This window comes from Pyrus communis, chromosome 6, assembly GCF_041283825.1.
Source record: "Pyrus communis isolate YQ-2024b chromosome 6, ASM4128382v1, whole genome shotgun sequence".
NCBI classification, from domain to species: Eukaryota; Viridiplantae; Streptophyta; class Magnoliopsida; order Rosales; family Rosaceae; genus Pyrus; species Pyrus communis.
In genome coordinates this window covers 8518915-8579862 of record NC_142570.1, presented here as the reverse complement: position 1 = coordinate 8579862, position 60948 = coordinate 8518915, and the positions used below count along the sequence as shown (strand labels likewise).

Below are 60948 nucleotides of genomic sequence, written 5' to 3'. Positions count from 1 at the left end.
GGGGTGTGCTATCCACACACCCCTTTTTACTTCTTATACACTCCTTGTTAATTTATGTCTGTTGATCTTCTTCATTTCATCCAATCCGACGATTGAAAATTAGAAGGGTGTGTGAGAAGTAAAAATGGGTGTGTGGATATCACACCTTTATAGAAATGGTTAAAGTACGTCCAGACTTTTGTTTTTTAAAGGGTTTTTTTAACTTTAATTTTTCAAGAAGATTGAAATTTAAAATAAATATTGTGTTAGATTACATATTAATTATAATCCCTTGATATGTCCTTAATTCAAAATAATTAAAGTGCATTTTATTTAATGTCTCCCATTAAATATTTAAATTTATTAATATATAAAATTTTATTTATTTTTTGACCAAAAAAGGGTTTTTTAATTTATTAATTGTATTTAACATTCTTCAAACTTGAAAGACTCAATTAATGTACCTAAATGTGTGTACTGAAATGTATTATATTGAACTAATGTATTTAAATGTTAGTACCCGAAATGTATGTGACGTCCCACATCGCCCAAGGGAGTGGATCCTGTAAGCCTTATATGCATATTCCCATCTCTTCCTAGCACGAGGCCTTTTGGGAGCTCACTGGCTTCGGAACTCCGAAGTTAAGCGAGTAGTGCACAAGAGAACTCCCATGATGGGTGACCCACTAAGAAGTTCTCGTGTGAGTTCCCAGAAACAAAACCGTGAGGGTGTTGTCGGGGCCTAAAGCGGACAATATCGTGCTACGGTGGTGGAGCGGGCCTGGGATGTGGTGGACCCCGAGCCGGGATGTGACATGTATGTACCGAAATATATGAACCGAAATGTATTATATTAAATTAATGTACCTAAATGTGTATACCAAAATGTATGCACCGAAATGTATTATATGGAATTAATGTACCTAAATGTATGCACCTAAATCTATTATAATGAATTTAATGTACCTAAATGAAGAAGACAAAATACATCGAAATATATTGTATAACAAAAATTAGTTTATTTAAATGTTTACAACAAAATATTTTACGATAAATGAAATAAAATTAATACATTAAAAATCAGGAAGAAAAAGAGAAATAATTAAAAAAAAACAAAATATAATTAATAAATGAGGTTATTAATGTATCAAGGGACTAAAATTTGATTTTGATCTTACTTATGGGTTTAATCTAAAAATCATCTTCGTCAAGAATTAAAATGAAATTTTCTATTTTTTTTTATAAATATATCGACGTGACTTAAGACTCGAAAACACATTACATAATTTTACTCGATAACAATTTTAAGTAGTCTAGCACAAGATGGCGGTCATAAAAAACCATTTTGCCCCCCGACCTCAAGTTAGTGTCAATGACTCTTATTAGGGTTTGACATCACGATAGCGACATCTAAGATATGGAGTCACCTTTATTTTTGAACAAACAATAGTATATACATTAAGGAGGGTGGAGAAGTGGGTTTAACCATACAATGAGCTTTCCATAATAATATGATTCAATTTCGCCTTTGACGAGAATCAAGTTAGGTAACTAATTAAGAAATGTGGTATGGTAAAAAATGGTTCTTTAGTGTTTAATTAACCAATGTTTTTAATCACTTGGTCCGCTAGTAAAGTATATTTCTCATTTAATATACAATTTTTAGTAGATGAGCGACAATCATACTCTATTTATAAATGAACGTGAATAAGTAAATACTTCATCATCAGAAGAGATTTAGAAGCTTAATTGTACATATGGGATGAGATTTGGATGGAGGACATTCACTAAATATTAATTAGAATACATCACGACACAAAGGTAGAGTAGATCAATCAATAGAATTTGAAAAGCAAGCAAATAATCAATCATATTTAGTTAGATAAAGCAGACATGCATGCATTATGCCATCGAGAGCGCCAATGATTTACAAAGAAAGTATTGGAGGGCTCATCGGCCCCCAAAATAATGGTTTTCAAAGCTGGTCCAGATTATTTGAAATACAAATCATGTAAAAGTCCTATAAAACTCATCTGTCAAGTATTGTGGGGGTAGAGGGACAGGTCAAAAACCCTAGCTCCGTGATTAGCTCGCTGCTCGCAATAACCTTCCCTCGCTATGGCAGACATGAATACGCCTTGATTTGCGCTGCTTACTGCCTGTACTCCTATACAACTATCATACAATAATTTAATTAATCATACTTCTTTTAGTTTAATTTGTCTACCCCTAATTGAGCATATTTGGTCGTTTTCTTTGGTCAACAGCATACTGGTTTCAACTTTAATTGGAGAGGTTGGTGGTTCTCTTTGTAAAAAGAAATAATATTTGACTATTCAAAAGATAAATATGAGCTATTACTTAAAATTCTTTGTTTCTAATTCGTAGAACTTTGTGTTTATATTTAGAAATTTTTATCTTATAAATCACGCTATAAAGATTGTCTTTGCAAAAAAAAAAAAAAAAACAATTAAAACTAAGGTCGTCTACATCAAATAAAAAATGCCAGGTGTTTCTTGCCCATGAAAAATTATTAGCATGTCCATTTTTCTTTTTGAACAAACGATATTATCCAAACTAAGGGGGTACGGGAGTGGGTTAAGCCTCACACTAGGCTGGCCATAATAATGTGGTTTAACTTTGCTTTTGGCGAGAATCAAACTTAAGACTTCTCACTTACAAGTGAAGAAGAATACCACTAAACCGTAGTACTAAGTGACAACATGTCCGTTATTATTTTAAACACTAAAACATGTGTTAAAATATCATTGGACAAAATCAAAAGGTGACTACTCACTTGTGAGTACCCAAGTATTATCTATATGGTGTACTATCAGTTGACGGTTTTTTTTTTATATATTTTTTTATTATTTATTTTTGGAAAATTAGTTTCCATTCCCTAGTTTCTAATGTTCATTGACTAAGACCTTATCAGCTTTTAGATTTTAATCAAAGTCCCTAGCATTAATATATTAATGAATTACATATGTAAGATACATAATTTTTATAAAAAAAAATTAGTAATGGATTTAGAGTTTTAATACTCACACCCTTATTAAACTCCTAATTAATTTTCAATTCAAATATAAAAAATAAAATTAGAATAAGTTTGTACCCATTAAATTTTTATAAATATTTCAAGTTTTAATCTTATATGTATCCATTCTTAAATATACCAATTTGTTAAAAATGTACTTGTGACAGCCCGTTCCGAAATAATTTACTGTTAGCGCGAGAATGACGTTTTTGCCCTTACTTGTTAGTGGTTGCGTGTGTGTAAATGGGCTACGTTTGGGTTGGCTTTTGGGATTATTTTAAACCTACACACACACACATCCTCACATGCACACGTGCACCATTCTTCTTTCTTTTCTGGTTCTCTCTATCCTTCTCGACGTTTCTTCCATTTTCACCATTTGTACGGACATCTTCATACCTCACAATTTTGACATGGATTGAGGTTCCAAATACCTTCTTCATGTTCCTTGTGGCCTAACCAACACACTCATACCCTTGGTTTGGCTTGGAACCCTTGAAAACCCGTTGAACCTGTGGACTCCATCGATGGTATTGTTCACATGCTCGTGATTGTGGAGGTTTTGTCGAGTTTTAAGATCACAGGGAGTCTTAAAACTTTCTCATAGAGCTCGAAGAGCAAGTTTGAAGGATTTTGGACGTCGGGATAGCGAGTTCTAGGGTTGGCCGATTTTGTGAGATTTATCCGGCGAGATTCCAACATTTTTGGTGCTTCAAAGTGGTATAAACTTCTTTTCCTTGTCCTAAGCTTCATTTTGACTTAAATTTTATGAAGTTTGGTTAAGAATTGAGTGAGAAAAGCTAGTTTAAAGTTTTTCTAGAATCTGGCGACGCAGCGGCGGCAGGCGTCGGATTCCGGCGACTTGAGGTAGGAGACGATGGAAAAGTTGACGGAATATTCCTAACGAAGACTAACGGCGTCAGGTTAAAGTTAACGAAATATTCTGGTAAATTGACGGAATATTCCTAAACGGTGTTAGGGATTTTGTCTGTGCGCCAGGCACGTGCCTGCGCGTGGGGGCGCGTGAGGCTTCAAAAAAAATTTCTAAAAATATAGGGGTGTTCGTGGGATTGAGTAGAGCATGTTGGTATATTCAATCACCCTAATTGAGTAATGTATGAGAAGTTATTACCTAAGGTTGGTTATGTGCGTTAAATTGACGGTTTTATAGTTGTTTCACATATAGGTAAGGGCTATCCGGAGGATGAGCGTAGCCACGCGAGGCTCGGGGCTTACGACCTTTCTACGTATCAGTGAGTGGGCTTTGTTTTCAGTATATATATTATGATTGGTATCTTTCCAAAAATTACGTTTTAATGATTTTATAATCGAAATAGGTTATAATTGAAATGCCATGTCGAATATCGTCGATATTATTATTGTGTTTGTGTTGGTTATGCTTTGGTACCGTGGACGCTCAGGTAAGTCAAGTGAGTATGTTTGTTAGTGATAGATGTGGTGATGATGAGATTGAGTTATAGCTTATATTCTTGCACCTCGGTGATTGTGCTCCGCCAATGTAGGGCCTAGCCTTCACGTGATCGTTCACCTCCCACACCGTATGCTCACTTTAGATCAAAGGCAGGTGCCAACCTGTCATACAGACCACTATAAGTGGTTCCGACTCGTAGGTGACTCGTGATACATCGCACAACTTTCACGTGATCGTAACACTGAGCGTATTTATATACACCAGCCTGTCGTACAGACCACTTTAGGTGGTTCCGACTCGTGTGCAGGATAGTGGTTGAGGAGCTATAGATTCAACCGTACATGTCACTTTAGATGACTCCGGCTGACGTACTGATATTATCGTCATAGTATGATTTGTTTTATCTCACCTGCTTGATGCTTATACTGTTTGATTGGATATTCTGATACGACATATTTCTGGCATGGCATATTTGAACTTTATTGTTTTTAGCATGATTTGATATACGAGTACGTATAATATTTTCTGGAAAGTATATGGGTTTTACAGAGAGGGGTTAGTACTTGAAATGGTTTAGAAAACTTTGTTTTTGCCCACTTACGTTTTCTGTTTTGCATCCCTCCAGGTTTTAGGTAGCGAGGACGTGGGTGACGAATGAGGCATCGAGGCAGTTCTGACAGAGCACCCTCCATGTAGGATTTTCTAGTTATCGCTTGTGTAGTATTGTTTATTCTGGACTGCACCTAGGATACTTGAACTTTTACTTTGCATTTCTCTTTCCATGTTTGTCACTATCACTCACTGATCTTTTTATTGTAAATTATCTCATTGACTTTATTTTTCTCATTTTTTTTTTCACTCTATTACTTCCGCATTGTGCACTTGGCTACGTCACCTCACGTGATGGCCAGCACGCCCCAATTTTTGGATCAGGGTGTGTCAGTACCTTTTTTAATTTAAAATGTACCCATTTTTTTTTATAGAAAATTTCATTCAGTCTTTTCTCTAATTCATTTTTTAAACTTATATGGGTACATTCTATTTTGTTGATTTCAGAATGCATGTCAAGTTTAATAGAAGAAATTTAATAATGTTATTAAGCCTAAAATCTTTTTTTTTTTTTTTGTGCTTTTGAAAAATGTACCCATGCTTTGGTACAATAATTTTTTGGTTAGTTTTGATGAACGTATACACACACACATATACAAAATATATTGGAGAGTAGAATTCATCTTTAATATTTTTAATCCCATAAATTATGGGTTTTATTTAAAATCTCATTAGTATAAATAACTACAAATTTTCATTTTTAATTTAAAAATATAATAACCTATATAGAAATACATTATTACATTAATATCAGGAACTTCGATTAAAAACTGAAAATTACCAATCTTTCAATTAAGAACGTTGATAATTAGGAACCACATCCAAAATGTCCCTCTATGTTTTTTTTATTTATCAAATGGTCAGTTGTGAGTCTTGTGACTATGCAAATACAACCCGACTGCGCTAGGGTTTATAGGAACCGAATATTTTGTAGCCACCCCTTGAGTTCCCGAACTTTGAAGGGATAAGGGTCGCCCCACGCCATTAAAGCTTTTCATCTTCTATCCTTCTCAGTGTTTGGAAAATGCTGCATGCACATACATGATACATTTATCATATATATATAAGATCTACATGGGACCATGTGTCCCAAACAAGGGCAATGACTCCAATTCCCACGTGTGATGCGGGACCAAATTCACACTCTTTTCTCAAATATCGTTAATTTGATTTTCTTTATTTTTGCATTTGGGTCTCAAAACTCAAAAGTGTGCAAAATTGTTATGATAAATTACAAATGAAGGCCAAGCCCTATTTATGCATGCACTTTTTTCCCCTTGTTTTGAAGCTTACAATATGTTCTCACATATTGCACGCGTTGAAGGGCAAAGCTTCTGCATCCTCTTGCATGCGGATTAGATGCTAGGGTTAAGGTAGGGACACACCTAGTTGAATTTTTATTCTCTCTATATCCATACTTATAGGGTCTTTTCGACCCTTCTTGCATCAAAATCAAGGTATTGGTGTATGGGTATAAAGTGCATTCGCATTTGTAGATTGAAACTTCAATTATTTTCATGTTGGATTCTTGAGTAACGTTGCATGTATTTATACTTATCATGACTGTATCATTGATCGTTGTCCAAAAAAAGAGAAACAATCGTATCATTTTGTAAATTTACAGACTCATGCTCAATGACTTGTATATCAAACACCGTATTTGAGTGAGATCATCGTGATGAGGTCAACAATATGGTTGTAAATATAATATAAGCCTTGTGATTTATTTTGTTCCTCGTTTTAATTATTATCTTATATGATTTATTTTTCTTGTGTAACTAATATGGTTTTGTGTTTTAACAAGCCTTATGAAATAATCTAATTATTTCTGTGGCATTCTTAAGGTTAAGGACCTATTTTTTCCCACTTCATTTGTGCTATTTGGTATATTGGAGAGTAGTGTTAATCCAAACAGGTTCACAGTAATACAGCTTGTGAAACTAAGCTTCTACTTAATTAATGTACAAATACCAAAATCTAATGCAATTATTCTCTTTAATCAATCAAGTGGGAGTTTAGTTAGATATCAGTTTCTTTCTCTAGAATTTTCTCAACTCCCAAACATTATCTTCTCTAGATTTCTTTTAAGTAGAACAACGCTACCCCACAACCAAAACAAAAGGAAAACAAAACTTTTAATCAGGAATCGTTTTGGGCTAAATACAAATTAGAGAGTCTATGTACTTTGTATGTTCATGATGATTTCTTAATAAATTCTTATCTATATGTAAAGCTAATGGAAAAGGCGAATAGTGATTTTAGTGTCACCAAACTTCAACAAAAAAAATTTGGACAAAAATACCCCAAGACAAAAAACTTCAAAGGCATTCCAAAATAATGCATCAAATAAGGCAAGGGCATTTTCATCATTTTAATAGTATTTTTTAATAATTAATTTTTTTGTGGTTTTTTTTTTTAATTAGTATCTCATGATAGGCTTGCAATAATGTGATTCAATTTCTCTATTTTAAACACGTTCTGTGACATCCCACATCGCCCAAGGAAGTGATCCTTATATGTATATTCTCATCCCTACCTAGCACGAGGCCTTTTGGGAGCTCACTGGCTTCGGGTTCCATGGGAACTTCGAAGTTAAGCGAGTAGTGCGCGAGAGCAATCCCATGATGGGTGACCCACTGGGAAGTTGCTCGTGAGTTCCCAAAAACAAAACCGTGAGGGAATGGTAAGCTCAAAGCGGACAATATCGTGCTACGGTGGTGGAGTGGGCCCGGAAAGTGATCCGCCCCGGGCCGGGATGTGACACATTCAAAACATCGTAAGAGGCATATAATACCGGTTATAAAAAAGGCTTCACACGCAGATAATAATGTGATTAGAATAATTGTCAAATAATTGGTTTTTTTTTTTTAACAAACAATATTATCTACACTAAGGGGGAGGGGTGGGATTAGTGTGACATCCCACATCACCCAGGGATGTGATCCTTAAATGTATATTCCCATCCTTCCCTAGCACGAGGCCTTTTGGGAGCTCACTGGCTTCGGGTTCCGTAGGAACTCCGAAGTTAAGCGAGAAGGGGGCTAGAGCAATCCCATGATGGGTGATCCACGGGGAAGTTGCTCGTGAGTTCCCAAAAACAAAACCGTGAGGGAATGGTAAGCCCAAAGCGGACAATATCGTGCTACGGTGGTGGAGCGGGCCCGGGAAGTGATCCGTCCCGGGCCAAGATGTGACAATTAGCCTCATAATGGGCTAGTAATAATGTGATTTAATCAGTTGTATATTAAATATTATTTTCTCTATTTTAAACACGTTCAAAACATCTTAAGAGGCGTGTAATGCTGGTTATAAAAAAAGTCTTTTGCACGCGGATAATAATACGATTAAATTAGTTGTCAAATGGTTTTTTTTTTTTTAATTTTTTTTAACAAACAATATTATGTACACTAAGGGGAAAGTGGTGGGCTTAACCTCACAATGGGTTAGCAATAATGTGATTCAATCAGTTTTTTATTAAATATGATTTTCTCTATTTTTAAACACGTTCAAAACATCTTAAGAGGCATGTAATGCCGGTTATAAAAAAAGGTTTTTCGCACATGGATAATAATGTGATTAAATTATTAAGTTGTTTAATGACGGTTATAAAAAAAAGATCTTTCGCACATGGATAGTAATGCCGGTTATAAAAAACATCTTAAGAGACATACATCATTAAGTTGTTTAATGAAATTTAAATGACAAAAAAGCAGTACTCAAAATATTAGTGGAGCACCTTACCTAATAAAGTACGTGCATTATATAATGGATGGAGGTGGATATAAAGCTTGTGCATCCCTTCGAATTTATATGGAGGAGGATACAGATACAAGAACAAGCAACAAAAGATATGAATAAAACATAAATAGGAGTTAAATTCTCACGGAGCATTTACCAGATATAAACACAAGCCAAACCACCCGTGCCTTTTGATGTAATGAGAGATCGAGGGAGGAGGCCCTTTTATCATTTCGTGATGTAGGGTTTTGCAAATCTGTGATTCTCAATCCAAACAAACCATGCAAGTAGATGAAATTCAGTGCCAACAACCAAATAATTATAAACAAAGCTCTTTGTGAGTATGGTGGCCCATGGCATATCTATATAACTTGAGAGTATCAATGGAAAATCTCAACGAACTTTTATAATTTAGTACGTCAGAAAATAATTAACTTCGTGACATTCGTATAGCTTATTGATAGAGTATATACCTTGCGCTGAATTTGATTCTTGAACACACGTGTAAGCTCGGCGACCACACGTGCTCAACGTTATCATTCAATTTGTATTGTCAAGGTAGGCTAGAAATGCACCATAAAGATGCATATATACGAGAATGTGAAAGAGATATCACACATCGAAGGTACCAAACATTACATGTCCTCAAATCCCTCCCACTTATGCCCCAAAGAAAGGATTAATTAGAATCCATGCAGAACTTTTTTGCAGGATTGTAATTATGAACTGTGCTATATTTAGCCATTTCGGTTAGAGATGACCTTAGTTGAAGTTGAATAATTTTTTGTTTCAAGGGTTTCATAGCTATATATACCCTATGATGATATGAAGTGGCTATCTCTAGTAAGAGAAATTCATAGTTCCAATGAGCCATTGCTTTGTTCCTTTCACATTTTATGGTCTTTCTCTTGGTGTGAAAGTCTGGAATATTGCTTTTAGAGAGTCTCAATGCCAAACAGGGTGTTGGCCCTCTTAGGTCTGCAAGGAATCAAAGATATCAAACATTATTGTCTACGTGCACATGTTATCCTCACAAAATTCCCTAAGCTATTCCTCAGATAATTCACTTAAGGTTTGTTTACTTTTTCAAATTATGATTTCAATATACCATATAACAAAAGTAAGTAATCCACTAAGCTACATCACTAGTGCTACAATCTAATGATATTCTTCTTCTCTTGTAATTATACGTTCTCATCAGATTTAACTTGACTTTATTGATAATGAGTTTGATACCTAATTGCAGTTGATCTCTTTTTAATACTCTAAACCCTAATTCATTGTGGCACTTAGCTCAAATCTATCGTCATGTCAATACCGTTGCATAATCACTGAGTTAATGGTTCAATTAATATAAACTGTTTGGCAGCACTCCATAAACTTGGTTGGTTATTGAGCAATACATTTATTTGAATTTGAATTCAGGCTCCAAACCACTCAACTTACTCAATGTGAACTGTTAAGTGAAGTGCCTAGAATTTGAAGGGATTTGGATCCTCTCCTGAGCCAATGGAGAGGATCCTCTTGACCAAGCATTGTGAGTCGTTGGATAAAAATTCAACGGCTACAAACAGGGGGTCCCTTTAAAGTTATGATAATTATAGTCGTTGGATGAAAATCTAACGGCTCACAATGCTTGTTCTAAAGGATCCTCTCCATTGGCTCAGGAGAGGATCCAAATCCAATTTGAAGTGCACAACTTGTACTTTTAAAAAAGAGAGCACCTAACCCACTTAAAATTCATAAGCTAACTAGGGACAGTCTTACTTTTTAGAGTACTGTTGCCCAAAGTTTCATGACATCAAGGAAGCTTCCCCTTGGAATTTACAGGGCATCTACCTCCTTTATTGGACACTACCCTTGAAAAAATAGCAAAAAAGATGGTGCTATTCACACAAATCTTTTTACCTCTCACACATTCATATTAATTTTTATCTATTTATCTTTTTTAATTTATTTGATCTAATAACCAGAAATTGAGAAAATCTGTGAAAAGTAAAAATGAATGTGGATAGTACCATCCAACCAAAAATATATGCCCAGTGTGTAATGAAATACCAACTTTATGGCTCTCGGAAAAACATAAAAAAAAAAAAAAAAAAAATTGAAATGTATAGAAAACAAGTTCACTTTTCAGGCTAAAGATATGACGGTCAAAATCCTGATATATACAAGAGAAGGTGAATCTGCAACTTGCAAGACATAATATACTGAATTGTTGTTCAGCTTAATTTCAATCTAACTATTTGTAAGTTCATCAAACAACAACTATAACGATAAAAATATTGGTCGAATTTAGTTAAAGTAGTCCTAGTTCGAGCCGAATCAAGTGATTATGATTCACAGTCCAAACTTTTATAATGGTCAGTACCAAATATTTGTATGCTGCTGCATTAAGTTGTGAGGTTTACTGCGGCGAGGTGTTTTAGGTGGAGGTCTTGATTTCCGGGGAACTTAAAAAAATCACCGTTAGGTTGCCGTGTCCGTTACAAAACCGGCGCCAGCCGGTCATTGCGGAGGGTCTGCCTCTTTGTCCCATTGGACGGGTCTCGTTTCTTCCTTTATTTTTCTCAATTTTTAAAATTACTTTTAAAAAAGTAAAAGGAAAACATGCAAAAAAATAAATAAATAAACCCTTTTTCGGCTGAGACCGTTGATTGCGGTTGGGAATAAAGCGCGCCCTGACATTGGATAATGTGACCTTCCTTTTTTGACCACTTCTTTTTTGTCTTTTCCATTTTTCTAATAAATTTATTCATTTTTATTTTGTAAGTGTGAAAATATATAGAAAAATGCAACGACCAACGTGGCCATCGTTTGGAGGACAAATTACAGGAAATGCCAAGTCGTTTTGACGCGTGTAAACGTAAGAAGAATTTTACCGGGTCCTGTCGGTGGGTGTAAACAAAATGATTTTTTTTTCTTTGGGTAAATAAATAAATAAAATGAAATTTCCAGATGGGAGGAAATAAATAATTAAATGGTTGTGAGTGTTGTTTGTCGGGTTGTCGGGCATTCGAATCCTGGTTACAGGTCAATCTTCTTGGGTATCATATTACACGTACCAGGTGGAACCATGCTGCCACCTTCCCTCTCCTTGATATATTTGGCATTTTACATTTCTACCCTTCACATGACTAGATAGAGATTGGAGAGGTCATTTGGTTCTCTAATTTTACAAATAGATTCGTAGTTAAAAAGGCTTGAGCTGATGTGGATGCAGGTCTTTCTCTACTTGATAACTTTACATTTGGAATTGTTTTAGTATCTATCACACAAAAACGCATAACTAAATATCAACCATGCATATGTGCATTACTAATTTTGGAGTATGTTGGGGCTATTTGGTTTAACCTAGTGAAAAATGATCCCTTTATTGCGTTATTGAAACCAGAAGTTAGGTAACTAGATTATAAATAAGAGTTGAGTTTTATGTGTTGGCATATAACATTGATTTAAGAGATGTATTAGCATCAGTCGCACATAAAAACGTAACTGAATGATGATCAAGGATTTGTGTGGGACTTGCCGTGGAGCTTGCGTGACTCCATTGAATTGTAGGTGGTTTACCATGAATTGTACATAGATCAATATCTGACATTTCGTGCAGAAACGCATCTCTCTTACTAATGGTAGCAAGCCTACCATTTATCTTGACTATGTAGTAATTGGTGATTTGCCTTAATGGTTTAGTTTTTTGTTTTACAATTGGCATCCCTTCTTTTTTAAATAAGGAGGTTGTTTTGCTAAAGGGTTTTAGAATGTGTCGAAAGGGTAATCTCGTAACTCAACACATTATCAGGTTTCTTCTTGCTTGTTTCATAAAATCAAATCACAAAGTAATGCAGGTTCTTTTGCATGGACATATTGCAAGAAATTAAATGCTAAAATGCAACCCTAATTAATGAAACCCTAAAAATATATTTCTTCAATCTCTCCAACCAGTCTGGGTCTCTCTCTGTCCATGCACGATATGCTCCTTCCGATCACATGGATTATTGAGATTTGACAGCAAACGACCTGCAGTCTCTCAATCACTTTTCAAATTTCAGCATGCATGCATATGCTACCAAATTATTGATCGATCAATATACATGTAGATTTTCTGTCAGAAATATATTTATAAGATAGCCCAATTTCTTCACCTCTTATAAAGTATTTGGTACATTCCTTCTGAATAATGGATAATTTTTCCATGTATTATGCACCTGCTCAAATTTAACAAAACTAATGAAACTATTTGTACTATTGTTTCGGATGAATAGAGTTTGATTTGGTTTGAGCTATAAGCAGTTTCGGGTTGGTTTGGTTTTTTCCTCATCTTCGCATTTCAGCTTGAAACTGAACTAATTCACACTGATCAACTTGTTTTATTGGTTTTACCGTCACTTAGAAGTGAAACTATAATCCAAATAGGATCGCGTAAACTATTGAAAATTTACATATTGTGAAAGTAGAACTCAAGATAAGGAAGGTTCTAAAAATTGTAAAAGAGGACTAGAGATAATGAACAGTTCTAAGGTAACTTGATAAAATTTCATATTATTTTTTTATATGAAAACATGCATCATGATTCACATATAATCAAAGTAACAAAACTTCGAGCTCACCCACTTGCAGTACGAGTTTGCTCTTTCTTGTTGTGGCAAGATAAAAAAGAATTACCTCTCTCAAAAAAGATCAATGTGGTGAGACAAAAGTACAAATATCCGTCGGCAAGGAAAGTTGTAAAAATTGTTACCAGACAAGAGACAATGGAGATCTCCTCGTCCTTGGGCAAATCGGTGGAGAACAAGTTGTGGAAATGGCTATAGTATCCAGACCGACCAACACTTTGACCTGATAAAACACCAGGGGCAAAATGGACATTTAAACGTGGGGACATCCCAATGGACAGAAACTGAAACCTTTTGAGTCTTTGACTCTTCGACTGCACCTTCCCCAAACCGCTTTCTTGTTTTGGTAATTCTCAAACTCAGTGACTTGCCCATAAGCCGTAATTTATTTATTATTTTTTTAATAAAGTGTTATTGATATTCTAAAAATCTCATTCTACACTGTTCATAAATGTATTTTTCTTGTATTTTTCTTTCTAAATATAGAAAGTTTGGAGTGTAGAATGAGAAATTTGGAGTGATAATAACAATTCCCTTATTTTAATTAAAAGATATTATCCACACTATAAAGAAGTGGTGATTTATAGTGTTGGATTTTGTCTCACAATAATTTAGTAATAATATGGTTCAAATTCATATTTGTCGAGAATCGAACTTAAAACCTCTCACTTATCAATGAACAAAAATACTACTAGATCGTAATACTAAGTGATAGATGTCTTTATTTAATTAAAATTAAATAAATATTTCCTTTTTTTTTTCCTTCAAATTTTATGCTCATTATATGCAGTAACTTTTTCCATTCCACACCTACAATAAATACACACCGACCTTCCCAGTAAAGGGCCGGGAACACCCACATGGCTCTGTTCTTTTCTCAACTATTTTCAGGCCCTCGAAAAGAGAAATAATCTGAAATGATTCAAAATTAATTAACAAAAAATAAAATAAAATTTGGGTACATACTAATTTCTGGGCACTTGTACTTTTCCTTCCTCCCACAGTATATAGAGGCCCATTGTGCTCCTTCCCATTCCCAATCCCTCCACCCTCTCCTCTTCCTTCTCCTTCTTCTCTCTGCTGGTTTAGCAGAAATTTTAGCTGATAAACCATCGCACATTGCCTTTTCTTTTGTGTTTTACTGCTGATATGGAGAAATTTGTGAGGGTAGTTTCCATGGCTCCTCTGCTTCTGCTGCTCTGTTTTCCTTTTGCTTTGGCCGGCCATGACTACGGGCAGGCTCTGAGCAACAGCATTCTGTTCTTTGAAGCTCAGAGATCTGGGTTTCTTCCCCCCAACCAGAGAGTCACTTGGAGATCCAATTCTGGCTTGTATGATGGCAAGGCCAATGGGGTAAGTTCTAAATTCTAATCACTCTTCCAGTAAAAAAAAATTACTGGGTTTTGTAGTTATATTACCCAGTTCATGATTTTTCATAAAACTCAAATTTCCAACTGGGTTATGGCAAAATGTTGCAGTAAAATTTACCCAGCTGATAATTTTTCATAAAAATTTAACCTTTGGTCTGGAATTTGCAGGTGGATCTGGTGGGAGGGTACTATGATGCAGGTGACAATGTGAAGTTTGGGCTTCCCATGGCCTTCACAGTGACAATGATGTCCTGGAGTATAATCGAGTACGGCAGCCAAATGGCTGCAAGTGGCGAGCTCGGCCATGCCATGGATGCCGTCAAATGGGGCACTGACTACTTCATCAAAGCCCACCCTGAACCCAATGTCCTCTATGGCGAGGTACCTTCCTTCCCAAGTTCCCAACTTTTCCACTTTCCCTAACTAGAAAAATATAATTTTCAATTAGCTTTATTTTTAATGGAGCTAGTTTCTCTGCCTCCCGCTTTTCATACACTCCAATTTGTTTCTATTTTTACGGTAACGGTTAAATCACGTCAATGTTTTATATTACTGTTACTTTTTGTCTTATTATCTTTATAAAAAAAATCAATATAAAATATTGACATGATTTAACTGTGATTACACAAAATAAAAAATGATAGGAATGTATGAGAAGTGGGAGAACAGAGAAGTCAGCTCCTATTTTAATGGCATATGGACCAACCCAAATGCTAAAATTAGATTTTTTTTTTTTTTCATTAATATATGATGTTTTTAGCTTTTGTGTTTAATGTGTTAATTTTGTGATTAGGTGGGAGATGGGAACACTGACCATTACTGTTGGCAAAGGCCGGAGGACATGACCACTAACCGCCAGGCTTACAAGATCAGCCCCAGCAATCCCGGGTCCGATCTCGCCGGGGAAACCGCCGCCGCCATGGCCGCTGCCTCCATTGTCTTCCGCCGCTCCAACCCCGCATACTCCCGCGAGCTCCTCAGCCACGCGTATCAGGTCCGTCCCACTATTATACTTGTACTTTCCCAAACTAAATAAATCATAACATCGAACTGAACTTAGTCAAGTTGATTAAGGCACGTTTTTTGCACTGAAGTTTGAATCTTAGTAATCGTGTAGGATAAACACAACGTTATAGTGTATAATTAACCAGTAGTGAGTTTTAATGTTTTTCCAAATAATTAACCACTTGAATTTGGTCCATTGGTCTAAAAAGATTATACTTGTCAATGGTGGGACCACTAACAGTAATGCCGGTTCAAGCGGCGTAAGTTAGGCATGTGCGGCATCGAGCCGCTGACAAGTAGTAGGCTGATACTTTTTCTTTTCGGTCAAGCGCAAGGCAGAAGGCGGATACTTCGGGTCTCATGCTTTTGGCGTGGGACCGGCGTATGATAGCCAACTGTCTTGGTTGTTAGGCAGTTACGTTCCGACTTACTTTTTGTTAGTTTGGGACCAGTATTTAAAATGTCAATATTTTTATATATTTTTCTAAATTTTTGAATGCTTTTATTTAAGTATTAACCGTATCGAAAAAGTTTTAAACATGCCTCTCGAAGTTGCTATAGCCCAGCCTACGTTAGCATCACATTTATAAACTTGAGGACAGACGTTGCCGTTTAAATGCCCGTCTGCTTAAATGGGGTAACAATTAAAAAGCCTTCGGCGCATAATTTGGATCGTGGGGGGACATCTCTGCCCGTCGATCACAGGGACTGTGCTGCTTGATAGTACAAGATCTACAGTACGATAAGATCTCTCTCGTCCACGTGTAGCCGATCCGTGAAAAGTGTGAATGCTATTTCCTCTTCCACGTGCGATTTTTTGTCGGTGCTGCACCACCTTACTGTCTTAGACATGCATAATTAGCTTCCCTTAATACCCTCACTGTTTTATTATATTTACTGAAGTCGCCACTGATCTTACACTTGTTTACTTTTCAGCTGTTTGATTTTGCGGACAAGTACAGGGGCAAATATGACAGCAGCATCACCGTGGCCCAAAAGTACTACCAATCCATCAGTGGCTACAATGTACGTTATTGGGCCGTATTGGGCTTTTATCATTTCAGGCCCAAGAACAGCCCATTAAGCTATTTCCATTTCATAGCTAATTTTGGTTGGGTGTTGAAAATTATTATTTGTTGTTGCGCAGGATGAGTTGCTGTGGGCTGCTGCTTGGTTGTTCCAGGCAAGTAACAACCAGTACTACTTGGACTACCTCGGAAACAATGGTGATTCCATGGGAGGAACCGGTTGGAGCATGACCGAGTTCGGTTGGGATGTCAAGTATCCCGGTGTCCAAACCCTTGTTGCCAAGGTACTACTCTTCGATATTGCAGAGACTGCGTGTCACTAAACCAATCGGTTGTTGATATCTATGTGTTTTTTTACAAATGAATTGTAAATTGCATTTATTGGATTTATAGTGGGGCGACAACTAATTGGTTTGTGTTTTCTTGGTTGGCAGTTTTTAATGCAAGGCAAAGCAGGTAGTCATACAGCAGTGTTTCAGAAGTACCAACAGAAGGCTGAGTACTTCATGTGTTCATGCGTTGGTAAGGGCAGCCAAAACGCACAGAAGACTCCCGGTGGCCTAATCTACCGCCAGAGGTGGAATAACATGCAGTTTGTCACCAGTGCCTCCTTCTTGGCCACCGTCTACTCCGACTATCTCACATCTTCCAGGAGTACGCTTCAGTGTGCTTCTGGCAATGTGGCACCCAACGAGCTCCTATCTTTCGCCCAATCTCAGGTAATTCATCCAAAAATATGCTCGTATCGAATCATCCAACACGTTGCTTTTTTTGTAAAACCATGTAATTTGATGCTATGATTTTGTCAAAATTCTCAGGTGGACTACATTCTTGGAGATAACCCGAGAGCCACTAGTTACATGGTTGGCTACGGAAACAACTACCCTCAACAAGTCCACCACAGGGCTTCCTCAATTGTTTCCTACAAGAAGGACTCATCATTTGTGAGCTGCAGGGGAGGCTATGCCACTTGGTTTAGCCGGAAAGCTAGTGACCCCAATCTGCTTACTGGCGCTATTGTCGGTGGACCTGATGCCTATGACAACTTTGCTGATCAGAGAGACAACTATAAGCAGACAGAGCCTGCTACCTACAACAATGCTCCCCTTCTCGGTATATTGGCACGCCTAAATGCCGGCCATGGCGGGTATAACCAGCTCCTACCAGGTACATATACTGACTATATTCGATGTTTCTAAGGCTTATCGATTTTTTTTTATTTTTTTGTCTTTGTAATGGTAATTGATGTACTGAATATTCATACAGTGGTTACCACTCAACCAAAAGTAGCTCCACTGCCTAAAGTTGCTCCAGCTTCTCCAGGTATTATATGGCTTATCTGAGGAAACTATGTTTACATTCGCAGCCTCTTTTATGTTAACATGAATTGTCGGAAAGTGATCTGAAATGAGTTGCTTTTTCTGCAGCTCCATCTTCGAGCCCAATTGCCATATCGCAGAGGAAAACATCTTCTTGGATTTCCAAGGGAGTGACTTACTACAGATATTCCGCAATTGTGACCAACAAGTCTGCCAAGGAACTCACAAACCTCAAGCTTTCCGTCTCCAAACTTTATGGTCCTATTTGGGGACTAACAAAGGCCGGCAATTCCTATGGTTTTCCATCATGGATCAACTCTTTACCGGCGGGAAAGAGCATGGAGTTTGTCTACATCCATTCTGCTTCTCCAGCAAATGTCTTGGTCTCAAGTTACTCATTAGCATAAGAAAGGAAAAAAGCTCCATGAAACAAAGGAGAGAGGTTCACGCAGTTTCTGGGATCGGAATGTAAGAATTGTGCAGCTATACGAATGCAGACCAGAAGAAACAAGTCCTTTTTATTTCTTTGCAAATACTACTTATGATTGGGAGGGGAAGAAAGCAGTGATGAGACGGGTTTAAAATGTGTGTTCATCCTCTTTCACCTCAACTTTCAGTAGGGTTATTATATAGATAGGTTCCGAGAGAGAGTTACAGTTAAAACGTGAGTGAGAGTTTGAGGGGGTTGAGAAAAAAATGACTTCTCTCAACTGGTTTCAAGAAGTCTTGTTTCTTTGTACTTCAAAGCAGCTTTGGATGTCCTTTCGCTTTTTTTTACTTTTTTGTGTTGTGAATGTTGTAAGCTTTGCAACATTGTTTGAATGGAATATAGTTTGTGCAAATTACATTGGGTCTATCTACCAACTCAGCAACCCCATTTCAGACAACGTTGAGTAAATACTGATCGGAACAGGTATCGAAGATCAGCGAAAGGCGTGTCCCAACGTCGGTGCCATACTCAAATCTGATGCTCGACACTGACATTGTCACTCCGAACTTTGTATGACTTGATCTTAAACTTCTGCAGCCGATAAAATTTAGTACGTACAACCCCGCTATAATTTTACCCCACGTCCGTCGAGTCTAGTGGTACTCCAAAAACAACTTAGGATCGAAATGGGTAGCGCAGTGACATGAAGTGAGATACATACTCTCTTCGCCGGTTACAGCGAAAGGGATATGGGTGATGACTTAATCTTATCAGACAAAGCATCAAACACATTAGGTTACAAGTGATGTGTGTTTGGAATAAAATTATGTATTGGGCCTATCTTAAGGCCCAACCTGCTAGGCTTTTAACGAATAGCTTATTGGGTATTTAAGTTTGGGACAAAGGAACAGTGCGCAGGCTCATCTTTCAAAAGTGCTTTAATAAACTCTCTTTCGTACTGAACGAAAGTAAATTAGTGGGTTTTTGCTGAAGAAAGATGCTTTCTGATGACAGTTTCAGGAGGATAAAAGCTTGAACTGGAAGACGAAAAAACTTCCTCTAACAACAGTTATAATCTGAAAAGGAAAGGCTTTAACTCGAAGGAAAGTTTGTTCTATAAAAGGCAATACAAAGACAGAAGAAAATGACACTCAACTCAACATACAAAAAGACTTCAAAGCTCTGCAAATTTACATTTTAACAAATTCCTTTTGTAGTTCAAACATCTTTTCCATTGTACTTAACCTTTTTTTTACAAATTCCTTCTAAATTTCTAATGCATTATATGTAGTATCAATTTTCTATATTGAAACTTCCCTTCAAAGCACTTCCTCCACTTAGCAAGAACTTGCCCGACTGATAGTCAAACTTACCCGAATAGGTTAATTTAAACTTTGCCCAAAAACTTGTCTTTTTTTTTAATGGTATGCCTAGTGATTGCGAGTTGGTTTATATCTATCAGGAAAAGAATGTTGTGGTAGACAACCTTGCCAATTGGCGTTATAATATGAATCTTACGTACCATTATTTTGAGAATCCAACTGAATATATTGAGACTCATTTATTAGATGATATGAGTGGAGTCTCTAAGACTTGAACTGTTTATAGTAATTATTGAGTTAGTTTGTGTTCTTCTATGCCCTTATGTTACCCAAAAAAAAAAAAAAAATCTTGTATTTTGTATTCTTCTCCACCTTATTGTCTTGTACCTTCATATTATTATTTTTTGTACAAGCTATTTCTTTGTTGTAAACAGTTAACAAGCACTTAACTTCATTTGACAAGTATTAACTTTTTTTCACTATCAGCCCTTTCTTTTTTATATAAAACCGTTGAGATGATCATTATTTTAAATACAAGTCCCTATTTTAAATACACGTAAATACAATTCCCACAAATTGATAAGTGTACGATAATTAGTACATGGGTAATTCTAGGAAGACTAAATTTACAGACAAATTTTTTAAACTAAATAATGTGAAGGGTGACGATTGAATTATTGCTTAAACGTTAATAAACGTACTCATTTCTTATTGGTGACACATCATTTAATTTACAAATTTTATCTATAAATTTAGTCTCCCTAGCATTACCCTTAGTACACATAGACTAAACTATGATCATTGCGAAAACCCATTTAGTTTTCTAACGGATAGTGTTTGTGTTGCCAACGAGGGAATTCAGTACATAGGAGGTTGGTCTTTCTCAACGTGTCACGTAAAACTTTTCGATACAAGAAGGGACTGTTCACATGAAAAAAGAGAAGAAAGAAAGGAGTTATTATCTTCTTTCTCTTTCTTGAGGGGGAGGGATTAGGCTTACCTATCCCGATATGACCTTATAAAGGAATGAATGCTATCTTCTTCTGGATATCCTCATAAAGGAACGAATGGCTTCTTTTGGAAATCCTAACTATTCTTAGTATGATATTGAGGAATCTCATTGCTATTACTCAAACAAGCATGAAATGTATGCTTGCTTATTCATCCATAAGTCAAATTGGATATGTATTGACTTCCATTATTGAATTTCTTTTACTTGATCGAACAACCCAAAATTCAGTTATTCAACTACATCAAGTAATCTTTCAAATTGGTCAAGACTCTCCAGTTTATGGCCGCTTCTCTATAGTACTAATTGTTGCTTCATTGAATTTGCTTCATTAATAAGCTCACGATTCGACTTTGATCATTATGGACTGGTACCACGATCTAGTCTACTTATATTTACCACCTTATTTTGCTTATTTGACTTGATGTAACTAAGAATGCTTCTTGTCACAATAGATACGACTACAAAGAAAATGATTTTTTTTGTACCATCAATACATCTTGCTTGCATGCATAGAGTCTCATTAAAAACAGAATTTTATGTCCCAATTTTGAATCGAATCCAATGTGGAGAAGTCATAGGAAGGAATGATAGGATTGGTACCCGTAACATTTTGTAACCCAAAAAAAGGCGTTTCCAAGAAGCGCTACATCCCTTTCAATTAGACTACCATGGTCATTGTAGAGAATCCCTGACCTGTTTTTCATATTGTTATTTCCTCCATCGGTATAAAATTTCCCTTTTCCATTGAGGTCGAACCTAAATTTATGCTCGAGATATAACTGTCCATATACTGATAAGGGATGTATGAATTCTCAAGAAGAGATGAACCATGGTGGTCCCTCCCGAACTGCTTGGATCTTATGAGTGAATAGAAAGTTGGATCTACATTGGATCTCACCTGAACCGCCCCCTCTATCCTTCTGAGTAGAAGTTTGGTTGCAAACCCCGATTCGAACAAAAGAAGTAACCATGCTAATGTGGCGTGGATCATTTACATCTTAGGATCAAGCGCTGAAGAGCACATTAAACTATCCTTGTGGCTAATACATTAGATGATCGAACGATCTATGCTTTCTAATATTTTTTTTAGGAAGGATGTTCAAATGAAGATTAACATATTGAACGATTTGGTTATGAGTTTATATTGCCAATATTTATTATTCGTAATGAGTGAAATATGTACATTTCGAGCAGATAAAATATTATTATCCTTTTCTAATCATAAGATTGATGTAGACAACCTTCAATTCAAGGTGGGAAAATAGAACACCTTCTCATCTCCCAGCAACCGAAATGCATATCATGCTTGCAGTTCCACTTAAAACTATAAGCTTACTTACGAGTAACAAAAGTACAGGTTTAATTAAAACATAATAATATGTACAACGTAAGAAGTTTGCAAATTTTCAAAACTGTAGTACATGCCACAAAAACACTAGGAGAAATCAACTCGTACGAAACATTCATCAGGCGGCGGACTTGTTGAGCTCAATGACGATCACAGTAATATTATCTTTACTCCCCCTCGCCAAAGCCAACTGCGCCAACCAAGCCGCCGCGTCCGCCGCCGCATTCGATCCGCTCATCCCCTCCGACGACCTCCTCTTCTTGTCCGCATCCAGGCACCTCCGCACCACCTGACACGCATGCTCGTTCGAAACGACATCCCAAATCCCGTCGCTCGCAATCACGAGGAAGTCGCAGCACTCGGTCCTCTCGCTGATCGTCACCTCCGGCTCCGATATCACGTACGGCTTCAGGTAGTGGTCGCCGATCGACCGCGACGTAGCGAGAACTCCGAGGACGCGGCATCCGTTCCAGTTGATCACTCTCCCTCCCGCTGCCTCCACTCTCTCGCGCTCATCGGGTCGGTCCGGGTTGTGGTCACGTGACAGGGGAATCGCCACGCCGCCTCGGCACAGAACGGCACGTGAGTTTCCAGAATTGGCCACTACAACCTCGTTTTGCCCCACAATCACCACCACTGCACTGGACCCCACCGTGTTCACCCAATTATATTCCATGTCGGCGCCATCGACACTGCCGCCGACCTCCTCGTCCATTTTGGTGAAGCACGAGGCCATGACCTTCTCCCAGTCGACCACCCCCTCGCCACCGCGTATCCATGGCTCCACCTCCTGAGCCAGGAGGTGGTGCAGCCGATCGCGGCACGCGTTCGACACTGAAGAGCCGCCGTGGCCGTCGTAGACGGCGAAGAACTGGTAGGAGTCTACCGTCGTCACGACCACGGCGTCATTCATCACTCTCCGCCGTCCTATCAAGGAGATCGAGCCGTGTGAGAGGCAGGATGTCCTCGTCAACTTATCCTCTTTATTCTCCTCCTCTGCGTTTCCGCTTCCTCCAGCAGCGGAAACGAGGATTTCAATGGGGGACTGGGGATTCTCGGAGGACCAGTGGGTGGAGGAGGGATCGTGCTCTTTCGATGACGAAACCGAAGCAAGCTCGTGGGAGCTCCGGTCGGTGATGCTCCTCTGCCTCTTATTCACGTAGCAATTCTCAAATCGAGGATCGACATCCTGCAGATTTAGGCTCACCATTTGAAGAACTCGAATCGGATTGGCGAATCGAATCGTGCGGACAGAGAGACTACGAAAAAACTGTCATTTAGATTCCACCATTTTGTTGTTATTTCAGAGTTTTCTGAGCTGGCGAGTGGCGAGAAAGAACATAGATACCTGGGGAGTACTGAAACATTTATATAAAAGGGGAGAAAGATGAAATCTGGACCGTTGGGAGGGGATGGATGGGGGTTGGTGGACACGTGTGAGGGATGTGTGTGTGAAGGCGGTAGGGTTTGAAGGTTTAAGGAGTGATGAGGATTGAGGTTTTTGGGAGTGGGGGGAAGGGGAACCGCGACACGTTGACAGTGCAGTCAAATTCCAAGTGGTTAGGGTTTCGGCGGGAGATGGTGACGTGGCCACTTCCAGGATACCCAAAACGTTCGGGTCCCCCATGAGTCAAGAGATGCTGCGTTTAGAATTCTAACCGCGGCGGTCCAAACAGTGCTGTGCCGTGCCGCCGCTGCATGCTCCTCTCTCCCCAACTCCAAGTGGTTTGAGTTTCGTTTGTTTGACACGTCGATTCAGTTTAATGGGAATGCTTGGATGGATGCCCTACGTGGTATTTGGAACTGGTTCTTCACTTCGTCAAGCTCGTTTGGAAAATACAGGAGCTAATTTAACAACACGTAACCGTTGAAATATGAGCATTGAGCTGGTTTCTTAAAGCTCAAGCAACTATATTTGAATGTAATTTTGTTTTTTCTTGTCTGTTAGTAAGTAAAAGGACTGCAGAGATTAGTTTTCGATGTAAGGCTCGTAATGTTGCCAACTATCATAGCAGCTGGTGGTGTGAGTTAAGAGAGATGGATTTCCACCTGTAGTTCACAAATTTGAAGTGTAAATAGAGAGTGCAACGATTACTTCTCTTCTCCTTCTTCCTCAATGAATAATGTGATTTGCAGATAATTTCTTTCCATTTTTGCCGCATATTTTCCTTCGATTCAGTTCAAGATTAATCCCTTATCATTTTTACAAAAGTTAACATGGTATCAAAGCTCTGTTTGATCTGAATCAAGAGGTAAATATGCAAGTCCAAGCAACACTAGGACCTATGATAATATAGTGTCTATGATATAAGAGTATGTTGATCAACCTGAGGGATTTATAGTTCCAGGTTCTAAAGACAAAGTGTTTTTTGAACTTTTTATGGCTTAAAACAAGCTCCAAGAACTTCGTATGACGACATTAACGCTTATTTGCTCCGTACTAGATTTCGGAGGAGTCCAAGTGAACCCATATGTACATCAAGACGAGAAATGCAGAGTCATTTAATGTATACAGGAAGCAGTGATGAATTGATTGCAGAGTTTAAAGTAGATGTGATGAAGAAATATTAAATGACTGATCCGGTTTTATTATATGACTTTCTTGACATGGGAATTATTCAATGTGAGGATGGATTTGCTGAAAAAGTTTGGTTTGAATGATTATAAACCAGTGAGCATTCCTCTTATCGTGAATGACAAATTGAAAAAAGATGATGATAGTGAACCTACATATAAGGCTCTTTATGGACAGACTATGGGAAGGTTACTTTATTTGACAGCAATGAGGCCAGATAATAATGTTTGTTGCCAGTCTACTATCTAGATTCATGCACAATCTAACAAAGATGCATATTGGAACTGGTAAGAAAGTACTCATATGTATATGCAAGGAGCTTTCGAATTTGGAATTGAGTATGTGAAGGGGAAATCTGCAGTTTAGTTGTTTGTTATATGTTTAAAAAGTGCATTATTCATCCAAAAAAGAATGTAACTAGTAAATAGTGTGAGTGCGTTTCAGTGTTATTTAATATCTAACATTTTGCTAAATCGTCTCTCCTCCTAGCTAAATGTAGCTAGTAACTATTCGTTTTTCTACTTTAACTTGAGATATAGCTAGTTTGTTGTTGGACTTGAATTTAATTTTAATTTTGTTGAGTTTTCTACATATATAAATAGTCAAAACAAGTCTGTTTTAATTGATTTATCAGAGATGCTTTAATGAATTTCTTCGTGATAAATATTTTGACAGATGAATGCATCCGTGTAAATTATAGACCAACAATACATGTAGATATTATAAAAAGAAGACGATGGGCGGTTGAATCTGTTGATACCGAAAGGGCCAAGATCGTAAGAGAGATGTTACAAAAGCTAGCTAGGTGGTGGTACGCAGTATCCTTTATTGCGATGACGCTGCATGATTGATACCCTTTGAAGTTTGAACCCCAAAAGTCCAGGCGTAGTTTTACATGCGCAAATACTGCTATATATGGATATATATTGGTTTACATGCACAAATACTTCTATATATGAATACGTCCTTGTATCTCAGACTTTCCTCAGACACATATATTCAAGCTGCATGCAATATTAAGTTAATTTTATAAATATCTAACGCATGTTAGTGGCACTGACAGACGTTGAATTTTGTTTGGAACTGCATGCATACGACGACATGTCAATCGGTATCACTGCTCTGGCTTGGATAGTTTTCAACACTCTCGCTCTCTCTGGTATCTGCTCCACAAACTTCTTTCAACTTTTAGCTAACGTCTTGTCGTTTTGGGCCAACTTGTGTTGCGTATATCTTTGATAAGCATCAGAATCAAGTCCATGACCAGGTTCTTTCTTTTTTATTTTTGTAAAAAAAACTAGCTTGCTGCTTTATCACGGCATTCTATCATTTTGGGACCGAAAAGGCTTATAGAGGCATTTTAGCATTCTCTTGGCCACCATTTTGTGATTCTCCTGCAGTATAAATCAAACCCAGAACATGCTATGTGAAATACCGGTCTAAAATTCGTTCCTAACCACTTGACCTCCCCTGTGGTGGTTCATGACTAGGTTCTTTGAACTTCTTCAACGGCTGTTATTTGAGGATTGCTGTAGCTTTTTATAAGATTGACGCATGTTGTTTGATGATAATCACTTACATAGTAAAGCAGTTACGAATTTAGAAAATCGTATGTGTAAATGTTTTAGTTGTGGATAACGATTAAAATGGACAAGTTGTGGTGAATGTGATGATAGTGATCGTTGTGGTAGTGGTGTCAACCACGGAGGATAGGGTGGGGTAGCAGCGGCATTGGTGTGCGGTGGTGGTAGGGGTCGACAATGGCAATAGAGATGGTGGTGGTGGCATCGATGGTAGGGGTGGAAATAGTGGGGAGATGTGGTGGCAATGACGACGAGAAGATGGTCATGGTCATGGCAAAGAGTCAAAGACGATGGTAGGGGGAGGTGGTAACGATGATGGTGGTGGTGGTAACGGTGGTTCAAAAGTCAACACGGTTTAGATCATTTGGAAGAAAATGTACCATATCAGTATTTTTCTGAAGAAGATCCAGATTCAGTAAACATAAATTCAGGTTGAGTGTACAAATAAGCATATGTACAGTCACAAATATAAAAACAGAGAAACTTGAACAGAACTTGTGAACGTCTTTGGGTTTCTGGCTCCACAAAGTATACATCTTCAAGCATCGGCCTTATTTTGCATTCTTGTACATGTTATCGATCAAATCCTGTGCATCAAAAGAAATTTCACTCAGCGTTTTCACCGCAATTAACATCTTTATACTCATCGAAATTAATCCGGTGTAATTTTGATCATAAATAACTCCCAGTCAGCACTCTAGATTTGAGCTGAGAAAAAATTGTTGTATCTAAATGGATTATCCGCTTGGATGATCCACGCAACGGTAACAACTATTAATCTCTCTCAACCTGGCTTCATGGGTCATAATGGATAGACGGAGACAAATCATCTATCTAAACAGCCACATAGCATATGCATTCTTAGGTCCCTATATCAGATATCATGACTTCAAATGAAGCTAAGAATGCTTTTTGGATTATCAAGCGAAAATCAAGCAATGAATGTCCAGTTACCATAGTGGCGAAAGGGTGTTGAACACGGCGTTCAAACTTGACATTATGCGTATGTAGAGGCAAGCATTTAGAAATTTCATAGAGAAAAAAACAGGAATAAGAGCTACCTTGTAGTATTTAAGCAACTGGGGTCTCTTTTTCTTGTATGTTGGAGTGATAAGGTCACGCTCCATGTCAAATGGTTCTGGGTCGAGGTGAACACCTTTTATAACCTCAAAACCTTTCAACTGCAAAAACACAAGAGCGTCATAAATAGCTTCATAATATTTTTCAAAAGCCAAAAATAATTCCCTGCCCAATGACTACAAATTTAAGGTACTCAAATTAAGAAAACAGAAACCTTCTTCTCTTTAGCGATCTTTTTCAGCTCTCCAAGTATGTATTCTTTCACCTTTGCATTTTCACAAAGAGATTTGAAGTCACCAGATATACCATTTTGTTGAGCCCAACTTTCAACTGCTTGCTTGTTGGGATTAACTACCGCGACCAGGAAGGACTCAAAGCTGTTCCCATAAACCCATATCTACAATTTGCAGAACAAATTACAAATCATCAGACTAGTATAAATTCACATCAAGCGGTTGAAACAAATCCCCCTATAATAAAATAAGACTATTGCATTTAATGTATGCATCACTTAAATACACAAGTCATTATATCTAAAAGAACATTTTTATATAAAAGAGGTACATGAGAATATAAAAGCACAAAGAAAATTGAAGACAAAATAGTGTAATTTTGAAATACAATTACAAAGCAGAAGGGCATACCGCGTCAATATCAGAAACGAGTCCATAAATATTCTCCAAGTTTTCAACTGCAATATACTCTCCTTGTGAAAGCTTGAAAATATTCTTCTTTCGATCAATGATTTTCAAGCTTCCATCTGGTTGCCACTCACCAACATCCCCTGATGCAAAGATAATTATGGGCAAAGTTAAATGTTTGTAGTGAAAGATATGGGAGCCATAGTAGACTACGAAATACATAAATATACAAACCTGAATGGAACCACCCATCGATCATGACCTCTTTGGTGAGGTCCTCACGTTTGTAGTACCCTGAAAACAAAGTGTTTCCCCTTACACATACTTCTCCACGCGGTGTGTCTGAAAGAGCATCATATCCCATTTCAGGGACAGATTCTAGGCACACATCCACATTTGGAACAGGAGGACCCACAGTGCCAAGCATTGACAGCTCATTTGGCAGTGATACAAATGTCCCCGCACAAGTCTCTGTTAGACCTACAGTAGCATGTATATGGAATGCGTTATCAATATATCCAGCAAGATTCAATAAAGTAAAATGAAAATTAGCTTATATAATCCTAGCTCCTGAAGATAGCTTTACCATATCCTTGTAAAACATGAGCGCATGCCACCACTCGTAAGAAAGCTTCTACATGAATAGAAAGAGGAGCAGCTCCAGATAGAATAAGTCGCACCCTACCGCCCAATCCTTGCTTTACCTGAAGTGGTCAGAACATAAATTAGGCTCAATCTAGGAAGAAAATATGGTTCCAATTGCTGTTCATAGCATATAGAGCATGTTCAAGAAGAAAATAAAAAACAAAACATTCCACTACCTTACTAAACACAACTTTGTCAGCAATTGGAGACGCCTGTGAATGCCCATGGCCATTTTGCATGTTATGATACTTGCTGCAGCACCAGATCAAACATATCAGTTTGTAATAACAACTGTCCTGTTATCTACTGCCATTAAGAACACAAGTATCTATATCTACTTCAAGCCTTAATATCAAGTAGGCATAAGGTCACTAATTTTGCACTGAATCCACACAGGTTGTATATGCACAACAAACAAATAGACAGGATATTTTAGGGGAAAAATAGCAATCCACATGCAAATACAATGCATCTTGTTTACAAAGTAAGAGAACAAGGGTACAAGGGATAGGATAACTCACAAATTCAAGCTTCTTTGCACAAGAGGCATGTAGAATTCGATAAGAAATAATATTTTACTAATGATCAAAGCAAAGAATGGCACTTACTATGAATATGCAACGTTGAACAAGGTCTTTTTCACAAAGCCGCCTGATGAAATCTTCTGTGTCAAGCCTGGAAATGTGCATAGAAGTTATATAGCATATCGGTTTTAGTTATTACGCATTTATTTGATGATATAATTGCATCAACGAGTAAGAAGCCTCAGTTCTGTGACTAAAATCATGCACTAGCAAGGGATCCCTCCACTGAGATGAATAGGTTGCTTCATTACTTTCCACTCACGTGAAAGATCCAGAAAATCAAGTTCATTGGAAAATTCATCCAGGTAAATTTACCTGTATTACCACTATTCCCAAAAGCTTATGATGTTACAACTGGTCTATGATTACTTTATGTTAAAACAGACCCCTCACATGTGAGCCTTTCTCCACCATTGGAGCCCAACTTGCTAATATTAGAAGGTTGCAACTGCACGAATTTCAACCTAGGGTCTCTTGCTCAGGTACCATGTTCATGTTTTGTTGGTTTGTCACTGTTCCCAAAAGCTTAAGATGTTGGCAGGTACTTATATAGTTGAACAGTACCTGTGTAGATTCTGTCTAATACACGTGGAACAGCACAGAAGATAGTCGGTTTTAGCTCCCCAATGTCTTCAGTTAATAATTTGACATCCTGCAGAACCAGATATAACTTATAAGTCAATATCACACTTGTAATTTATGGTTAGAAACGAACAAGAAGTAATTGTCCTCACCCCACGCCAAAACCCTATTTGGGCGCCAGTCCAGATAAATAACTCCTCAATCACACGATCGAAGATATGTGCCAGGGGAAGAAATGAAAGATATACATCCTCCTCACTCAGCTTTAAAAATGAAAACGAAAACCAAATAAATTTTGCAAATTGTCAGTATTTTAAAACACAAGTAACCAGTTCTTATTCTCACAAAATGAGGTATTTAGGTTGAAATGAAAAGGAACTTGCCTGTTCATTTACACTCTCTAGCAGACGCTTCACCCCAGCCAGAAGAGTAATGATGCTTTCATTGGATATCAGTACTCCCTTGGGGTCACCAGTTGTTCCACTAGTATACATTATAGTGCAGATGTCACTTTTCTTTTTTACTGGAAGGTCATACTCTTTATTCTCTCCCTGCAGGAACATATTTAAAACTTAAGCCAGCAAAAATGAACAGTACTGATCATATGGAAATGAATAATTAACAAACTGTGCATGAAATATGACAATTAAAGCCAGATCCCTTCCTTGAACACATTACAGATTTCCTCTAAATTATCAGAGACAGTAATTAACTTTCAAAAACTGATTGGCAGTTCAGTAATTCCACACAGATAGAGAAGCACCATTTGCAACTTTTAAACAGCGCTCAACACAAGGGGAGTACTCCCATAAGAAATTTCCTAACCATTTTCTCCATAAAAGTGATGTAGAGGCCTTTGTCCTTCTTTTCTTTTCGAATAACATTCTTTGGTTCACAAATATAATTTATTACATGAGAAGAGATTGGGAGGAAAAAATATAACCCACCAATTGCAAAAATTCACTCCATGAATATAACGTCACTCCATACTGCCCCAGTGTTTCCTTTTGTTCAGGTGTAACATTGCCAAAGCTCACAAGTGCTGTAATTAAAATAAAGATGAAGAAGTTATTTCTAATTGATAGCAACAGATACATACACAAAGAATCTTGAAAATAAATCGAGACATATCGAACTTACTCTTCAGATATTTTGCCGCACCAGGAAATGTTTTCAACAGCTGAAAAAAAGGGCAGTGACAGAACAGAACTTGAATAAGCATTAGCAGCTTTAAAATGTTTTAACTCTAAAATTGTCACCAACTCGCATTTTTTACGCAGTTACTGTCAATATTCAACCTATATTTGAAGTATAATCTGACAACAGTATCCTCTGATGTCCCTGTACTGCATTAAAGCTTTACTAAGCAATAAAATAGTAGATACAAAATTGTGTACCTCAGGTATCTTCTTTTCTTCAGCAAAAGCAATTGAAACTTCAGCATGGCATATGATAAATTCCACAGCACCAGCACCTAAACCATATATCAGAGATTAGGGACAAAATATAAATAAATATTGAAAATCATGAAAAGCGAGTTAAGGTACACATCAACTATTTCAACCAAGCCTTCAACCCAACTGATTGGGGTGGGCTACATAATAAAGAAGAGATATGCCTACCTAGAGTGTCATATAAAGGCACGCAATAGAGTCCATGAGCATTGCAAGCCTGCAGAAATGTTTTATTGTTAACTAGAGTTTCCTAGAGCAAAGGATATTTATGTAATAGTAACCAAAAATGAATGAGCTACTACTTCAAGAATGTGCACGCCTAAGCAGAGATACCAGACACAAAATAAAAATTTCTCGATGTAAACTTAAACTCCTCACTTCAGAATTCAAGAGGTACCACAATGGACAGGAAAAGACTTCTTTTCTTGTTTCTTTCACGGACCACATCAGTAGAAAATATGAAGCAACAAAACAAACTATGGCTTGAAGGTACTACCGGCTTTATCATGTAAGCATTTTTCTAAACAGGTAGATGAAAATGAAAAAATACAGCATACCTCCATGCTCATAATCCATTCTGGGCAGTTGACACCATATATACCACACTTGTCTCCCTGCAATCAGCAATAAATACGTTGAATCATAATCTGCACGTCAATTCCACGCAAAAGTAATTCGCAAAGTATTGAATAAAAAATAAATTAGCGAATGTTAACAGATGATGACATACTTCGACCACACCACAACTGCGCATGGCATTTCCAACTTTGCCTACCATGTCATACACTTCCTTATAAGTTAGCCACACATATTTACCAGCCTGCAAAGAACCAAAACTTTCCATATTAGCTACAAGCCAAAAGAATGAGTTAGAAAGCACGCTATGGTGCCGGATAGACACAGATGATCTACAACTACGATATTATACCTTCCCATTCACAATCTCCCGACGACCAAGCATGGGGTTTCCGGGATTTTTCTCCACTGACATGCTGCAAAACAAGCAAGATAACTTACAAACAAGAAAAATTCATACATCAAATAATTTAGTCTTAGATTTCGCGGATAGATCAGATCAAAGTGTTATGCTTGTTCCATAGTAAAACTGAACCACCCATTTTTCCGAACAAAGCAGAGCTCTTTAACAAGCACGACCCAGAAAACCATACTTCTTCGATTAAATTACCGGATTGAAAACAGAGCTCTTCAGCAATCATTGTGGATTTCGGGATCGAAAAACCAAAACAATATTTACCGTTGACTTTTTAATGCATCACTTTAGCATGGTCAAAGCTGAATTTATTGTATTCAGATTCTCAGAATCTACACACAAAAAATCCGTACCGTGCTCGATTACTGAGAAATAAAAAATCAAGTAGAAACAAAATCCTTTCGGAAATTCAAACTTCAAATCCTCAGAATTTCATAATCCGATATAAACGAAGCATCAAAGCTCAGTCAATTTGTTATTTTAAACTTAATTTTAATAAAAAATTGGATCAAACGACAAACTTCCAAGCAAAAAAATCACTTATATCAATTTTCTTTCGTTTTCTTGCGCTTTCTCGGCAACCAAACAGAAGAATTGGATTTAAAAAAAAAATTAGTACCGGAAAACATCCCAGCAACTGTCCATTCCCGAAATCGCAGGCGGAAAGCCATCCTTGGCGAACAGGCTCCGGTACACAGGTCCCTGCGACGGCTTGCCGTCCTTGGCCTCCTTGGCCTTCTCCACTTCCATCAGATACTTGTACTTTGTCGCCGCCATTTCTCAAATCTCAGTCGGATCGCGCGGAGCACCCCCCCCCCCCTCTCTCTCTCTCTCTGCAAATCTGAGAAAATCGAGAGAACGCAGAAAATGGAAAGGGTAGCTAGTAATATGTATATGGGAAAAAATAAGAATCAATGAATTTAGGTGTTGGTCAATTCGCTCACGATGTCAGAGGCTCTGCCACTCGCAGATGGTGTTTTGACTTGTAGACGAAGGCGAGTTCACTGAGTCACTGAGTAAGGATAACGCAGAGAGGAGAGGACCACAGAAGGAAGGCTATGGAGATATTAATGGCCATTTCGAGGGACTTTAATTTTTTTTATAATAAATATAGGCTATTCAATTAGGGTTTTAACTGATTTTTCAATATTCAAGATGTTTTTAATTAGAATTTTAAAATAATTTATTAAAAATTTTTGAAATCTAGACATATTTAATTAGAATTTTAAATAAATTTATAATATTTCATATGTATTTAGTTAGAAATTGATCTTAAAAAATTTAAGAAAATTAAGGAATTAAAAGGAATTAGAAAGATTTTGTACTATATTTTAAGCAACACAAATTTTATCACTTTTAAAAGAATTGAATCAAAATTTTATATAAAATATTTACAAACCAGTTATATTTTATAAAAATTCATAAATTTATAAATCTATTAAAATTTCTCAAATTATAAATTAAATACAGCTTTTTGGTGGTGGTTTTGCGGTTGAGCCTTTTGCGGAGAGAGTTCAGAGTTGATAGTGTGTTATACGACTGGTCAGTAGGACTGACAGCTGTAATTTCAGGATCTTGTTTTGGGGATTTTTATCTTGATTTGTTTTTGACCGTCTGATCTTGCTGTCTTTTTAATCTCTGTTTTTTTTTAGTAATGTTATTCACGCTTGTTTTTGTACCACATTTTTATATCATTTTAGATAGTATTTAATATGAACAGTCACATTATTTGAATAAATCAGATTTTTACATTTAGTTTATTATTTAATAAATTAATAATTAAGAAAAAAAATTAGTTAATTAAATGATGATTGTGTTATACGAAGAGTGTTTCTCCTTCATTTCCTTGGGATTTTGCAAACTTTTCAAATGATGTGGTTGTTGACATTAGATACCACTTAAAATGATATAGAAATATGGTATAAAAACATAATATAAATAACATTACTCATTTTTTTCCTTTTTAACGGGCAACGAAAGAGAACTTCATTTTACTTTTTGAACAAGTCAAGTTTTCTCACTTTGACTAACTTGAAAGGGTAGCAATTGCCCTTGTACATATATAAAGTCATTTGCTAATTATTTAATTTATTAATTGGGTTGGCTACCTCCTTAAAAATGCGATTTTCTTATGTAAGCAAATTTAGATTTGCTATTTAAATGATATATCCCTTAGATATGCTCAGATCATGAGATCATACCACTTTATGCTTATGATCAAAGATAAGTAGGAATTCTTACTTAAAACTCTTCGTGTTCGAATCACAGAGCTTTGTGCTTATGATCAGAACCGTTCATATTATAAATCACAATGTAAATATCATCTCTATAAAAAATGAATTAAAACTAAAGTTGTTTAGTTAATCTATTTTAACAAATACATAGACGGTTCGTAATTATTTTACCAATATGCTTCGTAATAAAACTAGAGCAGAGCGAGATGAAGAATGATGATGGAGTGACAGACAGAAAAATGAATGCAATGAAGAATATAAAATGAAAATGTTTAACAAAAAACATAACAAACGTATCATGTAAATCTTATGTTTCCAATAAACAAGTAAATTATTGGAGAGAAATGCTACAGAGACATTTTTAAAGTGAGATTTTCTATAAACTCTCCGTCACCTCATTTTTTTCACAACATTTTATAATGTTGACACGGAAGTTGTACCAAAAAGATGAGGTGACGGAAAATCCATGAAAATTCTCTCTTTTAAAACAGTCTCCTTGGCATTTCTCGTTATTGGAATTAGGAAGAAGTCAAATGTAAATTACTGAGAAATGCTAAGGATACAATATTGTACAAAAAAAAACATAGGGTAATAGAGTCTCACTTTTGAGAGAGTGTTCTTTATGTAGAAATATAATCTCAAGGAAATTAAATTAAGGTGTTTTAAATTTGGTTATTCTATAATGTGACTTTGAAGGCGATCCTTATCAAGAGGCAGATTAAGGTACGGCAAGTGATTGATAATGTGATTAGTTTTGACCAAGTAAGCTTCTCGTGCAAAGCTATTGTTAACCAGTCAATTGTGCAACACCATTTTTATACGTTTGACAAGACTTCGGAAATGCTACAATTGGTTTTTGAAATGGCTAATATTTATTTCAAATTTTGAAGCTTATCACGTTGAAATGAAAATAAAAATGTAACTTTTACCTTGCATTCGTGATTTATTACTTGAAAAAAATTATAAATCAAATCAATTGGAAGACTAATTGTACTCATTCTCGTTATTTTTCTCTTTTCCGATTCATCTAATCCGGCTAAATATTAGGCAAAACCAAATTTCTAGAACAACAAAAAAAAGTTTAACAAAATCATATTCAAAGTCATTTGTTACATTTTTCTTGGTCCAAAAGGAAACAAAGACAAGTCTTAGTCTATTCATAAGGACAAACCAACCAAAACGCAAGTGCGGTCGGAGGAACGGCTTTCCTGCCCGCAACTCGCACTCCCTTTTTCTTTGGTTTGGTGATCCGTCCATACAAGGAACTTTCTCTTAAATCTGGCCAACAAACATTATTTGTAGTCAGAGTACTCAATTATGGACGACTAGTGATTTTAACGCTCTTCTTTTAATTTTATACACTTTTGCAAGCGAGAAAAAATACAAAATATATTCAGTTTCGAGTGCAAATTATTAAATTTCTGACATTTGCCAAACCAAAGAACTACCATAATGGTTGATTGTCTTGCATTTCAATTTAAATGCAGGCTTGCAGCTGCAACTAAAGTTATTAAAATCCATCAATCCTTCACCTACTATTTCGTCATGTGGCCCTCTTCTATCTCATTAGGCTTAACAAATTATTCATATTATTTTGAAATATCATGCATGAGATGGTAGCCTCGCCACAGCTTCTCGTTCCCATTCCGCAGTTTTGTACAATAATAAAAACTGTTTGATTCGAGATCAGCTTTCAAAAATCATATCAGCACAAAATAAACTAAATTAAAAACTGTCTAGCCGTTTAATTAACGTTGACATGATAATTTAGTGTTTAAAACAGGTTGATGAATAAAATATTTTTAATTTATTCATTGGTAGATGCAAAGGATACACGCCACTTCAAATTATACAAAAAAAAATAAAGAGAAAGTTTGAACTCATAATATAGTGGTTAACATTCTTTGTGGCAATCTTCTGTTTATTCAATAGTTGAATTCCCCCTTTTTTTCATTTTTATTTTCGGAAAAAAAGTGAGGTGATGTAATTGACTGATTGGAATCGGCTGGGGATGCATTTCCTTATTTTCTTCACCCAGATTCATACGTTATGGGGCAATGCATTATGCATGTTGGTAAACCACTCAGACTCGGTCTCCATTTTGTTTTACATTTTCTTATCAACCCACAGTCCAACACCAAAAAGGAAGCCTACATAATCAGAATTATAACAATTAACTAGGGCAGGTTCTGAGAATTTGGAGGCTCTAGGCGAACTTTTAAAGTGGGGTCTAGAGTTTTCTAACTCTCGACCCTTTTGTACATTAATATGTATAAAAAATAATTCGATAAATACATGAAAAATTTTATTTCTACGTCAAATATCATAAAAAGTTAATATTAAAAGAAAATATATATACAAACAATACTTAAATATTTACACGTCTCGCATTTCTAGACACAAGTATATTAATTAAGTTCACATAATCTAATTTTTCAATCAATTCTTTTTCAATTGATAAAAATAGTTAACCCATTCCATATTTCTTGTGATATAGTTGATCGAAGATAAGATTTTATCAACTTTAATTTTGAAAACTTCTTTCTCCAGAGACAACTGTAACTCGTATGGTTAACAAAATTCTATAAGCAATAGGGATGACAATTCAAACTGTTAAACCCGATAACCGTTCGAATGGAATGGATTTGGGGATAAAAATTTGGCTATATTTTGGATATGGGGAAAAACCGAAAATATTATTCAGTTATGGTTTCAGATATGGTTATAGGGATCTCCGATCAGTATCCGTCCCCAAATCCAAATCGAATAATACATATTATATATATGATATAATTTGTATATAATAAATATCGTATTGTATAATTTATGTGCGTGTGTATGTATATGTGTGTGTATATATATATACACACACACATATTCACCGAACTCATTACTTTGAGGATTACAAAAGTTACATTTTGTGGGAAACTTCAAAAGTTTTGAACCAAGCCAATGAGAATTGAATAGTGCTTACGGGAGAAATCAAAGAGCAACCAACATCATCAATATATTTATATATTATAACGAGAAAATTAGTATTTACTATATTATAATGTGTCAATTGAACGAATATAGTTTTGGTATTGACGAACATGGATATAGCCGTTAACTGATGGGAAATCCGTTACCTAACGTGTATGGTTATGGATAATCCCGGGTGGTTAATTTGCAGTTATGGATATGGTTATTTTGTGTGGTTATGAGGATGGATGTAACATTTCCGTCCCCAAACCGAACCGTTGCCATCCCTAATAAGTAACCCTTGCATCCGGGAAACAGCAATTCATTTGTCTCAAATATTTCAACACTTCTATTACCTGATTTATTTTCTTTGGTAAAGTTTCTCTCAAGATTCTTAGCTCTAGAAATAAGTATTTCCCACCAAAATCAGAATCCTCATATCCACAAAGGATTGGGACTGTACCGAGAAAAAAGGACTGGCATTTTGATTTTTAAATTTTAATTAGATTTAAAAGAGTAAAACTATAATTACATGTGGGCGGGGGAAAAGAAAAAAAAAGTAAAATTCTTTTTGTGAAAAATTATATTATTGCCTAAAATTTTATTTTTTAATAAATAAATATATATATATATATATATATATATATATCATGCCCCGATCCCGACATGCGTCCAGGATCAACAAATGACGTCACCAAATACCCGTATCTCTAACATACCCCGCTTCCGGGATATGGGCAAAGCATAACTCAAGATTCAAATTTCATAGTAGTTTTCGTATACTTTATGGATGCATCTAACCTCCTCATTAAACTGCCTACGTACCCTAAATAGGGACCAAATCATTCGTAGTTCACCATTTACTACACTCATATGTTTATCATAGTACGTTCAAATCGAAAAGCATAGCATTCCTCAATCAATTATTAGAACTTAACAAGCATGAATTTACTAGGTTCAGGGCTACATAACAAACCTACATGACATTCAAGGTTTCCACTTCATCGATCACATAAATCACTATGTTTCAACATAATACCGCAATACATAGCATGCAACATCTCAAAGAACAATCAACAAAGTACAATATTATTCTCTCGCCACATTGGTCAACTAAAATAATCATAATAATAACAATCCTATCCAACGTCATTCCACAATCCCGTCAATTAATCAATTCATGAATCAAAGATGCATGATCTTAGCATTTAACTACGTTAATCAATCAATGTGATACTTTATCATTTCACGAATTTAATTAAGAAACTTTATATAATTCTCCACTTGGATTATGAGCAATAAACATGGTAAATCTGATTTATATTCACAAGGTCTATTGTGGGTAATTCTTACTTACTCGAATCTAGGGTTCTAGACTAACCTTATGGAAATGAGCAAGAGCATCGGATTCCGAACCTCTTAATGGAATCCAATAACATCGGGTTCCAAACCACTCAACGGAACCAAAATATCAAGCGGTTTCTCGTAATCTACCCAGACCTGTCACATGTATAATTAGTGCCTACATCATGGGAAGGGTGTACTGGGCAACCAAAACACTGATAAGCTACGAAGCTCGGGTGAGTGACAATAATACAAATATGTGATAATCAATAAAAAGACTACCATAATTTATAAACCTCAAATATAAGTTCGTAATTATGAAAACATAGTCAAGTTTTACCTAGACATCCAACGACTTTTCCAATTCAAACCACAAAGATTCTCAAAAACTATCGTTCATAAATACACTAAAATCTAGGGCTAGAGGGACGTAGTTCGGCCGAGCCTACATAAGTAACCAAACAGGAAGTGGCCCCCCATAGCAGATTAACCAAGCAAAGAGACCCCTGAGTAACCATGTAAGTAGTGACCCCCTATCGCGGATTAACCAAGCAGAGTCACTCCTACGAATCTATTAGGCAGTGATCACCCATTGCGGATTAACCAAGCATGATCACCCCTAAGTATGTATGGCCATAAAGATCGCTCATCGCGGATTCACCAAGCACGATCCATAGAAAATATGGTCCCCTATCGCGGATTAACCAAGTAGGACCAAGATAACCAAGTAGGTAGTGACCCCCCATCACAGATTAACCAAGCAGAGTCACACCTACGGATATGTTAGGTAGTGATCACCCATCGCGAATTAACCAAGCATGATCATTCCTAAGTATACATGGCCATAATGATCGCCCATCGTGGATTAACCAAGCGCGATCAATAAATAGTATGGTCCCCTATCGTGGATTAACCAAGCAAGATCATCCATGTACCACTGTTACATGGTGCAGACTCAGTGTTACCTAACCTCGTGACATTAGGGTAGCGGTCCCCTACTAGCCCCCAGTTCAACAAACATTTCAATATGCACTTTAAATCACTTTTTTCACAAATATTTCCAATCCACGAATCAAATCAAATTTAATAAAAATAAATTGATGGCCAATTATAAAAATCACATTTTAATAGAAAACGCATTTATAAAACCAAGTCATATCCACAAAGGACACTAATATAAGAAAACAAGGTAATAACCATATCTCATATATTAAAGTCACTCACCGAGACAAGTCCGTAAAGCCTCACTGAGTCTTTAGTAATACTAATTTTAGTAATTCAAATGGTTCGAGACATGTTGACCAAAAGTCAACTCTCAGTCAACGTTGGGTCCACACCGTAGTAATTTAATCCGGAAGATCCACACATCATATTTCGGACCTGTAACTTCCTAAGGTCCACATTATGCTCATAGAACAACATACTAAAGTCTCATTGCGATCCGATGGTCGGATCTCCGCTAATCTCAAATTCAAATGACGATCAACAATTAGTTTTACAAATTTAAAAATCTAATTTGGGAAGATCCGTACGTCAGATTCCTAATCCATCAGTTCATACTATCCTAAAATATTATGTAATATTACGTATTTAAGTTTTATACCGATCTAACGGTCGGATCGTCAATTCATATAATAACCCCATGACGGCCAACTAGTGGTCAACTATGAAACTATATTAAAATATTAGAATTCCACTAAACAGATGTCAAATATGGAATCGGGGCATCAAAATTAGCCTAGGATAGTCAGGTGGGGTCTCGGCCCACATAGCAGCCGGCCGCCCAGACTCGTCGAAAAATCCAACTAATTCCAAAAATTACCAAAATTCACATAATTGTCTATCTCAATGAGTAAAGCAAGTTTCATACCTGTGACCAAGACCAATTTGGCTAGGAAGAGCCCCAATTTCACTTAAACCCGTTGAAAACCTTAGAAATGGGTATTCTTGATTCAATGCCAAAACGAACTCCGACGCCCTAACCAATGCTTGGGATTTGTTCCTATGCTTGAGGGAAGTCTTTTGGTGGTGGTGGTCGGTGGTAATCGTTATCGGATTCATCGAAAAATGGGAAAACTCGCTGGACAACTCGGAACTTTGTGGCTTCGATTTGTAAAATGGGTTTGAAATTTAAAAATCTAACATTATAGGGACGTTGGGCTCACCAAGAGCTTTCCATAGACACCAAAACCATCTCGAACAGACATCGGACATATGAGATAGAATTAGGTCAAAGAATTGGGTCGGGTGGAGAAACCAGGTTGGCCGGTTCTCTCCTTCTCCCTTCCCTCATTTCCGTCATTGCTTTCTTCTCTCATTGGCTGCTGCCTCCTTTCTAATAATCTGATTGGTCACTTAAAAAAACTGATTGGTCTCCTTAAAAAAACTGATTGGTCTCCTTCTTTCTCCTGATTTTCTGATTGGTCGCATAACCCATTAATTGATTGGGCCAAATCCAAGCCCTTGATTGGTTCTCATTCCCACCTAGTGGGAGTTTAATTAATTTAAAAACTATAGTTTAGTAAAACGCCTTCAAATGTTCGTAACTATACCGTTATAGTCAGGACTCCCAAACGACTTTCGCCTATACGCTCATGGTTTTGAGATCTATTTGAAAACATTAATTATGACCTCGAAAGGTCAATGAATTTTAAAGATTAATTACAAAATTTCAAAACCAATAACTATTCAATTTAATTCCTAAAGTTAATGGAATTAAAATTAACTAATAAAAATAACGTAAACGTGAAATACGAATTTAAATTACGAGATACGTAATGAATAGTGAAATTCCAGGGACGAGATTTCACAAACTCATAGACCTTACATATTGGAATTATATATATTTAAAAAAAAATTTGGGCCTTTCAAACTGGGAGCCTTAGGCAGACGCCTACTTTGGCAATCCTCAATGCCCGCCCCGTAATTAAACCTGGTGTATAATAAAGTAACTTCTGTAGATGCAAATTTCCACCTTCTTCTTCTTGGACCAAAATGCACCTGCAAAACAATTAACACCTAAGATCAAGGCCAAAACCCTCACGTTAGAATTTGAGAGAGAAATTGTTTAGAGAATTTTAGGAAAAGAATGGACTTAGGTTTTTTGAGAAATTGGAGGCTATATATATGGGTGTGGCTGACCCTATTTGGAGAAATAGGGACTGGCCACTTATGGCAGAATTTTGGCCCTAATTTCAAGATATTGTGTCAAATAATATCTTGCAATCAATTTGGTAATTAATCAATTAATTTGGTGATTAATCCCAATTTGAAAAAAGAATATTTGGGAGTTACCTTATGGGTGAGGATTTGATGAGGAGTGATAAGAGGGTTTTGAAAAAATAATATCATTTTCATCACCTTTGACCTCGATTGAGCCGTTATTATCCGTTGCATGCGCGTGGGAATCCCGGTATGCTTTAGGGGTAATTTTGTCTTTTTACCCCTAAAAGTCCACATGTCGCCTCCATAATTTTCTTGATTATTTTTGGCTCCACAAATGCCCTCACACTTGTTGGGCTGCTCACAAGAAAGGGCAGCAGGTGTAGAGATCTTCTCTTGCTTTAGGAAACATAGGATTGTTTCATATTTTGACATAGATTCCCCTTTTAATTGGAAATTAGATTCCTCTAGGAAAGGGAAATAAATCACTTCCAAAGTCTATTTAAGTCTACCTTAAGTAGATGATTAAATCAACTTCAGAGAGCAATTTATTCTACCCTACAAGAGAGAAAGTTAGAGGATATTTGTTCCTCATCCCTTAGTAATCTTATACATTTGCCCGTGCAAATGATTGTCTTTTGTTGCTTTCTTTGTCTTCTCCGCACCGCATCAAGGCAAGAAAAAATTAATTTTCCTTGTCTTCTTCTTGGATAGTGTTGTCGCGGGGCAACCGTCGGGGTGGTGCAGCACGTCGACTGGCAAGGGCCAGGAGTCGGCTCGGCATGGGCCGATGAGGTGTTGTGGCAAGGATCACTACTTGGGTTGCTCGACTTAGCTAAAGTGGAAGGCAGTTGTGCGACTAGGGCTACGGATTGAGGCGTTGAGGCGCAATAGACGAGCCGCATGACTTATGTCCTTTGGGCTCTTGAACCTGACACGGGCCAAGCCGACGATTGAGAGAAATGAGGAAGTCGCAGGCCTTATGAACTGCTGGAATGCTAGGCATGCAGGCCTACTGCTTGCTGGTCAGACAAAAAAAAATGAAGGAAAAACCAGCATGGGTTGAGCTCCCTTGCTAAGTACCATGAGTGACTTTGGCTGCTTAGTCCTCTTTGCTAGGAGAAAAGTGAACTGCTCCCGAGAGAGGAGATGAAGAAGATCAAGGCGGATACATTGGCTTGTCCAATCATTGTCTTGGTGCCTACTATGAATGAAGGTGAAAAGAATAGGTCTTCCCACCCTGTTCAAGAGATGTCAGTTGAGAAAAAACTGAAGACTTCCTCCACTGCCCGTGAGGGTCTGTCTACTGCCGAGAGGCCTGTGATTGACTTGACTTTTTTCGATTGGAAGAAAAATGAGGCTGCTATATCTGAGCCTGTGACATTTGCCATGCTGAAATGACTAGTACGATTGCTGATAGGATTGCTCAGCATAGAGGTTCTGTCATGCCCCCAGTGTCGAAGACTGTACCTAGATGTTTGTTGGAAGCTAAGTATGGTTCACCTTCAGAGAGGCTTGCCACTATGAAGAGCGAGAAGGTGGACTCTGCTACTAAAGTGGCGCCAAAGTCCATTCCCTTTGCTGTTGAGACTAATTCGCTTACAAAGAAAGATGAGACTGCTTACATGGGCAATTATGAGAAATCCACTTAGTTTGTTTCTGGGGAGGCCGCTGAGATATGTGCGCTTTTGAAGTATGATCTCCTTGAAGATATGGACGCGTATGCCAAACTTGTTGATGGCGTCAAATGAGTTGTTTAGCCAAGTTCCTTTGTGAATCATACAACCCAATATAGAATGACTGCTCTACTTGCTATGTTTTGGCAGCCGAGTCTATGCTCTTTGACCAAGATGATACAAAGGCTGCTAAGGAGATGGCAAAAACTATGGCAGTTGAAGCTTATTCTTCTGCCGAAAAGATTAAAAAGTTGGAGATTGAGTTCATCGTTTTGAAAAGGTCTAATATCTCTGCCCCCACGTCTCTGCAGCTTGAGACCGCTTGCCAGGAGATCGTTGACTTGAAGACTAGGCTTAACGCAATCCAAGTTAAGTATGAAAGTGCAGAAAAGAAGATTGGCTGTTACATACCTCAAATTCAAGATCTTGAGTGTGCCGTTTCTGAGTTTCATTCCACTGCTTATGCAAAGGATAAAGAGTTAATTGTTGCTTATAATCAAGTGATCCATTTCAAGAAGATCGTCGATATGTTTGAACCCTAAGTGTTGGAACTCCAAGGTGCACTGAAGATCAACGAAAGTTTGAATAAGGAATTGGATGAATTGCAGCGTGTCCATGTTCATCTGCTTAAGGAGAACGAGTAGTTGAAAGGCTCGAGGCTTCAGTTGGTCAGAGTTAGGCCGATTTCTACAAGCTGGTTATGTAAATCATCTATTTAGTAGGCCGTTTGACTTTGAGTTTGCCGGGAAAGACTTTGAGACATTCTCTAAGACTTGTTTGCCTTTACTTTTGAGGCTTCTATTGGTGAAGTAGTCGGAGAAGTTGGTGCCCAGGTTAGGGCAGTCGAGGATGAAGCGTTGGATGATGCCGCTGCTGAGAGCATCACGGCTGCTGAAGGTATGGCGATCAAGTAGTCGTGAGATGTCCAAGCTACTAAAAAATAGTCTTCTAGGTAGCCTTTAGGATTTTCTTTGTTTTCCTTGTTGTTTTTTGCTTTTCTTGAACTCTTTTGGCCTTTACTATTTGTTTATCAAATTTTCTAGAAAATTTAATAAACTTGCTTCCTTCACTTTTCTTCATTTTCGCTTTTTTTTGTTTACGCGCAACCTTTGACTTTTAGGCCAGCGGCAGGCGTGCTGTTTTTTTATAAGTAGACATGCTTGCGTAGCCTATGCAACCGTAGTTGTTGGTGTAAAACTTTTGCAAAGTTGTTAGCCATATGGTCGACAATCGGACACCTTACTTACAGAAGCAGACGAATCTGCGTGACCACTTAGCTGTTAACCTTGTTTTTCTTCAATCATTTGAGTTGTGTGGCTTGCATCACAACATACTAAAGATTTTTGGGTTATGAAATCCGCTAACCTTTCGTATCAAAAGTACGTGGTTCTATGAAATTTCGTAAGCAAAGGTTTGAGAGAACTCCTTGCTCTTTATGTAACCAATTTCGTAGGTTGCGTAGCAAGTATCACAACACTTTAGGAATTAGTGTAGATCTAAATCATCATTCCGCACTTGGCAGAGGTGAAGCTTATTGATTGTGTGGCATGTCGGCAGTGGATAAAGCTTTGTATATGCATGTAAACTTGTTTAACCTTTCACAAAAATGTGCGGTTGTATAAATTTAGTGCAGCTTACTACTCGAAGGGCAAGTCGTAGGTAGTCTTCTAGAAACTGAAGGCTACCTTAGTGCACTTGGTAGCAACTTTAGGGTTCCAGGGCAGTTGTCCATAGGGCGTATTGCATAATGTGTCTTGTCCGTTTCTGAGGCCCAGTTCCCCACGGATTAGGCCAAGAAACCTTTAGTTAGCTAAGCTTTGAAAAAGGTCATTGTGGCTACTTCTAGGAATCCCGGCGCAAGCCATTATACACCTAGTTACACCAAGGCAGCCCGACTCATCCACGTCAAGATATTCGGAGTGTAAAGTTTATCTTCACGCATTGGAGAGCAAACTCATGTGGGTGTTGGGGAATTGGTTTACCCTCTCGCATTGGAGAGCATGGTTGGTCCCTAGTAATGGTGTAACCACACTAAGGGCTACGGTGGGCTGTAGCCCAGGAAGGATTTATAGCAATATGTATGTATACTTTAGTGTGTAGATATAATAGACAAAAAAAATGTGTAAGAAGAATTATTTTTAATGAAACTAACCCAGTGAGTATTTAGCACAACTAAAAATATAAAAATTACCACGAAAATTATGATGTCATTTTGTTCAAGATTTTTCTGCTTTGATATAGTGGGGTTTATATTAGTTTCAACCAATTTTTTAATATTGTCTTTACTTCTACTTTCAGTCTTTTGCTTTGATCTAGTTGTGTGATTGTAATTGAGATATCAAGTTTTCTATCTTCTTCTTGTGTTTAAATCTAAATATATGTGAAATTTGATGATTCATTGTAATTTTGTTAGTTTGCAATTACAAAGCTTATTGAGTTCCTGCCAAGTAAATTTTAAGTATATAAATACAAAAGTTAAACTTAAATTTTTGCATAGAATACGTATGTAGCGAAAACCAAAAAAATCTGATTTTAAGGTAATTTTTTTAGCTAGCCCACCCATAAAATATTTTCTGGCTCCGCCATTGGTCCATAGGGAGTGTAATTCCTGCGATAAGTCCTGAAGAAGGGCGTGGTCTTCTTTTGAAGTGCAGGAGTGATAAGTTGTTGTAAACATGCAGTCGAGCCAAGTTGTAGGTTACTTTTGAATTCCTCATTGAAAAACAAGTGAAACGAACGAGAACTTAGGTGTAAGGTAGGAACTGCATAACAATTGGATAGTCCTCGACTTGCAAGGTGGTGCCCGTCAAGCTGCTTGAGTCTTCGGGCTTTGATGTAGTGGGAAGTCACGCGTGGTACTTTCTCAAATTGTAGGCATTCCACTGCTTTTTGATCTGTTTGTCGTTCATGGTGGCAAGGGTGTAACTACTATTGCCGATTACTCTGCTAATCTTGTACGGACCTTCCCAGATGGGATCCATCTTTTTGGAGCCTTCTCTGTGGGCAGTGATGAAGGCTTTTCTTAGGACTAGATCTCCGGGCTGGACTTGCCATATCTTGGCCCTTTTGTTGTAGTTGGAAATGAGCTGCTGCTAGTAGGCTGCGAAGTGGGTGATGACCTTCTCGCGTTTCTCTTCTACCAAATCTAAATGTGTGGCCATCTTCCTTTCATTTTGCTAGATGCTTAGCCGTAGAGTGCTAATACTTGGCACAATGACATTGGGATGAATGATTGCTTCTGAACCAAATGCCAAAGAGAAATGAGCATCATTGGTTGCTATTCATTTGGTTGTGCGATACGCCCATAAACATCCGAGAAGTTCGCCTAGCCATTTTCCCTTCTTGTCGGAAAGGATTTCTTGAGGCAGTCGAGAGTGTCTTGTTGGGTGCTTCGGCTTGCCCATTTCTTTGAGGATACCTCGGCGTTGACATGTGTTGCTTGATGCCATATTTCTAAAAAAAAACTTCACCAAGTATTTGCCTATAAATTGTGGGCCGTTATCTGTGACAATGGATTGAGGGATGCCAAATCGGCAAATGATGTTCCTCTATATGAAGCGCTCTATGTCCGTCTGAGTTGTGGTTGTCATGGGCTCTGCTTCCACCTACTTGGTGAAGTAGTTAGTTGCCACGATCATCATGCATCTGCCCTCAATAGCGGGCGACATTGGCCTTACCAAGTCGATTTCCCATTGCATGAACGACCAATGACTCATTTGTGAGTGTAGTTCGCTAGCAGGTAGTACCGGTATTAGCTTGTAACGTTGGCAACGGTCACACTTTTGTTCGAACTCATTAGCGTCTTGAGGCATAGTAGGCCAGTAGTAGCTTGCGTTAAAAGCCTTCTGTGCTAAGGATCGACATCTGGAATGATTTCCACAAAACACCTTTGTGGATTGAACTTATAACTTTTAGGTCGTCGAAAGACGTTTAGGCAGCAGAGATGTGGTCCATTGTAAGATCTTTGAACGAGAATGCCGTTCCACATGTAGTAACGTGCTGCCTTTGTTTGGAGCTTTCTAGACTCTAATCTTTCCATGGGGAGTGTGCCCTTGACTAGGTAGTCTATAATGAAATCTTGCCAGTTTAGAGTTGTACTAACCTGTGACACCTCAGTTGTTGGCTCTGCCTCTATCCTTGGCTTGTCTAGATATTCTATTGAAATATAACGTTTGAGTTGGTGGTCGAGGGCGGAGCCTAGGCCGGCTAGTGCTTCCACTTGGGCTTTGTCTGCACACGGAACTTGAGTGAGGGTATAAGTCTGAAACGCCTCAAGTTGCTTTCATATCTTCTTTAGGTATTGAGCTATCTTCAGATGTTTTGTCATGTACTTCCCAGTAGTCTGGCTGGTGATTAGATGAGAATCAAAATGAATTGTAAGCTTGTTCACCGCTAAGTCTTTTGTCATTCGGAGGCCTGTTAGTAAGGCTTCGTACTCTGCTTCGTTGTTGGATGTTTTAAACCCTAGAGTGATTGCCTACTTGAGTATCGAACCGTTTAGGGTGACAAGGACCACGCTTGTTCCCGAGCCATTGTAGTTGAATGCACCATCGACGTGTAAATGCCAGAAGTCTTTATCGGGTGAAGCATGCTTGGCTAAGGCGTGCTCGATTACCTCTGAGGTGTCGTTAGGTCACTTTGTTGTGTCGCCTAGGCTAGGCGTGAAGGCGCGATAAAAAGTCATGAAGCTGGGGCCATGTTACATGCAGCAGGAAATGCTTAACTATCGACATTTGGCCATTTTAGAGCTGAATTATGGAGTAAGGGTCAGCTGGGGCCGTGTGACACATAGTAGGAGGTGGTGCTCAACTGTCAGTACATGTTGCTCATATGTAGAATCTTCTGGGGTGACGAAGACAAAACTTATTTTAGAATGTGTCCTTTTAGTGTTCGTCTACCCTTGGCGCACCTTTTGGGTTGAGTTGTTGCGTTCGTTAAAAAACTTTGCATCTGTTACTGTATGCCTTTTTATCGTCGTGCATCTGGATTGGGCTGAATTATGTGTCATGAGGATGACTGCGTGCGTCTGAAGGTATAACTTGAGCTTTCAGGTTGCAACAACTGTCGCCAAAGTTAGCTTTTAAATTTCTGGTAGCTGGTTCCCGTATCGAGAAGAGCTTTTGAACTGTGGAATACAAGTAGTCGAGCCCTCATCTCTTCTCATACGAAGGTAGAGCTTATTGCAGATACGGCTACTCGGCTGGTTAGACCTTGAATCTCATTTAGAGTAGTGGGGGACTTCATATTTAAGATTGCTCAGTTTTGCCTTGAATGTGCATCGGCGAGCCTTATCCCAAAGTGCATGCTCTTTTACTAGAGCTAAAGAGCCTGCCAGAGTTAAATCTTCTTTCATGATTAATTATCTGAACAGTGGGTGGTCTGCTGAGAGTCCTTTTTGGAAGGCTGCACTAGTTATCGGGTCATTGCATCCGATTATTTTTGCCTTCTCTGTTTTGAACATCTTCATATAGTCGCGAAGCGATTTCTTTGGGTTCTTCTTGATGTTAAACAAATGATCGGACTTTTTCTTGATCGAGCGGTAAGATGAATATTCTTTGGTGAAAATCAAAGAAAGAGCATCGAAACTTCGGATGGATTGTGGCAACAGGGTGTGGAACCAATCTTGCGCCTCGCCTTGTATAATGATGGCGAATATCTTGCACATAAGAGCATTGTTGTTTCGATAAAGGATCATTATGCTTTAGTAATGCTTCAAGTGTCTCTTCGGGTCTCCATCTCATTTGAAAGATGTGAAATATGGCATGTTGAACTTGCATAGAGGCTCTGCCTGCTCGATCTCATATGTGAAGAGTGAATGGCTTATGTTGGTCATGTCTCATTGTAATGCCTCATCAGTGACCTCTTTGTGTTGGAAGTCACGCAATCGTTTGGTCATGAGCCTTTCTACTTCTTCCTGAATTTGCCTTTGTTGGGGTAACGGAGCTCTCAACTGCCACCGATGGTGACCTGTTAGTCTAGGCTGCTCTTCTATATGATCTGCTCATCTATGTCGCGACTGTGTTGCATGTGGTACATTCTTAGCAGGCGAGCAAATTTTTCGCAGGCTGCCGGTTAAACTTGAGCCAGATTGAGTGACTACTTCTCTCCGTCCGTCGTGCCGCCTACTCCGATGTGAGGTGGATGATGTTTCTTACGGTCCTAACAGCGAATGAACACTACGCTTAGAAGGTTGCTCATGTTGATTATCGGAGTGTGACCCCAACAGTAAGTGTATGCTCATCTGTGGGCCTAATCGTGAGTGTACGCTCCTCCGCGCTCTAAGATGGGAGTATACGCTATCTTGAAGGCCTAGTCGGGAGTGTACATTACCTGAAAGCTCGGTTCATGGCTGGTTAAGGGGCTGTTTGTAGGAACGCTACTGGAAAGGTTCGTCATCTGCCCTTGTCTTACTTCGGAACACCTCGTCTGGGGCACGTTGCATCTCGATACACTACAAAAGCTGATTCACCAAGGTCGTCTAATGTGTGAGGATGCTTGTCAACTCTATGACTTGTTGAGACAAGTGTTGTTTGCCATTTGGGTTGGAAGAACTTGGATGGTATACATCTCCTTGAGTAATGGAAGTGTAATGGACTCTGGGCACGAGATTTAAGTTAGGATATGTCAAATCTGCAGAGAAATAGAGTGAAAATATCCCCAGTTTAGTTGTTAGTCCAAAAGTATATAGCCGGGACGGTTGAACTAATCTTGGACAGGTTTGGACTGCTTGGAGGACCACGAGAGTGGGCAACTCCGTGTGTGGCTTATGTGGGTGTTGGGCCTGGGCTCGGCTCACCTTGGGCTTGGGCCCGTGAGGGCTGGAGTGACACAACTTGTGCCCGCTAATCTTGGGCTCGACCTTGGAACGCACTGGCTTTGAGCTCGCGAGGTCTAGGTTACTTTAATTGCTGCAGCTGCTTAGGCCTCAGCTGCTTGGGCTTCAGCTGCCATTGCAGCACTATAGGCTTGAATGTGGGCTGCCTTGCGCTGGGCTGGCTGCCTTGTGGCACGGGCCTGGGCCTGCTGTTGCGAGGTTGCCTGCTCACCGTGGGCAGTAGGCTTGTCGAGGGTCGTTGCCGTGGTTGCTACCATGGTGGTTCCCCGTAGGGGTGGTGCTGCTTCACTCATAATCGCGTTAAGCCTAGTGGATTGTCGTGGTCCAAATCCTTGAACGTAGGAAATTTCGTTCGTTGTGGTTTTTGAATTTCTAGTCATTGTACTTTTCTTTTATGTTTTATCAAAGAATTTTTTAAAGAAAATTCTAAGAATAAGAACGTACGAAAAATCTACAAATGAACAAGAAATGAGAAACTCTGAATGCGAGAGTCTTCTTCAAGCGTGTGAATCAAACTCTTAATGAAAGCACCAATTTGTGGTTGCAAATTTTCGCCTCCTTCTTCTTGGACGAAAATGTACCTGCAAAACAATTAACACCTAAGATCAAGGCCAAGAGCCTCACGCGCCCACGATGAATGGGGGGGTTTTGGGCGAAGAGTCTTCGATGCCAAAGTTAGAATTTGAGAGAGAAAGTGTTTAGAGAATTTTAAGAGAAAATTGGACTTAGATTTTTGGAGAAATGGGGGGGCTATATATAGGGGTGTGGCCGACCCTATTTGGAGAAATAGGGACCGGCCACTTATGGTAGAATTTTGGCCCTAATTGTAAGATATTGTGTCAAATAATATCTTGCAATCAATTTGGTAATTATTCAATTAATTTGGTGATTAATCCCAATTTGAAAAGAATAATTGGGAGTTACCTTGTGGATGAAGATTTGATGAGGAGTGATGAGAGAGTTTTGTAAAAAAATACCATTTTGATCACCTTTGACCTTGATTGAGCCGTTATTATCCGTTGCATGTGCGTGAGAATCTCAGTGTGCCTCAGAGGTAATTTTGTCTTTTTACCCCAAAAGTCCACGTATCACCTTCATAATTTTCTTAATTATTTTTACTCTACAACTTGCATGGAACGAATTCGCAATCTCATGATATTTTGATTCAATAATATTATCAAGATTCGTTACAAAATTTCATTGATTTGTAATCCTTTTGTGTGTGTATATTTTTATCAGTTTAAAATACTAATTTAACAAAAATCAATATCAGCAATTCGAGAATCTTCCAAATTTTGTAGCCGACTGGCATTGAATGTAATATAAGGGACTAGATATTAACATTTTCAAAGGTTTCTTCCCTGTATTTTGTTTTCTTTGACATTGTCAACTCATTTATTAAACAAATTGATTATGTTAATGTCACTACACAATAAGCAATCTAAAAGTCAAGAAGGATGCAACAAGCAGAGATATCCAAATCCATAATATTAAGTTGGCACCTTGCTCATGCCTAATTTAATAATAAATTTTTTAATATTTAACCGGAAAAAAATATATATTAAAACAAAATTAGAAAAACGATCGAGACATTTGAGCATGCAATCGAGGATATTCTGCGGTGACACCACCTACACAACTTCAAGGCAGCCAAACCGTGGATGCTACGAGACCAAAAGTTAGGTGACCGTCACATCTCTATATTACTCACATTGCTTGGTTATAACTCATACAACTTTTTCTAACATAAGCGTGCCTCTATAGATTTGATGAGACAAAACAATTTATTTTTGTATTTAATAAGGCTAGAGCAGTGGTGTTGATGCTATATTGGATGTGATTTGTGCGCAAAGCTTGGCCAAAAAAGGCAGAAAGAAAACAAAAATACGTGCTACAAGGCTTAAGCATGATGTAAGAAAAAGACGTGTGCTAAATGGCAAGGTTTAGCTGCCCAGTGCCAACCAATCAGAATATTGCTGGCTGCAAGTTAAAGTCCGATACGGAATAGATATTAGGGTTCAGTGATATTTTTGTTCAATTTATATAAAAGGTTTTAAGTTTGATATATTTTGTTATGAATGATTCATTAAATTGTACGTGTCACTTCAAAGCAACCTTACAAGTCGTTTGAACTACCGTAAACGCATCACAATAAAAGCGTTACAGCGCGCTTTAATCATCTTACAATTATTATAGTCCTTTGCCATGCGCATAACTAAAAGAAAAACAAAACCACCATCTTAACTTAGCAATCGTCAAAGAGTGATTGTCATTGATCCCATTACAAAGGTCGGCGGCTAAGGGATTTTTTTACAGGAGCCAACCCGAGCCCAGTCCTATTATTCAGGTTATGGGCTAGCCTGGCCCAATTTTAGGGCTAGTTTTTATCCACCCTGATTTTAAATGGCCAAGGCTTGGGCCTTGCATTTTAGGTTCTGGACCAGCCACGGGTTAACCGGCATGGGTCGAGTTTAGGCCCGACTCTGTTCTTAGATCTGACTTGGGGGGTATGAACCACTTAAACTTAATAATCTATCATTTAGTCTTCTATCTTGAGTCCCATCGAGGGTTGATTTTGTCCAATAATATTTTAACAAATGTTTTGTTAAAAAAAAAATAATGGACATGTTATTAGTTTTTTTTTTTTTTTTTTTTTTTTTTTTTTTTTTCAACCTTTAGAAAACAAGGAACACTTGGCATTTCTTAATTTCTTAATAATGAACGTGTTGTTAATTTTTCTTCTTTCTTGCATGCAAGCTAAGTTTCCATATCTTTCTGATCACGTAAATGTTATGCGATCACACGGTACTGCCGATGGCTCAGCATTTCGTTATTGCCAAACATATTCAATGTGCCATGATTTAACGTTTCATTAACATCCTCAATTGCTATTAATTATTTCATAACTTCGGTGTCCCCAATGGAAGAGCATTTTATCCAAAATTATGTATTTTTCGTTTTCCCTTTTTTCAGTATTTAGCTATAGTAATGGTAGGACTTGTGTAAGGTTGGATGAGACCATATAACAAAAGTCTCATAGTCTTCTAGGGTTGGTCAAGCATGTCATGTAGCAAATTTTTTATACAAATAAAATTAAGAATATGATTATTATTAAATAGTTTTTGTAGTTAAAATGGTCTCTGAGAGTGACATAACCTGAGATTTGAAATTAATAGAACTGGTCTTTGGATTTGTCCACTGTCAATTATTTTGGTCATACTTTTGAAAATCTCTGTTAAATAAGGATCAAAATGACAAAAAAAAATAACGTCAATTTAATAAACAACAGGCTAAAATGATTTGACAAAAATTGAGGATATTTTTGTTATTTTTTCCTTATTTCATGAAGATTTTTTTACGGGAAGAACAAAATGATTGATGGTAAATAAACTCAGGGAACCAATTTTATCGATTTTGAATCTCATGAATCAAAATAAAGAGTTATATCACTTTCAGAAATCATTTTAACTTAAAAGCTTTATTAAATTCTTGAGGTGCTGTTTGGTGGGAAGTTGTGACAAGTAAGACCCAATTACCCACATATTCCTTTTCTTCTTTCTTTTCTCAAACGTATTTAGACATGGAAATGGAATGTCAGATTAGTTAGAGATCATGATCTGTAGTCCAATCAATTCAATAACGGAAGCGGTTATGTGACAAAAATATTGCAAATACTTCCAACCTTTATTCAAATTTAAAGCCATGCATAAGAAACCAAAAAATCGATTAGACGTCTTTTCTCTCCATGAATTATTAACTTGTTGAAATTAAGCATTTTAGTGCGGTCCGATTTGGTTCGTTTTTCGGTTTTAAGCACCCATCCGCTTCTTGCCATTTCAGCTTTGGAATGAAATAAAAACAAGGAAAACTAATGAAAAGGGCTTGGAAACTTTGAATTTTAATAAAAAACCATGTAATACTTTTAATGGTTAGTACATAGCCCAATATTAAACAAGTTCAATTAAAATGGCCCCACCATATTAACATATTGCCCTTGACCTTTTAAGGTTCTATTAGTTTTGTTTTCTATTAGTTTAGTCTTGTCGAAGAAAACCATAGTGCCTTCGATTTGAGAGATGATGGAAAATCCAAGATGACGAGAAGACGACAAAGACGAAGCATGAGAAGATGGTGGGATCCAAGTTTTTGGTGTGGCAGTGATTTTAATGGCAATGCGATGAGGCGATGGTGTGGTGCGGCGGTGAATCACACCCATGAAATTAAATTGGGATTATTTTGAATATCATTGAAGGCACTCCCTCCATCTTTTGCCACCCAGATTATTTTGGGTATCAATTAAACTAGGATTATTCTAGGTGTGATTTCATGGTGGGTGATGTAATTTTCAAAATTACATTTGGGTGTGATTCCTGCTAGCTTAATTTCAAGTTTTGGGATCTAAGGTTTAATTTTGTTGTTCATGGTGATTTTAAGGGGGGGGCGCAGGGGGTGACAATAGTTTGCAGCCAGAGATGTGAAAAAAGAGGAAAAAGATGGTTGGGAAGGTGAAGGAAGCATAATTACTGCTCTTTTTATTTTATTATACCTTTATTTATTTGTTTTGTGGTGGGCCTATTTTACCTATATTATGAGGACATGTCCAACGATTTCTATGAGACTCACTTGGATGACAAGTCAGCTTAGCATTTCTCATTCTAAAATATAGAATTAATAGTAGAATTTAGAAGCTTGTCAAACTAAATAAAGTGTAGCATTTAATTAAGCATTTTACTTAGATTTTGACACACATGCTGAGAGAGAGCAGGAGAGAAGTCACTCTTTCAAGTGGGGTTCTCATGTCTTTGCTCCAATACAAAATTTAAAAACAAAATAATTGAATATTTATATAGTATTTGTTGAACATAAGTCCAAAAGTGTGATTACATATTCTTGTTTGTGATTTGGTGAACGTAATTTTGTATTATTTATGGAACGTCTCAAAACTAAACTAAATAATTCACACTATTTCTAAAGCTACTGCAAAGTAACGCATACTATTTTTGAAATTACGACGAAATAACCCACGCTATTTTTGGAACTAAACCAAAATAACTCACACTATTTATGGAATGGAACAAAATAAACACTATTTCTAAAACTATAGCAAATAGCTCATACTATTTCTGAAATTGAACCAATATAACTTACACTATTTTTGGAAATACTGCAAAATAAACCACACTATTTCTGAAAACCCATTTGTTAATTTGGTGGCTTTTCCAATAACAAACCGGTTGAATTTGCAGTTCTGCTTGGCTGCTAAGCTGAATTTGGCTCCTTTGGAAATTACCCATTTTCCTGTTACAGAATTGGATTCTTATTTCTTTCGTTTCGATTTGAACAGCTAATAGATAATTTTGATTTGTATAGAGCAGCGAATTATAGTGAAATAGGACAAATTAACCCCAAATAATGGAGTATTTGAACCCCAAATAAAGAAAAAGGCTATGCAAATGTATGCAAATTGCTCCAAGTTCATGTAGCAAAATGTATAGAGACCTGTACAATAGGACGTGTTTTAGAAGACTAGTCTCCAACTATCATCTGAAAGCCAGAATTATTACTATGGACATGTGGAGAGACAAACAAGGTGACTGCAACAACAGTTGGCAAGAGTTTCAGATACAAACATTGTAGGTTAATTTTTTGAAATCCTAAGAAATCCTAAAAAATCCATGAAAGAAGTCCATACAAATCTATACAAATCTATAATGAAAATCCGCACAAATGTGTCAAAATCCATATAAAATTGTAAAGTCAGTTAAAATCTTTTGAAATCTGTTACTTAAAAAAAAGTCTTTTAAAGTCCTATGAAATCAAAATTGACTACACCCCCTAAGTTTTTAAGTCTAGCTGGATAATAATTGTACATGTGTTAAATTCTGAATGGAAGTATCATATGCAGACGTGGTAATATTGTACTACTTAATAATTTCTCATATATAAATAGTCGGTCTAGTTGGGTTAAGCCTTTAAGGAAGGGAGTTTTAACGAAAAACCACATTTTTACATTTTCTTGATACTATTCACTATACCTTTATTTGTCATTTTTCATTAAAACTAAAGTTTTTTTTTTGACTTTTCGTTAGTTTCCTTTTTAAGGAATGCCATTAGCCATGCCTTGAATTAGACTTGATAATTTCTTACACGACCCGTTAACACGACACGTAAACCACACGAAAATAATGGGTTTCGGGTCAACACGATAACTAATCGGGACATTATCGGGTCACATGATAACAACCCGTTAATAACGGGTCCTTAATAGGTTTATACGAGAGTGACACGCGGGTAACCTGTTTCGACACGATAAGAAAAAAAGTTATTTTGATGATTTTAATTTTTTAAACTACTAAAAAAAACTTACTATAAAATACAATAAATATAATGAATATGTATATATTGTTTATTAATTATTGTTCTATATAAATTTTAAAATTTAAGTTTTATTTATTTTTATAGTATATTATAGGCAAAGATTGAGATTAAAAATCATAAAACACATTAAAAATAAAAATATCAAGTAATTTAAAAATACCAAACACATTAAAAAAAATTATAATAATTAATTTACATGTGCAAAAAATATGAAAAAAATATGCAAATGCTCGTAGTCGCATCCTCTACGCTTTGAGGATGGGTATATGATCGTTTGAATTTTTAAAACCATACAAACTCTCATGAATAATATTTTTAAGGGAGTTCAAAATAAACAAAATTCATAATCATTAATGTATAAGCCTGAAAGATGTAAAAGCATAATAAATGTTCATAATTGCATCCTTAACGCTTAGACGATGGTTACATGGTCGTTTAGATTTTTAAAACCCTCCAAATCTCATGAACAGTGTTTTTTATTTGAGTGCAAAATTAATAAAATTAATAATAGTTATTGTAGACGTGTGAAAAATGTAATTACTCGTAATGAAAAGCTTTACAACTTTCATGAAGGGGTCAACTCCAAAATTTAGTATGTATATACTAATTTAGTATTATCTTTTACATTTTTTTGGGTCAAATTATGTTTTTCATTTTCATTTTTATTGATTTAAAATATACTTTTCTGAATGAGTAACGGATAAGATCATATTACCTGATAATATTAATGAGTTGATTTCTGATCAGGTCATATTACCCGTTTACTTTAACAGGTATTACAAGACACGACCCGTTAAGCTATCGGGTATGACATGAACACAATAAACACGACACGAATGCCAAATCTACCCTGAATGGATTTGACATATTACACGGGGTGCGTTTTTCTCAATTTTTTTTGTGATTGCGTTCAACGCCCTGACGGAGCCACAACTGCCATTTGTACATCGTCCACTCCGGTAACCAACTGAAGCAATTGTGAATTCACGATTAACATCACCACGAAACTCTTGAGAAGTGTCTGGCGATCCACAAACTAGTTGAAAATAAACGAAGAACAAATGAAATATAACTATGAACATCGTTTTATCAACGGAAAACAAATAAATGAAATTGTTTAAACAGCTACAAACTGAGAGCTACATCTTGATTGACTTACTCTCGCCCTCCGAGCTACATTTATAGAGAACCACCACCAAAAGATCTCTGCAGTTTTATTTCATTTTATTTTTACAATGCAAGTGGACTTGTTGGGTCCTGCTGACATACACAGAACCACCGGCAAAAATATTTCACACAAAATTCTCAAACTTCCCGAGCAAAAATTACATGCTCTGATAGTTTAATCTACCATCATCTAATTAAGTGAACCGATGAGTCGCCGATTTAAGGAATATTATATTAAAAGGGTAAAAAGCAATGAAACCTCCCCTCCCCATCAATGCGGCATAGACGCATAGTAATGGTTGAACTTGTAAAAATCGATAAACTCATTACCTCTTCTTGTTTCTCTTTCTTCCCTTCACTTGCTTCTCTAAACTTTTAATCCTTTGACTAAGAACTGATGATGACGACGAAGATGATATACTTCGATCTTGAACCTTTGATGCATCACCAGGTGAGGAGGTTGAGCCACGAGCCCCTTCAGCGACTTGTTTCAGTGTGGATAATAGTGAAAATGCAGGTTGTGATCCTTGAGGGGGTGCAGTATAAGGCGGCGGTTTAGGAATACCCAAGGCCTCCTTCAGCCCAGTATATTTAAGCACTGAAATCAAAATTCAGAATCAGTAAACGGGGAAAAGTGCACCAGAACTTTCAGCACAATAAGTTGAGATATACTCTCAATTTCTGAAGCTTCACAAATAATGTGCACAGTTGATAAAAGTATAAAGTAAAAGGACTCACCCAGTCCATACGAGAGTGAAAACAAGTTGGATGTAACCCAGTAACAAAATACAGCCTGCACAGTTGATAGACCAAGCATAATATATAGTCAGCCTGGCTTCAAAGTCTATGATTAGCCTTCGTCATCATGTGACTTCGGTTTATAACATAAAAGTTAAACAAATCCACCACATAAAATGAATTTAAGCACCTTTTTACTGCTGTGGAGGTACTATCATAATTAAATTAATACATATAGTCTTAAAAGTGGCCTGCACTATGGTCTTTAAAACTACATTCAATCGACCAGGAGACAGGAGACATATACAAGACCTTTATTTAATTGTCTATCGCTAATGACATATATGAAACAACTATTTGACTGTACATCCTGAAATGTAACTATGTGCCTTGATCCATACTGACGTCTACTAACAAAATGACAAGAGATAGCATAGAATATATCAGAAGCCAGTAAAATTAGCAAAGATACCTTTGGAAAGCTCATGGTAAATGGAACTGTAAGAACAGCAAGGCCTCTTGAAACATTTTTCATGGTGCCAGCAGCAGGATTTCCCTCCATACCTTCTTGCAGATTGCACTAAAGAGCAAATTGAAGCAAATAAATTCTTCCATTGGTTTAACTAAGGTTCAGAATCAATCTGATTGCACAAGTACACACACATGCACCCTAAACTTGACAGACTATCGGGGCAAGGGTTGACTGCCATATACTACAACTGGTCCTTTTCTTTCAAAAATGTTATCCTTTCCCATATATTTAGAATGCCTTTTACCTTCCATGACCAAATTTAAAGAAAGCAAAAGCCTTGGTTTCAGATCTGTAGATCGAAACCTGTCAAAATTCATTCTACTGTAAATAACAAAATGATTTCCAGGTGTTCAGCACATATATTACACTATTTCCTCATGGAAGTAACCCTTCTAAAAGAAAGCAACAAAATTTAAACATATTATATGAAAAGCAATTGGCTTACCTCCACAGTCAGTAAGAATGTCATGGCTGCCAAAACTGGAAAAACGTACATGGCATCTGGGGTTGTAAGATCAAGAAACCAGTAGGCACCGCCAGTTTTAAAGGATGGCACTTTCTCTGCCATGTTACCTATCTGCCAAACCAAAAACAAAGCTATACTAAGACCTCCAAAGACCACAACCAAAATCAAACTTCATCAGTTCGAAGGTGTTAAGAGAAAGATCTTACAGCAAGGAAAAAGCTGATGAATACAGGACCTTGAATCAAAAGTCCCTTCATTGGAGTCAATGGGGTTACACCATATCTGCAAACCCGATATCATAATAAATAAAATGAAAATTTTCAGGATGATTTGGGAGGCATAATGATGGGAAGACAATTAATACAAAAACAATGGATAATAAGGAACAAGTTTTTATCCCAGCTAACTGCACTGGATCTCATATTTCATTTGTCAAAACATAATATTTGGAAAACCAAAGTATGGGGGAAGGACACGAAAGAGTTCAAAGCAGCCAACAAAGAATTTGTACATAAATTTCCGATTGGTGCATAAGATTTATGACCAAAAGTCTATTACAGCTGAGACACCTAACGAAAAGGAATCACGTAACTACCAAGTAATGCTTTTTAAAGCTTCATTTTATATACTTCTGTCTTAGCTGAAACATAACTACATGAAAACAGATATAGAAGGCAACAAACAACGAAATTTCTGTACATTTCTTAGTCTCGAAGAAAAGGTTGCTTACTCCTTAAATAGCTTCTTTGTTTTCTGTTGAAATTCAAGCTGAGCAGAACGATCTGAACCCTGATAAAAGAGTAAAGAGCATTGATAAACATACTCGAAAGAGTAATTTCTTAGGCTCCTAGACAGCTCACTAACACAATCCATGCCCTGGATGGTGTTCTCTAAATTTGTCTAGTAGAAAGAATCATTTCGTAAAGTGCGCACCATCCTATTACATTCATTGGTCATATGATCAAGTAGAAGTAGACAAGCACAACAAAATGAGTGTCTATCAAAGAGATTGCTGTAACAAAGGTGACCTTGCTAATTCCACTACATACATACATACATACATACATACATATAT

General features: G+C 37.2%; 4 protein-coding genes across 4 annotated transcripts in view; 1 reads left to right on the top strand and 3 right to left on the bottom strand.

Moving 5' to 3' along the window:
• Window positions 1-14254: 14254 nt before the first annotated feature.
• On the top strand, window positions 14255-18975 carry LOC137710365 (endoglucanase 6). The gene is made up of 9 exons (XM_068449320.2): window positions 14255-14764; window positions 14950-15162; window positions 15575-15775; window positions 16723-16812; window positions 16934-17098; window positions 17249-17533; window positions 17633-17981; window positions 18081-18137; window positions 18242-18975. Exons 1-9 carry the CDS (start codon window positions 14561-14563, stop codon window positions 18538-18540), a joined length of 1863 nt encoding a protein of 620 aa, XP_068305421.2. The 5' UTR covers window positions 14255-14560; the 3' UTR covers window positions 18541-18975.
• Window positions 18976-22124: 3149 nt separating this feature from the next.
• Window positions 22125-24100, bottom strand: LOC137709865 (putative protein phosphatase 2C 8). The gene has a single exon (XM_068448842.2). It carries the CDS (start codon window positions 23453-23455, stop codon window positions 22364-22366), a length of 1092 nt encoding a protein of 363 aa, XP_068304943.2. The 5' UTR covers window positions 23456-24100; the 3' UTR covers window positions 22125-22363.
• A 2666-nt stretch (window positions 24101-26766) lies between these two features.
• Window positions 26767-33494, bottom strand: LOC137709891 (long chain acyl-CoA synthetase 4). The gene is made up of 20 exons (XM_068448869.2): window positions 33325-33494; window positions 33000-33221; window positions 32318-32381; window positions 32120-32209; window positions 31947-32003; window positions 31558-31606; window positions 31333-31409; window positions 31076-31115; window positions 30883-30977; window positions 30319-30486; window positions 30088-30198; window positions 29918-30005; window positions 29378-29444; window positions 28946-29021; window positions 28711-28828; window positions 28359-28604; window positions 28128-28267; window positions 27698-27880; window positions 27465-27584; window positions 26767-26990 (listed from the first exon to the last, which is right to left on the bottom strand). The coding sequence occupies exons 2-20, from the start codon at window positions 33155-33157 to the stop codon at window positions 26955-26957; spliced, it is 1983 nt and encodes a 660-aa protein (XP_068304970.2). The 5' UTR covers window positions 33158-33221; window positions 33325-33494; the 3' UTR covers window positions 26767-26954.
• Window positions 33495-58039: 24545 nt separating this feature from the next.
• The window catches only part of LOC137710725 (mitochondrial inner membrane protein OXA1), a 4531-nt gene continuing 1622 nt past the window's right edge, over window positions 58040-60948 (bottom strand). The window contains exons 4-9 of the mRNA XM_068449833.2: window positions 60604-60662; window positions 60080-60155; window positions 59853-59984; window positions 59348-59455; window positions 58876-58930; window positions 58040-58735 (exon numbers count right to left, since the gene is read on the bottom strand). Of these exons, the coding sequence (XP_068305934.2) occupies window positions 58464-58735; window positions 58876-58930; window positions 59348-59455; window positions 59853-59984; window positions 60080-60155; window positions 60604-60662 (702 nt within the window). The 3' untranslated portion in view covers window positions 58040-58463. The remainder of the gene's footprint in view (window positions 58736-58875; window positions 58931-59347; window positions 59456-59852; window positions 59985-60079; window positions 60156-60603; window positions 60663-60948) is intronic.

Excerpts from the sequence above, each read along its gene's own strand:
- LOC137710365 (XM_068449320.2), top strand. The coding sequence starts at position 14,561 with ATGGAGAAATTTGTGAGGGTAGTTTCCATGGCTCCTCTGCTTCTGCTG. Across the intron at positions 15,776-16,722 it reads TCCTCAGCCACGCGTATCAG|CTGTTTGATTTTGCGGACAA; the intron begins GTCCGTCCCACT and ends TTTACTTTTCAG. Across the intron at positions 17,982-18,080 it reads GTATAACCAGCTCCTACCAG|TGGTTACCACTCAACCAAAA; the intron begins GTACATATACTG and ends ATATTCATACAG.
- LOC137709865 (XM_068448842.2), bottom strand. The coding sequence starts at position 23,455 with ATGGTGAGCCTAAATCTGCAGGATGTCGATCCTCGATTTGAGAATTGC.
- LOC137709891 (XM_068448869.2), bottom strand. The coding sequence starts at position 33,157 with ATGGCGGCGACAAAGTACAAGTATCTGATGGAAGTGGAGAAGGCCAAG. Across the intron at positions 29,445-29,917 it reads ATTAGACAGAATCTACACAG|GCTTGACACAGAAGATTTCA; the intron begins GTACTGTTCAAC and ends GCACATTTCCAG. Across the intron at positions 26,991-27,464 it reads AGTTGCTTAAATACTACAAG|GATTTGATCGATAACATGTA; the intron begins GTAGCTCTTATT and ends TTTGATGCACAG.